A 55072-nucleotide genomic window follows, 5' to 3' on the forward strand; every position below is an offset into this window, starting at 1 on the left:
CGTGTCTGCGTGCGTGAGCGCGCTGGTCGGAGTGAGAGGGAGGGGCGATTAGAAGTTTATTAGAAAAAAGCTACCAAATGCACACAGTAGAAATAGAGAAATATGTTTAACCTAATCCATGCACAAGTAAAACAAATGTAAACAGCTGTTCCTTCATGAGAAACATAGGCCACCTCTCCTGTAAATACAAAAAAAAAAACACTCCCCTGACGAGCGTGAACTCAACTAATTCATTAAAGATGAATTTAAATAAGTATACATAATTAAGTACTAGGCTATTATCCAAGTTTCTCACGGGGCGCAGGGATGGATATTGGGTTTGGAATGTAGTCACATAGCTTTTTATCATGGTAAAGTTATATTAATGTGAAGTATTACGTTTTCATGTGGAAGTGTAGCCTGTAGAAATTATGAACCAATGTTTGAGTTTAGCATGTTGGGTCTGGGCAGCCTACATAATGAGGTTTGCTTGCGTCACACCCTGGAAGAAAGTAGAAAGCTAGCTGTGGGGGAGAGGAAAAAGTTCGCTAGGAGAGGCAGGACTACTTTTGGGAGCCCTGCAGTTTCACTTTTATGCCTCCAACATACTTTCCTTCCAGTTTCTTTGCATCTAGCAATATTGTTATTGAAAATAACCCGACTTTTTAATTCTGAAACAACCATGGAGCTGCTTTGCCTTGAAAGGGACACAGTCATAAGAGCTCGTCCTGATCCGAATCTTCTGTGCAATGACAGGGTATTGCAAAGCCTGCTGAACATTGAAGAAAGATTTATTCCTCAATGTTCTTATTTCAAGTGCGTTCAAAAAGATATTCAGCCGTTTATGAGGAGGATGGTTGCGACTTGGATGCTGGAGGTTTGTACCGAAACACCCCGTGTATTCCATGCTCACGATTAATGTTAAAATCTCTGAAGTGTCGGGTCTCTTCACTCTGTCACTTTGTCGGAATTAAATGGTTTGAGAAATATAAGGCTTGCATATCACATTGCGGAATAGACAAGCCTGATATAATCAGCATCTCTTACTTAAAGTATTGTATTATAGCCGTTTGAACCAAGACACCCATGATATGTCTGTGACACACAGACAGGTGGTTACAATGGTCTATCATCAGATAAAGCTTTTCTGTGTCTGATAGGAAAAGTGCCCTGGATTATTTTGTTATTTTTTTTAGATTGCCTAAATATTTCCATGCACACGTATGCAGTTCAATGCTTGCCCTATTCTAGCCTATTCTAACGCCATGTTGTTTTTCAGGAACTGATGCTGTAATACCGACGATTTTACAGTATTATAAACGCTTTAACAACCGTTGAAACGTGTCGGAAATGAAAGATCAGTATCTAAACTACATAGTCATCATTGAAATGAATTTGAAATATTTAGCAAGCATTTTCTATTTATTTACAAATATGAATCGCGAAAGGGGCGCGGGCCCATAGTCTCCACTGAAATCCGTCAACCAGGAATTAAGTTCGATTTTTTACAATTTGTTTGAAATACTCTGTTGGGAATGTTCTGAAATGAAACCCGACCGTCTAAGCTTTATTTTCATGTATGAGTTGCTTAATTATAATTCATGAACGATTTTATATTAATTTATGGAGAAACATTTTGACTTGGCGGTGACGCATTCAAGAGCAACCACATGCTACTTCGTTTTATATTTGACAATTATTTCGCATTTATAAGCAAATTATGTGTTTATCAATTGTCGGGTCTGATGTAAAAGACATTGGTGTTCATTGTCATGTAAAAAATATAGATGTAGACAATTTATTTATATTTTTAAATATTTTATGAAAATATGACGAAGGAAAAAAAGAGTTTCCGTAATGTGCAGCTTGGGTGTTTTTTGGCTGCGGTGATTGTGACTTGAATTCATTTCTTAGTGAATGAACTGAAGGAATGCGAGTCTATTGACAGTTTGTGCGGAAGAACATTTTCAAACATTAAAAATAGCCTTATCTATTTAGAATGTATTGATGATGTCGCAACAACTCGGGGTTCGGCTAAATATTTGGCCAGGTCCCAAAGGGTTTCAACGAATTGATATGCATATCTGACTATTACGCTGCATCATTTCCTTCATTTCGTTATAGTTTTTATGTTTTTACATGCATTTAATGCATTTAATGTCATCCAATTGAGATTACTGGAATTTAATGATGCCAAACACTGCACATGTCACAAGTTGCCTCTCTCTCTAGGTTTGTGAAGAACAGAAGTGTGAGGAAGAGGTTTTTCCCTTGGCTATGAACTACTTGGACAGATTTTTAGCCGTGTTTCCAACCAAAAAGTGTTATCTGCAACTTCTCGGGGCAGTTTGCATGTTCCTTGCATCCAAATTGAAAGAAACCCGTCCATTAACTGCAGAAAAACTCTGCATCTACACAGATAACTCCATCAGACCACAGGAGCTGCTGGTAAGCAACAGTTGGCTTTTGCCAACAATATGATACTTTTAAATTCAGATTTTTATGGCGTTGTCAACATCTATTTGAATGTCATGGATAATTGTCACTGTTATTCATGTTTATTGTGTGTAATAGGCTTGCATTCATATACATTATACAGCCTATTATAAGGATTTATTTATATTATTTTATCTGTGTCAGGCTTATTTGCATGCAGAATCAAATTCATGGAGATTATCAGAATACCAAGGTCCCACGTAAATTATATATTATATTATATTTGGCCCCATCGCTTTCTGAAGGACCCAAAGTGCTAGGTCCTACAACAATTCCACAGCAATACTGGACTGTACAGTAGGTCTTTGAACAGTGGTCTATATCGCCACCTAGCGGCACATATTTGCAAAAGCAATAAGTTAGCCATTGAACTGAAGCCAAAGTTTGGATCCGAGGAGTGAGAGGCTGTTATTCTACATGGAGGAAGTGTCATTTTGACGGTCCTAGCAAAACAAATGTATATATTTGACCTCAAATGTCTGCTTTGCTCAAGGTTCAACACTGATGTCCTCACAGCATGTACACTATAACTGTTTTGTGTAAGCGACAGGAATTTCTTTTAAACCTGCTAGATTAGGAGAAATAATGTGGTACAATATAGGTGCTTATTACATCCATACGGTTTTTATCACCTTACAAATAAGCACAGCTATTATCCACTGATCAGAGGAAGTAGCTGAAGGTGTTGGTTCATGTTCAACCCCTTGGCTAGGCCATTGTAGTCGTGGTGGACCCAGACATGCCTGCTAGATAGCTCGCGCCCCCAAGCGGCAGAGGTGACTACCAGATGGTTTTCTCACAGAAAAGTATTTCCTCTGCTATGCTACATAAACATGCTTCAGTAAACAACAGTGAATCCCACCCGTGTTGTGAAAGAGGCCACATACGATCCAGCCCAGGAGGCTGGGAGCCTTGGGCCAGACCGGGCCTAGCCCATGTACTCAGTTGATTGCTGCAGCATGCACTGTGCCACTGACCCCCAGGGTGTGTTTCTCAATGGGCATGGGCCGGAGAGGGGAGCTCCGTCCTCCGATCACAGCTCCTGGACCAGTAAACTGTTTAGGTGAGATGAAGTCACCTGCTAGCTATCAATGTGTTACGTACTGACTGAACCAGGATCAACAGCAGTTGAAGAACCACCTTTAGCTGGGATCTGGGTAGGTCTGGGCTGGGTTGGGCTGGGCTTCTCTGGGCTGTGCTTGGCTGGGTTGGGCAGGGTTGGGTTGTGCTTGGCTGGGCTGGGGGAGTATCCACCCATGCTCGTGTTTAGGCCTTTGTGGGAGGAGTACCTTGTCGTTGTGCTAGTTTTTCGTGAAGCCTTCCTTGGTGTGTTCAGTGGCATCTCTATAAGGCAGTGTTTTGGCTGATGAATAGATACAGGAAACAGGAGATCAGCTGCTCGGCCCATGTGATGAGTTTTTTTTGTCCCCATCTTTGGTAACAATTTCTTGTAAAAGAAACCACAGTGCCACCCAGAAGGTGTGACCGGAGGCAGTAGCGGAAGTGGGTGCCTGCATGGAGGGTGTGTTGCAAAGTATTGCCACTGTTCGCTCTCTCTCTCTTTCTCTCTCTCTTTTGTATGTTTGTCTGTTTTACCACAGCAGAAAACAGGTCTGTAATGATAGACAGGATAATCATTGAGTGCGGACAAGCCTTTGGTCATAGTCGGGGCAATCAATCTGTACAATTCTACATTGATTCTTTGAATTCCAACCGCAGGATATTTCTCAGCGGAATCTGTGGTGCTGTTATGAAGTGACTCACTCAGGCTTTGCCGTTTTCAACTGCTTTTTGTAAGTTGATAGGGAAACACCCTTTGATACTGAAGTGGGGATATCATAAGGATGTCTCATATGGACATAAAGTGCTTCTTATGTCTTAGGTGGCGTCCCTTTCAGAGCAGAGAGTGTTGGGTTTCCCTGAGTTGGATTTCCCTGGGAATAAGATTCAGGTCATCAGGCCAGAGTTACCAAGTCATGGAGCACAGAGTTCAGTTAATGGCTGCCATATTGGACCGGCATCATCTCATGACTAAGAACCATGTGGATCAACCATGTGGATCTGTGAAGGGGAAAATCACTAGCATTCCATGTCCCAGTCACAAGGACTGTCCCAAACCACACAACTCCTCCCAAATTAGTCACCAGCTCCTTACTTTACACGCCTGCTATTCTATAAGAAACAACCTCTCACCTCATTAGAATAATATATCTTAGGAAGTAATGAAGTTAAAGGGATAGTTTGGGACACTGGCAGTCAAGCCCAGAGTCAGTGGACTTAGAGACATGTTATATGGGCCTGCGGACCGCTAGATGTCATTTCCCATTAGTTTAAGCCATTGCTAACTAGCAGTGCAATGAATAGACATATGCTACATGTTCTTGTAGGCTGCCAGTTGTTGCATTGGTGTTACTTAGCACCTCACCTTACCTCAAATGTGTTTACTTCTGGACACATACACAACAATGGTAACAATGTGTGTCCATGGTTTAATCGACTTAGCGTTCACTGGTGATTACATCTTTTGTATTTATGCTAGGTGCTGAATTCTTTCATTTGAAGCCTCTCCTTTTATGCTGTTTTTGTCAAACATTTGCTATACAGCTGTTGTCTGTGTGCCAGGTGAACATTGTGATTCATGTCAGTTGTTTGTTCACCGTTTTTTTAAATACATATCCAGGATGTTAAGGGGTGCAATTAATTGCTAGTTGCAAAACAGGCCTTAACTGGAATAAAGATGGAATCAAACCGTGTCCTTTATTAAAAGTTTTGCTTTGTGTTTTGCTGTTTATTTGTCACCGTAAAAGTTGAAGCTATATAATTATTTTGCATAGATCATTGACCAATCGGAACTCATTAATTGCCTATGTTGGCTTGAACACGTTTGTAAAAGCTAGTCCCCCTCTCACCTCTTACCGTACCACCTCTAATCCTACCTTAGCCCTCTGACCCTACGACCTCTGACCCTGTGACCTTTTACCCTACCAGCTCTGACACCACCGTCCCTTACCCAACCACATCTAACCCTGCGACGCTTTGACCAGTCTCCCTCTCTCCATTTCAGGATTGGGAGCTGGTGGTTCTTGGGAAGTTGAAGTGGAACCTGGCAGCTGTCACCCCGAATGACTTCATTGAGCACATTGTGAGGAAGCTTCCGCTGCCCGAGGAGAAGCTGGTGCTGATACGCAAACACGTGCAGACCTTCATCGCACTCTGTGCCACAGGTACTACAGGAAGTCATGTCGCATTCCTGGATCGTTACTACGGTCCTACGGGGGGGGGGGGGGGGGGGGATTACAACCTTTGATTAGACAACATTTAGATCTTAAAGAGATGAGTCAATGGGGATGTGGGTTGCCATCAGAGACCACTTCTGGCTTGCATGAATTCTTTGGCTGCCACTCCACATTTTGTAAGTTAAAGCGATAACGGATGTCAATTAGGTGCCTGTGTCTTGCGTCAACGTTGTTGTGGCTGTTGCAAAATATCCCCCTCTCCCCTGCCCCTTACACAAAATAAAATCCCTCTTTTGAGCAATAATGACTGGAAGAGCCCCATTCAAGTGGCTTTGTGGGCTTGTGTCGTTGGATCACACCGTCTTGTAACATAGGTGTCATGTGTTGCCCCCATGTGAAAATATGTGGGGCTCAGAAAAGCATGTGTTTATGGAGGACTGGTCTTTGTGAGAGTCCCATGCCCAACGTCCATCGAGTCTGTCGAGTCTCTGTGCCGGCTGGGCCAGCCATGTTCTGGAGTCAGTGCTCCTCAGAGAACAGAGTGACACTTCAAAGGGCAGCGACTGTGTTTAAGGGGACTCTCCCAGGTTCCCGTGCGCTTCCTTGACCAAAGGAGGAGTCCGGGCGCTGTCTCTTCTGCTGTCCAGGTTGGAATGTTTAAGTTCAAACGCTGAGTCGTGGGAGTGAGGGGACATTGTAAATATGACCTGAAAAGCCTGGGAGGGGAGGAGAAGGGAAGAGAGGAGGAGGAGTGTATTGTCCCTGGTGTGCAGACTGGTAAGGCATGTCATGTTTTCATATCTCTCCCTCTCTCTCCGTCTCCCTCTCTTCTCACGCCTCCCTACTGCTTTAGGGCACGCTGACTTTCCCATGTTTAGGGAGTGTTTGTGGTGCAGGTTCTCCTGGTATAAGGCCCAGCAGTATGGGGGGTAATGGGATCCAGAGGCGCAGTAAGACACCTCTTTCTCTCCCAGGGCCCCGGAGCTCACCCCCAGGGTCCCACCTTTGGCCACTACAGGAATGCTCGCTGCACTCCCGTGTGGGTTCCATCCATGTCGGGTTAGAGGAGTGACTGGGTAAAGGGATAGATGCTTGGGAACTGGGGTGATCGGTCTAAAAACATGCTTTTTTTTTATGTGGAATCCCTTTGCAATGGATATTGTGTGTTGTGAAAGACAGACCACATTCATGGTCTCTATGGGAACTGGCCCTAATCCCACTGAAGACATGGCATTTTCCATATCTTTCTCTGTGCTCTCTCACTCACTTGCTCTTCTCTGTCGTCCTCCCTTTTCCTCTCCCTGCCTCTCTATTTCTAATTTTCTCATCTGTGCCAATAGAGATAAACGTGAGGAACGACTGCGAGTGATAGGACCTATTCCCAAACCAACGTTGTGCAAGGCTCCCAGTGCACTTTGTCCTTAATTGCTTCAATGAGGCAGTCGTTTTTGTGGAAGGCGTTTTGCAGAAGGGAGTCTTCCTGTAGATAAATGGGATGAGCAGCCATTTTGTCTATATAGTCTCCTCGGACCTTACATTCTTTTCCAGGCAAAGAGCACGTTGAACAATTTGATGCATCCGAAGATCTCTGAGAATTCAAAACTTGCAATTTTTCCCATAATTCTCTTCATCTATCTCATGAGAATCCTCCCGTGAGAATCACCCTCCAAACATGCTGAAAAGGTGAAGCTGGAGGGGGTTTCCAGGGCTTTACTATTTGCAAGACCGTTGACAATGAACCACGGGCCTCAGGATTACATGGACAGAGATTCGACTCCCACCTCTACTCCCTTTTCTTGGGAAACCTGCCTAAACCAAGCCTTCTGTTTTTCCAGGGAATGTGAGAAAAGGGGAAGAGACAAAAAAAAAAAAACTAATTTTAATAGTTCCTCTCTTCAGATGGAAAAGTTCCGTTCAGGGCACTCAGGTGGCGGCGGGCCGGGCGTCGCAGACTGGTCCTGTATTAATTAATAACGCAGGAGGGTCCATTCAGGGCTATGCAAATGGTACGGGCTCGGCTAGAGCCTGGAAGAAAGGAGACAAAGGGCCGGCCCTACATTTGATATGCAGAGGCATGTAAGGGTCAGCCCAGCAGGGCCACTTGATAGGAATCCACTGCGTCTCCCCCGGACAGCCTTCGTGATGATCCGGGAGAAACACACTCATTAAGGGAGATTAGGGCCTCCGTCTTCCACAGAGACACCAGGCACTCCTGGTCCCCTTGTTTCCCTCCTTCCCCGTGGTTTCTTGTCCCATTCTTTTTCAAAACAGGTAAGGGGGGGGGGGGGGTGTTTGGGGATGAAACCGATAGGCCTAAAGCCGCCCGATGTTAATAAGCTCTGTCCGTCTACTGGAGTTGTGTAGAGAATCTAGGCTCTCGTTTCCATCTTGAATGCCTGTTGGGTGAAGGGTGCCTCTTGTGAGGAATGACTCAGGCTCCACTAGAATGCATCACAGTCTTTTATCTTTCACAGTGTTTGTTGACTGAAAGAGCCTCTGATTTGATTGGCCAGAGCATCCGACAAATGACTCGGTATCATGTGCCTCCTCCATCTAATTATAATGTCTTCTGTCCGTCCGTCCGGTCAACGGATGTCTTAATATTCAGCAGCATCCGTCCATGACTCTGGGGGAGGTCTCCCCACACTATGAACACTATGAATGTTGGTGTTGGATTTTGAGACAAGGCATTGCCGTGCTTCATCACTTCGCCAGCTTGTGATCAGGTGTTAATCCAAAGTTCTCGCTGGAATCCACAGCAGATCAACGGCCGGAGAGAAGGATTCTAAATGGGCTCCAAATGGGAGCCGCCAATTCATGTTCTTCTAGTTCAGATGGTCTGTAACCCTCCCCTGTCTGCTGTTGCTTAAGTTTCTCGGTCGCCGTGGTGCAAGTTATTACAGGGACCAACCGTTGAGGAGGAGTCCCGTTCTGGCAAATCACTGTCCCTTTGAGGCTGCGCCGTGGTGACCCAAACCCATTTCTCCTTTCTGGGTTGTTTTCTTCTGTTTACATGCACGGTGTTATTATGGGATAGTCAGAGTTACGAAACCTGCTAAGATAAGAGGATTTCTCTTTCTATGCGGCAGTGGCAAGCAAACCGCCATAAAAGTAATGAAGTTCATATTTGCGGAGCTTTTAGTGACTCTCCCCTCTCCTCTCTGACCTATGCAGGTTTTACCGTCTGGTTAAACGTCTGTAAACGTTGTTTTGACTGCCTGGTCCGCCCCATTAGTGGTGAGAAGCAGCATAATGCCAGGGCCAAAGTCTTGTTTGTCTCTGACCTTAATCAATCAACAGGGCCCAGGTCCTCAAAATGGAACTAAGGGGGGGGGGGGACTGAAATTTGCTTTACATCTGTATAAAACACAGGCTCTTGATTTATTGCACTGGAGGGGGAAAAAAACGTTTCTTTTTGGCTCTTTCTCAATTTTCCAGCTTTAATTAATTTACAAGTTAAATGTGTGTACAGTGCATCTCACCCACCCAGGAGTTGGCCGTGACGAGCATGGCTGGTCGTCAGGCGGGGAGGCTGGAGCGGAGAGGAGGCCCGGGGGTGGAGGCTGTGGCGGGGGCACGAGGGTGGTGGAGAATGGCCCATTGAAGGGGGTGAGAGCCCTGCAGGCCGCTGCTCACAGGGAGCTTTCCATCACAGGCGTCCCCACTCAGCTATATACAATGTTTATCCTCCACATGAATATCAATGAGCCCCCCCCCCCCCTCCCCCCCGACCACCGCCACCACCCCAGCCCCGACACACAGCGCCCACTGGCCCACCAGCTCCAGAGTGCCAGCCCGCGCCGGCTGCACGCTTATGCCCCTTGTTCGGCAACAGGCCGGCTTGTCTTCCGGGTACAAAAATCAGCTTGCTGTCCAGAAATCCCCTTAGTCTCCCTGCTGTGTGTGTGTGTGTGTGTGTTTGGACTGTGTTACTGTGTGTACACAGTAAGACCATGTATTTATCTGTTTTCATCTGAACACAGAACCAGAGTGCTGTGCTGTTAAAGGGGTGATGTAATACTCAGGGTTCCCTGCCCCAGGTCCAGTTGGCTGGAGGTGGTCTTTAATACATGGCCTGTGGCAGGGGGGCCCGGGGGGGGGGGGGGGGCTGACACAGGGGTGTAGGAGTTCTTTATTTGTCAACACAGAGACTCAAGATGAGAAAGGGCCTGGCGGTGCGTGTTAAAAAGGCAGCGGTTTGCGGAGGACCTACCTCTGATTTGGAGAGAGAATAAAGAGAAAATAAAGATTACAGCCCTTCTGAGCCATCGCACAAACACACACACACACATACACAAAGTACGCACACACACACACAAAGTTTGCCTTTCCTATTGAATATGGCAATATGTTAATGTGCCGGCTGTTTTTCTATGAGCCTGTCCACTCTTCAAGCCCATAGGTGGCCTGGCTACAGAGGAGTAGCCGTGAGCTGGGAGGGTGGGCCGCTTTTTTCTCCTTCCAGAAAACTCACCAGGGTCTGGACACAGACTAGAGAGCGATGTGCAGCAGAGCGGTGTGTCCCTGTCACCCCACAACCCCCTTGTCCCCCTCTCACCCCACAGCCCCCCCGGCCCCCCCCCCCCCTCCCCACAATCCCCCTGCACTCGTTTCCGTGACAGCGTCAGATGGAACTGGTTGCCATCGGAAAAGGGGTCCGTTGTCGGGCCTCTGGTGGGTGAGATGAGGATTTAAGGAACTGAGACTCCACTCCTGCCTTTCCTCCACTGGCTCCCTCCATCAGTATTCACACAGAAACATGCAGCGCCGCCAGTGCAAGTCCCTGGCTGGGTTCGAGGCAGCGCTGAGCTGGGCATGTTATCACCCCGACCGGAGGGGTTTGTTTCCGGAAATCAAGACAAAAGGAACCGGAGCTAGAGAGAGAGGGGAAGTGAAACTGGTGAACGTGTGTGAGGTGTGGGGTGTGGGGTGTGGGTGGGGGGTGTATTCGGGTGGAAGTAGTCTGAACCTTGAGCCCCCGAGCCCCCGATCCCCCCCCCCCCTGCCGTGGCCTTCCTGGTCTCCTGGCTCGTTCACAAGCTGTCTTATTTCCATTATGAATGACAGTGAGGGGAGCTAACAAGGCTACGCACGCCTGCGACCACACGTGGAAAGAGGACCTACAGCAGAGAGCATTGGCAGAGGGACTGTGGCTCTTTATTCCACCCTTTCCAAGCACTATGGGGCTTTTTTCAGAGAGCACACGGTTCACCCAGGAGCTGGAAGAAAAGGGGCCGGACCGGGGAGGGCGACTGGGCCCTTGGGGGGTGGGAGCGACGCTGGGGTTTGCTTTTCAGCTCCTTTACAAGCCAAGTGAACCCTCATTACCCAGGGCCCTGGTCATTAGATAGAGCCAGCACTGAAGGGGATTATTTATGGCCGCCAGATTAGCCAATCAGATCGTCTCTAGGGGTACGTGTCTGTATGTGCCCCTTTTGTGTCACTTTTGAACTGAATAAAACTATTCACTAGTCTCACTCATTCAACCGCATTGCCTTTGGTAGCACACCTGTTGCGTTGCGGTGGTCATCCCCGCCTGTGTGGCTCAGTGGTCCTGGGGAACGGGGGACGTGAGCTTCTAACGTGTTTTTCTAGATTCAGTCCGGTGTCCCCTGAACTGATGTGTCTTCCGTCGCAGCCATGTGGCCCTGACTCATCATGTCTTTTGCCCCTCCCCGACAGATTTCAACTTTGCCATGTACCCTCCATCCATGATCGCCACGGGCAGTGTGGGAGCAGCTATCTGCGGCCTCCAGTTGGACTCGGGTGACCAGTCGCAGTGGGGGGACAGTCTCACGGACCTACTGGCCAAAATCACTAACACAGAAGTAGTGAGTGACCTCTTTTTCTGTCCAAATGTCACATGAACAAATGTCCTGTCCCCTAAGAAAAATCTGCTCATTTTCTTACCCTTAAGTGAGCCATAGGTAAGATTTATACTTTACTACTAGAGTAAATGGCCAGAAGAAATCTGCAGTCAGGAACCTAATGTTTAAAATATGTTTTCTACAAAAAGTGCCGATGAGATTCCCCCTTTCAACGTTCTTGCCGGTCTGTCTGTCAGTTTGCATTGACTTGTGGTCTCTTCATACTCGCTTTAGACACTCTCAGTACCACCACTCCAAACCACCCCGGGGGTGGATGGTGGAGGAGATAAATCGTTTCATTGTTTAAAATGCAGCCTATACACCTTTAATCAGTATCAGTAAAAGTCTTTTTTCAGAATCATTAAATTCACTCCGTATGAAAACAGGAGAAAAATATACAATGAGTTGGAGGGTTTTCACAAAAAATGTATTCAATAGAATGGAAAGATTTTTTTATATCATAATTGAGAAATAATTGATCAAAGTTGGCATATTATGACATTTTGGACTAATTTATCAGGCACCCTCCAGAGTGACAGTTAGTGCATTCAGGTGAAGATGGCCAGGTAAGACAACCAGATATATTAAACCCAGTCATATTAAATATATGTGTTCTTTTGATAAGAGTGTCTGCAAAATGACAAAATGTAAATATGAATGTGGTTATAACATGTTCTCCTATGTTATAGCGAATATTGAGCGAGGAGTGAGATAAAAGCAGAAGGGTTTGGTGTGCTCTGCACTGGGGGACTCATCTAGATGTAGGGGAGAGAAATTTGATTCAATATTTACATTCTGGAAGTGGATATTTCTTCAGTATATTTTAACTTAAAAAGTAATGATTCACCAACTCGCCCTCTACTGGTGAGCCCTGGGTTAGGCCAAAATGTCATCAATACATCTACTTTAATACAATTTAATAATTTCTCATTTCTGCGTTTAGACACAAATGTCTAACTATATAGGATATTTGTGGACATTTAGTATACGCCCCTATGTAGAGCTTCCTTCAAAGGAACATTCTGCGGCTTCAGATCTGTGATAAATCACCGCCAAATTTTTTTTTTTATTGCCTTGGTTTACTATTCAGCTGGGTATAGATAAGTTTGCGCACGTACAGGAAAGTGTGTCCAGTGGGAGTTATTTCCGTTGTGTGTGTGGTTTGTGTGTTTGTATGTGTGTGTGTGTGTGTGTGTGTGTGTGTGTGTGTGTGTTTGTATGTGTGTGTGATGCTCTTAGGGCAGCCACTGTAGACAGTTCATTTGAAATATATGAGTCACCACTAAAGAATCACAAGACTTTGATCTTTTCAGCCAATCAGCCAGAGTCTCCTTCTAAACCAGCCCATAATGAAATACCTCTACCACTGATTGCGATTGATAGCATTTGACTGGGTCTGTCAATCTAAACATAGCTCAGTGTCGGTTTCCCAGCCCTTCCATAGTTCCCTAGTGCCCTGTGGCAACATTCCACCTAATTCATCCCAAAAGTTCACATGCCACATCTGTGTAGAACTGCTATGCAAAGGTAATGAAATGTCATTTTGTGATTTCCCCTTCAGTCCAAGTTAGTTTCCCACACAGCCCAGGAAGCAGCCTAGGGCCTCGCAGATCCCTGAGTTAATCTAGGCACAATTTGGTACTGGTGGAGTAGAGCCAGGCCAGACGGCCCTCTGTGTGGCTTTGGGCATAGAGCAGCTTGGTGTGGCTCTGGGGATAGAGCAGCTCGGTGTGGCTCTGGGGGTAGAGCTGCTCTGTGTGGCTCCGGGGTAGAGCAGCTCTTTGTGGCTCCGGGGGTAGAGCAGCTCTTTGTGGCTCCGGGGTTAAGGCTGCTCTGTGTGGCTCCGGGGTAGAGCAGCTCTTTGTGGCTCCGGGGTTAAGGCTGCTCTGTGTGGCTCCGGGGTAGAGCAGCTCTTTGTGGCTCCGGGGTTAGAGCTGCTCTGTGTGGCTCCGGGGTAGAGCAGCTCTTTGTGGCTCCGGGGGTAGAGCAGCTCTGTGGTGGTGGAGGGGTGCTGAACTCAGTCCAAACACAGGCAGGCAGACTGGGCCTCAGCTGGATACTGGGCCTGGCTTTCGTCAGGAGGCGAGGAGTTGGATGTGCTGGCTGTAAGGTTGGGGGAAGGGTCTACATCAGGGAGTTAGTTGTGTGGTGGGGGGGGGCAGGTGGACAAGGGGGTGGTACCAGTGCTGTAATTTAAAACATTCCCTGGTGGCGTTAACCACCAATCTGTCGTTAGCATCCTAAGGTTACCGGGTCAGGTGTCGTTTGCATTCCTCCTCCAGTGAGACTAGATGTCCAGAAGCCTGCCTGTCCTGTGCTGGCTGGAGCCTGCAGGGCCAGTCCAGTCTGTTGTGTCCGGGGCATGGGCTACGTCCTGGCCCCGGCTCTCTCCTGCCAGACAGACCAAGAGACAGACTCCGAGCTTCACAAGTCCTGTCCTGCTGTGGAAGAGGAGGGGAGTGGAGGAAGCTGTTGAAGTGTGAGACACTGGGGCTGTGCAGCCACGGTTACCCCTTCTGTCTCTCAAGCCCCATAATGCATTTCTGCTGCAGACGCTCCCTCCCCAGCATGTGGTGTGTGAAGTCCTGCTCCGCAGCAGAGGAAAACAAATAGCTGGCTGAGCAGCACAGGCCTTGTGTGTGTCGGGGCCCAGGGGTGTGTGGTCTGAGGCATGGCTCCATAATCAGTTTGTCACATTCCTGGATGTAGACAGGGCTTGGCTTCATGAAGCAGCGGAGCGGGGCCGCTCGGGCACCTCTTGTGATGTAAGGAAAATGAAGAGTCTGGGGAACTTTAGCACAACGTTGCCACAGTAGACCGGCCTGCCAGAAAGTATATTTGGAATGAAGATGCTCGGCGATTACTTAGCGCTGCTCTGCCTATGGTCTCGCCGTAACAGCGCCAGAGTGTTACAGCAAAACCAAAAAAAGGCGATTGTGGGATGTGTCACTTTACACTCGCCCCACCTATTCCAACCGCGCACTGCGCCAGACACCGGCCGGACGGCTGCCGACGCCTCGGTCATTGATTAGAAAATAGTTATCAGTGTGGCACAAAGCTGGGTGTGAAACTGTCTGCACATTAGGTCTGGCACGCCGGCCGGGAGATGGAACAGGGATGGAGATGGCCAGGCAAAATATGAAGTGTATAAAGTGTACTCTTGCCAGCTTGGCTTCAACCGGTGCCAACGGCGACCCTGGCCTGGCACCAACCACCGGCACCCCGCTGACATCTGTGGTAACCAGGCCCTGTCGTCCCCCTCGATGGTCTCCCTCCCCCTCCCGCCACACCAGGAAGTGTGTGTGTAGCCTCAGATACAACTGGTGTGGCACAGAGAGCAGCCGGTCAGCCACAGTGCTCCACTGGGTTGGAAGTCACGCTGAGCAAGAGGCTGGGGCAAGAGGCTTACACTGAGGAAGAAGGAGAGCTGTGTTACTAGGAGGTTTTTCTTATTTTTATTTGATTCCTGTAAGGCCTGAGAGGTTTTCTGTCACTGGGTATTTGCTGACAGATCTACATAGCTACAGTTGGCCCTGTGGTGCTTCTGTTTTGATTCTTGCCGTCCACAGCACCGTTGCTACCGAAGCATTGCTACCGAAAAGTCGGATGGAAGAAAAGTGGTTTGAGAGAAGACGCACTGTATCTCAGTCAATCTGAAACTTTCATACAAGTTCAGTGTACAGACTGTCACACTGTTCTAGCACACATCAGGTTGAAACAGGAAGTGGGAGATTGAGGGGATAGAAGACTGTTTCCTGGTTTTGTCTGCTTTGCTTGGCAAGCATCCACTCTCACTCTCTCCCATTCATCTTTTCTCTCAGAGTGGCTCACCAGGACCCCGGAAACACCCCTGTCCCTCACACCCCCTTCATTCCTCCCCTGTCCCTCACACCCCCCTGTCCCTCCCCTGTCCCTCACACCCCCTTCATTCCTCCCCTGTCCCTCACACCCCCCTGTCCCTCCCCTGTCCCTCACACCCCCCTGTCCCTCCCCTGTCCCTCACACCCCCTTCATTCCTCCCCTGTCCCTCACACCCCCCTGTCCCTCCCCTGTCCCTCACACCCCCCTGTCCCTCCCCTGTCCCTCACACCCCCCTGTCCCTCCCCTGTCCCTCACACCCCCTTCATTCCTCCCCTGTCCCTCACACCCCCCTGTCCCTCCCCTGTCCCTCACACCCCCCTGTCCCTCCCCTGTCCCTCACACCCCCCTGTCCCTCCCCTGTCTCTCACACCCCCCTGTCCCTCCCCTGTCCCTCACACCCCCTTCATTCCTCCCCTGTCCCTCACACCCCCCTGTCCCTCACACCCCCCTGTCCCTCCCCTGTCCCTCACACCCCCTTCATTCCTCCCCTGTCCCTCACACCCCCCTGTCCCTCCCCTGTCCCTCACACCCCCCTGTCCCTCCCCTGTCCCTCACACCCCCTTCATTCCTCCCCTGTCCCTCACACCCCCCTGTCCCTCCCCTGTCCCTCCCCTGTCCCTCTCTCCCCCCTGTCCCTCCCCTGTCCCTCTCTCCCCCATGTCCCTCCCCATGTCCCTCACACCCCCCTGTCCCTCTCTCCCCCCTGTCCCTCCCCTGTCCCTCACACCCCCCTTCAGCCCTGCACCCCTCCACTCACCGACCGACTCGGTGAGATCTTCTCTCGGCCAAAGTTGTTTCCAGTTTAATCTCTCATTCGTGTCTGTTGAACAATGATGTGACTGTTTTAATGTTGCTGTTCTGTTGGTGCCACATTGCTCTAAGCCGATTAGACAGAAAGGACGGACAAGCCACATTGAGCCTGTTTACATGGGGTCATGGGTTGGTCTGGCCACCTTCAGTGTATGGCTTGACCCCACTCCTAAACATACACGCTCACAATTACACACTCACGCATGCTGTATATATACATGCACACGCACGCACGCACACCCACGCACACACACACACACAATGCCAAATCAAATGCTGTGTCAGCACAGAGTAGCATTGTCTTGTGTGGCTCGACAGCAAAAACAAATTCCATGGTTCCACACATTTCTTTGGTTTTGTCTGTTCGCTTGACTTCCTCCTTGAGGTTGACAGCAGACGCCCATGAATTAGAGCAGCGTTTTTCAAGTGGCTCATCACATACTGTTTATTGATTTGTCGGAATCATTGTAGTATATATGGATATCTTTTAAAAGGTGTGTGTGTGTGAACAAATGGGGGGCTTAAGACTGGGTAGAAAATTCCCAAATGTCATTCCCTGTGTATTCCCCCTGCTGCCTTTCCCATTACCTAGGAACCAAAATTCACTCCCTGAAAACAATATTGGTGTTTCCAGTAGTCACACATTGAAGCCATTAGAAGGTTCTCAAATGAAGCCTGGGGGTCTTGGCATGGGATCCAAACACTGCTGCTATAAAGAGCGGCGGAGCGGGGAATGTCTTTTAAGAGGTGAAGGCCTGTATTTTTGCGGTAAGACAAAGGCAGTTCCTTTACATGTTTTGTGTTTTAGTTAATTTTCTCTGAGAGGTGGATTCAAAAAAAATAAATGACTAAAGCACATGTTGATGTGGAAGGGGGGACCTCTGGAGAAGATTACAAAGGCAGCGTGTGATGCCCGACTTCCCTCCAGGGGGAGATTTGCTGTGTTTTATGTACAGTTCCAAGAGGATATGATGTCATGCCTTCTGTTGATTTGAGCAAAATGAGCCTATCTTTGTCTGTTGTGAAAAAACACACCTGAAGGCAGTAGGATTGTGTAAATTACAACAGTAATTGTGTTACAGTATGCAGGGTTGAAGGTCAAACGTGGCGTGGCTACTTGGAGATTTGTTGAATACACATCAAATCAATTGGATTCAGTAGTGTCAGGCGACCTTTTCTGTCCTCATCTTTTGTCTAGAAACATTTCCATAATCTCAGGTACCTGTGACTTTTATATTTTTACCGTGATAGGATCTTTAAATATAACCCGGTCAAAAAAGGCCAATTCCATAGAGTCAAAGACGTATTCTGGGATTTTTGGCGACTGGTTTTAGAAATGGTGATTTCAAGCCAAAGCATATATCACTGAGTTTCGGGAATAAAATGAACACTCTCCAAATATGGGTAAAGTTACCTATTAGCGTCTTGAACTGTCAGCCTTACCAGAACCTTTGGCAGAGAGCGTACTCATATTTTGACCGTCATCCTCTAATCTAATCTTCATACCAGGCTTGATTTTCTCATACAGAATCTGACAGAAGAGAACCGCTTGCTGAGCGAGGGTAGGCCACATAAAATTAATCTGGAGGAACCACGGGCATGAGCTGGCAGTTTAGGCTTTGCACGAGCTGGCAGTTTAGGCTTTGCACGAGCTGACAGTTTAGGCTTTGCACGAGCTGGCAGTTTAGGCTTTGCACGAGCTGGCAGTTTAGGCTTTGCACGGGATGGCAGTTTATGCTTTGCACAAGCTGGCAGTTTAGGCTTTACACGGGATGGCAGTTTAGGCTTTGCACGAGCTGGCAGTTTAGGCTTTGCACGAGCTGGCAGTTTAGGCTTTGCACGAGCTGGCAGTTTAGGCTTTGCACGGGATGGCAGGTTAGTCTTTGCTTCTGCTGCTTCTTATTGTCACAGAGGATGAATAACACAACTTTACAAAAAACTTTGTCTTTTGTCATTTGATAATAACTAAGGAGCTGATTGCACTGAAAACCTCATGTCCAGTAATGTAAGCCAAGGCTTTAGTCACAGGAACAACTTTGTCTCGTCTAATTTTAGTCCAAAAGAATTAACACATTTTGTTCATATATGAAAATATTTTGTTTGGTTGTTGTTGACTTATAGCCTTAGAAATAGGTGTTTATCGTATGTTTTCCTCATTATTTTTGTTGAGGAAATTAACACTGGTACCATGTAATGTATTACTGATTTGAACCACCAGAGGACAGTGAATATTATTTGTCACATCAGAACTCATCCTTTTTTATATTTCCAAATGCACTGGAGGGCTAAGTCAGGCTGATGTAGTGGATATGGGCATTCTCTCACACCCCATGAGGCAGCCCTCATGTCCTCTCCATCATCTCCCCAGCGTAGCGGAGGAGGGGTCTGAGCCCAGGGGCTCGGGGGGCTTTGAGAGGGTGCTTTCTGCATAGGATTCTCTCTTTGATGCTGAAACCCGATCTGCCCTGCTCCCAGGTGGATCCTCTGCAGGCAGAGACTGGTTCTCATTTAAAAAAAAACACCACCTTTGTGTTCCCACAGGACCTGGATGTAATTAACATAGCTTAGCTTCAGTGCTGGTGCCTATACCTATGTTTTCTCTGTTGTCAAGGCTATTGCTGTCTGTCCGTGTGTGTGTGTGTGTGTGTGTATCTGTGTGTGTGTGTGTGTATGTGTGGGGGAGGCATTCAGTTCTGGGCCCTTGTGAGCTGAGGTAAGGCTTGGCCTGGTCTTGATCTCTGCTCAGCCGTAGCTGTCTGTCTGTGGGGGTGGCAGGTAGGTCATCCAAAACCTGTCTGGGCCCTGTTCCCAGGGGCTCTGTGGAGCCCAGCACAGTTAGGAAACTGGAGGTCTGTGTCAGTGTCACTGCTGTTCCGTTCTTTCAGGGAGGAGGTTAAGGTTTATGGAAAGTATAAGTAAGCTAGTAATCTATAAGATGTTCCAAGGTTTGTTTTGGCTATAATTTGGAAGGTTTTTGTGTTTGTAAAATATATACAGCACCAGTCAATGTTTTGAACACGTCCATTCAAGTGACCTCCCTCCTTAAGCAACAGAGATCTTCTGTGGCCAAAATAATGTGCAACTGGGCATGCGCAGCATTTGAACATATGACCCTAAGCGTGATGGGATGTTAGTGCCACACCTGACCACGTAGCTCATTCACCCCGTTGTTTCTTTTACTTCCAGTGTTTTTTCACCTCCACTGTGCCCTGGTCTCGTGTTGACAGACGTGCCTGTATTGCTCGTGTGTTGCAGGACTGTTTGAAGGAGTGCCAGGAGCAGATCGAGAGGGTCTTGGTGAGCAGCCTGCGTGAGGGACGTCAGCAGCACCACCAGCAGCAGCAGGTCCAGCACGGTCCCAGCAGCAAGACTGTGGAGGAGCAGGATCAGTCCACCACCCCAACAGACGTCCGCGACATCAACATATACCCGGAATAAGAATCAAATCGACATAAGAGAAATGACAACTAAAAAAAAAAATACAACAAAAAAGCAAACTACCCCTCGAAAAAAAAAGTGCTTGCTAGTTTTTGTAGAGATTTTGTGATACAAAAACATGCGCCCATGTATTTTACGAAATCAAAGCTATTTATAGATAAAATAGATATTCTGAAAAGGCTATGAATTGATACCAGGAAGCTATATGGTGCTCAAGTATACAGAAGGGAAGCCAATCCTATTTGCATTCTGTTTGATTGTATAATCATAATAAAGTTATGTTGAATAAGAAAACAATAGCTTAATAAGGCTTTTTAAAAACAAAAAAAAAAGTAGTGGGGAAACCATTCAAGGCTTGCGCATGTGGGATCACAATTGGGGCAAGGTTTTTCTGTTTTGTTTTGTTAATTGTTTTAGTTCATGTTGGACTGCCTGAGATAGGAGCCCCATATGGGCTTCACTGGCCGTGGACGGCAGGTCTCAATGTGGCAAGTTATGGCTGTGTGTTGGTGACGAGAGGAGCACCACATTGTTGTGCGGAAAATGAGACGCATGGTCCCAAGACCAGGGAACAGCCGAGTATATGATAGTGGATTATTATTATTATTATTATTATTAAGTAACATATTCGTGAATACAGAGTAACAGGGGTCAATAAGCTCTCTTTGTCAGGCTGCTCGTGTGTGTGTGTTTGTGGTGGGTGAATGGATGTGATTGCTTAGTTGTGATTTTTTATCAGCTCAACAGTCCGTGTGTGTGTGTGTGTTTGTGTAAGTGGTTAAGCTTGGCACTTGAGTGGAAAGAGTAGACTAATGACTATGGAGCCGGTAGGAGACAGGGAATTAATGCAGGGCATCTATGGTGTATCACTGTCACCAGTCACTATGGCTTGTCGGCTGACAGGAAAGCTGGGGGTCTCAGCATGCTTAATGGATGGAGTCGTCGATGGGTTCCCCCGTTGTGTCCTGGTGGACTCCTGCAGTGGGACCATCTGTTTTAGAAGTTTAATTCAAGGCCTTTGTGTTTATATCACTGCCAATATACCAATCAAATATCGCCAGATAGAGCTTGTGTTTTTCTGTCATTGTTTTTGCTCTTCTGGAGTCATGAAAGGAGCTTCAGACAGCTGAGTGTCAGTTGGAGGGCTTGTGTGCCTATCTGTGGTGTTCTAGTATCTTAGAGGAGTGAGAGGAGGCCAGTTGTTTGGGGGGATTAAGGGGATGGATAGTTAGAAATGGAAAGAAATCGTTTTCTTTTCTGTGCAGAAGCGAGCTGCTGTGGGGAGGAGAAGACATAGCTAAAAGATACAGGAGATTCAGGAGAAGGCCTCAAATGATATCTTTATCGGATTTCTGCGTTTTGGGCAGATTGATGGCAAATTAGGATCAAATCCCGATTTACGCTGCCAGCTCAGAGTTTAAATATGTACTTTATCTTTTCAGTAGAGGAGAATGAAATGTATTGGAGCTGGGCAAGAACTGTGACCAGTGCATCAGTAATGCCTTATACAGTAGACTTGTTTCAATTCGCCTATGATTTCAACAGCAAAGCACTTTGAAAACACGCTCCCCAATGGACAAATGAAAAGGGTTACGGTGTGGGGATCTATGGATATTTTGTGTTTTCATATTAAATTTCCTTTTGATTTACTTTGTAGCATGCATACCCCCTTGGCAAGCAGATGTCAGAATAAATGTTTAACACCTTAGTGCAGGAGGACATTCCGATCAAAACACATTCCAAAACAAAAAGCGTACAAGGTGAAAGGGGACTGACCATTTTGTGTTTAAACAATGCCAATGCTGATTTAAAAAAGGCTATTGAGAAGGCTTGATTTTGTTTTGTTTTTATATTAGAAGTTATCACAATATGAAATATTTGTTCTACTTGAATTTTTCTATTCGATCTGCTTCAAAGCAACAATAAAAATACACATGGGCAATTAACTATACAAGAAGGTTAGCATAACATCAGAGTTTTGCACATGTTTATAGGGATGTTGAGTTAAGCATAAAAAATAATAATTAAGATGGTATATGGTGAAAGCTACCTTATTGATGGTTTTGCTAGTCAAAGCTGGCCTGTTATCTATGGAGATGCTGTGCTGATCCCCAAGCAGTACAGGCCTGGCTGATGCACGTGTCTCTATTTGGGAACCCCTGTATATTCATGAGATTCGGTGCCTCCATCATATCAATGGTATGGGGTTTGATCAGTTACACTCACAATTAAACAAATTCACTTCCAAGACACATTGCCAGGACAGGGTAGCTTTTACGAAAAAAAAAATGATCATTGCTAGATTTTAATGTTGATTGCGGCGTAATATGTGTCTGTTTGTGCGTGTGTGTGTCTGTGTGTCTTTTAGCAGGCTACGCAGAAAACCATTTTTGAGAAACCAATCTTACACACAGGCATTCTTTAACCAGTCGCCAAAACAAGCCCTTGTTTATCATTGTCAAGTATGTCAGCCCTTTTTTTCTTTTCTACAAGTTCTATTCTGAGTAGTATTTTTTTTTTTTTACAAAGTAGTTGACTGTGTTACATTTGAGCTTGTATTTAGACAGCCTTACAATTATTTTTGTTTTATTTCATGGGGTGTTCAGACCCAAAAGAGGTTGTAGAGCATTTGTACGGGGTTAGATACTGTATCCAAAGTGGAGAGAAGGAGGTGTGAAGACGTCATTAAGTTTTTGAGTTGTTGTCTTTTTGCGCTGCTAAAAGCTATGATTTTGTTTCATTCATATACAAAAAATAACATTACTTAGTTGTGATGTGTCACTTGAGTGTGCTGCTATTTTATAAACATTTGTATTATAATATAATTATTTTACTGCAGAAGAGATACTTTGAGAATACTGAAGTAGATGGTATTAGAAGAACATGAAATGAGTATTCGACTGGAAATGTTCTTTGTACAGTTTGCTTAGATAGCATGTTTCTTTTCCTTTTTTTTTAATCTATTTTGCTCTCCTTTCTCTGTCACATTCTGCAAATGCGGTATCTTCATGCCTCAGGTTTACTGGACAAAAAGTATGAAAATGTCAATACCTCACAACTCTACAGTTTTTAGGGAGCCTGGGAAAGGTGACAGTACAGTAGAATGAACAACAGTTTGTTGGTTGTGAAATGTCCTGACTGTATTTGGTGGCACACATAAATGGCTCCCGTCTGGACTTAAACCCTGGTGGAGGGGGCACCACATCACGTCACCACATACTTGGTCTATTTAACGTTATGCCACCTCAAATGCCAACAATGAATACCTGGTTTGTACCAATCACAGTGTTTATGGATTTTGGTTCCTTAGATTCATTTGATTTGAGTTTAGTTGCCCCGTTTTGTGCTGGATCAAAATTGGCAAACCAATGCAAAATGGGTAAACGGATCAGTCAAACAGCTCGCCACATGCTACTTGTGACATGAGGAAGTCTGTTTCAACAGGGTGGATATCCCCTGGTTGTCCCCTCCACTAGAAATTATATTGTGTACCTCAAAAATGTCTGTTGCACAACCTCTGTTCAATAAACCTCTGCTTTAAAGAGTGTGACACCATATCAGTCCAGTGTTATACTCACTTCTGTTTTTTTTTTTATGTAAGCTTTTATGTTTAAATGGAGCACGCTGTGTGACATAACTGTGTACCGAAGTGAACACTACAGGTTGGTGTGGTCATGAAGCTTACAATAGGCCTGGCAAGATGTTTGTGGAATGGAGCTGAGCTTGAGGGCCGCTTTTGATACTGCAGTATGATGATGGGCTAAAGTTACACTTCCTTTTTTCCAAACAAAAGCTAAGATGACAGACATCATTAAACCCTGCTTGAATACTAACCTTAGGAATTTAGAGAGGTACATCGATTGGGTGGCAGGGAAACAAGCTGAATGAATAGGGTTATTTCTGTTATTTCCAAAGCAAAGAGTTAAAACACTGCTATGGCTAGTGAGCTCTGTCGTAGTGAGTCAAACCACTCCGAGTTGTCATCCTCATAAGGGGCTGATTTAGATCAGGGAAACCCGGTGAGTGCGATTACCATGTGGAAATCAAAAGACAGTTTAAGAGTTGATTTCCCCTTGCAGATCAGTCAGCTTTCAGGCAAGTTGCGGGACTGGTGTCAGTCTGAGTTTGTCCTCTGATTCAGCTGGTTAGGCTGTTTTGGGGAGACTGGATTATGTAGGTCTAGTATGTGATTAAGTTGGTTTCAAAGTTAATGTTGAGTTCGATACTGACAGCTTATAATAAATTATAATCAATAATCAGCTCATTATTGGTCTGTCTCAAAAGATACCTTAAAGTGTTAAGGATCAAGGCATGCTATATGATCAATAAACCCACCATTAATGAATTCATTGTCCCTGCTCTTTTTGGCAATAAATTGCTTTACTCTCATAAAATTTCCATGCACGTTATTACCAACAGTTCATGCTACATAAAATAAGGTTTACATTATTAAGGAAATTAAAAATAATAATAAATAGGTGTACAATCACATTTATTTTACTTAAAGTTGAATTAAAAAAACAACAACATTGCAGCGCGCCTTCCTTCCTCTACGGTGCTGCGGGTGGGTGTGGACAAGATTGCGGAGCGTTGCTACGTCATCGAGTTGAGCGTTTTTTGTTGTTGCAGTGGAATCAGGACAACTGTCACTGAAACCGGATTACAAGTTTACTACATCACTTTTGCTACCTCAAAGCGTAACAATGCTCACCTTTGGAATTACGATAGTACGACAGTAAGTGTCGATTATAGAAGATACTTCAATCGCGTATTAGACCTTAGGCTAGCCTGCTAATATTGCTAGCTACCCACGTCTGTGACTTACAGGAGCATGCCATGTTGATAAAAGTACGGCTTAATCATGATGTTGTACTACTGTATCGTTAACATTTTGAATGTCTTGCGTGTTAAAATCGTTGCACCCCAGCGCAACAAACGCTCTGTATCGAGTTGGTGTCACGTTTCTCCCGTCTCCAGCTGCTGGAGTAAACGGCAGATAAAGGTCAGATCGAGTGCTAATATTCAGCCCTGCTTCTCATGAAATGTCAAGGAGTTACAGCAGTCCAGCCAATAAGTTGCATGAAGGTCAATAAGTTAGTACTGTCATTAGGTCATTAGTTCTGCAGTGTATAGATGAAGTGCCTGTAGCGGAAGGTCTACTGAACCAACAAATAATATGTTTGTATTTGTCTAAAAAACGAAAATAAACCTTTATTAAACGAGTGGTAAGTGTATTGAAAGTTGTGTGGAATTAGAGTCGTAATATCGTGCTAAGGGTTGCCTCGGTAACTAATGCTAATCACAGCATGTACTTCCAAAAAATGTCAAAAACTAATACACAATCACTGATCTTTCGAGAAACTATTGTTGCTGCATCAGCCGACATGTGCGTGACAGTAATTAAAGATTAAATTCTGTACATAACGGCGATCGTTAATAAGTTCTGAAACTCCATATGTTGGTGAGTAAATTATAAAACTGTTCCTGCGGATCAGTCTTTTCTCTCAATAGATATATAGAGATCGCAACATCAGTCCTAATTGGCTTTGCACGTTTTAGACTGGAGCACTATCTCTATGCATCTCATTGGTCAGTACACTCCTGCAATCAGTTTCTTTAAATACATGAGTTAATTAGATTAGATTAAACTTTATTGTTATTGAACAGTACACGTACAGTACAACGAAATGCAGTTAGCATCTAACCTGAAGTACAAATGGATGAGGGCAGAACATTTACAAATATTGAGTATATGTACTGTATATTATCTTTGGAATGTGTAAATGTTCAGTGAAGGCAAATGCTGTACAAATGGCAATACTAAATGTGCAAAGACGCAAATTGAATGTACAAGGTGTATGTGCAACTGAAATGCAGGGATAGCAGCGGTGAGGTTCCTGAGGTAGACACGTACCTTTTAACAAATGAAAACTGCCATTATCAGGCATAGCAAGGCAGTGTCAGAGTAGTACAAGGGAGTAGTGCAAGTCCCAGGGAGTTGGGGGAGGAATGGTAAGTGATGGGTCACAGAGTTCAGCAGGGTTACAGTAGATGGGAGCCTACTGGTGTGGGACTGAAGAGACCTGTACTGCCTGCTTGATGGGAGGAGGGCCAAAATTTGGTGGCATGGGTGTGAAGGGTCCCTGATGATCCCGCATGCCCTGTGTAGACACCACTTCCACTGGAGGTCTGTGATTGCAGAAAGCTGGGCACCAGTGATGTGCTGGGCGGTTTTCACCACCCGTTGCAGGTCCTTCCGGTCGGCTGTGGAGCAGCTGATATACCACAGTCTGGTGCAGTTTCGTCAGAATGCTTTCAATTGTGCAGCGGTGGGAAGGATCTGGGAGGACAGGCGGGGTTTCTTCAGCCTCCTCAATAAGTATAGGCACCTTTTCGACCAAAGCTGAGGTGTTGAGGGACCAGGAGAGGTCTTCTGAGATGTGGACACCCAGGAATTTGATGCTGGACACACGCTCCGCCTCAGTACCATCGATGAGGACTGGGGCGAGGCTGCCGCCTTTGGACTTAGTTCAGTGCAAAACAATCTGTGCAATTGTACCTTCATCATTCATCCTTTCATTTACACCACGGTTCTAGTACCGAACCACATTTGAAACAAACATTAAATAAAACCGAAAAAATAAATAGAACTGTCTAAATCTAGATCCTTCTGCCCAATTCTTTTTATGGGACCCCTGCAGATGTATCAGCCCTACCTTACCCAATGGATTCTTCAATAGACGTCTTGCCTTAACAAGTGGTTCTTCAAGCCAGATATGGAGTGATACAAGTGTTTTCAAGAGAGGGGACCTTGATTTCTTTCCACCCTTTACTGAGAATTTCAGGCGGACTGTGATACAGGACTCTGCACCATGGAATGGGCCTGGGGACCGGTGGCCATCACCTGTTTTCTGGTCCCCGAATACGGTTTGAGAACTGCTGCCATAGGAGACCACGCACAACTACAGCAGCTGTCCGTGACATTGCCTGCCTGGCTGTATCTAACCCTGTTCATCATCAGAAGCCACAGAAGCTCTAAAAAGAAAGCCTAAGGTTTCCCCCCGTGTCTCCTGAAAACGCCCTACAGAGTAGGCACACTGATGAGTTGGACGTAATTTTACTGTGGACTTAAATAACTTCTTTTCTTTTACGCACAAATTTCATTGTGGGGTAAAACAACGGTTGTGTTTCAACCGCCCGCAACATGTTTGGTTGTGTCATTACAGTTGTGTTTCAACTGCCCGCAACATGTTTGGTTGTGTCATTGCGGTCGTGATTCAACTGCCCGCAACATGTTTGGTTGTGTCATTACGGTTGTGTTTCAACTGCCCGCAACATGTTTGGTTGTGTCATTACGGTTGTGTTTCAACTGCCCGCAACATGTTTGGTTGTGTCATTACGGTTGTGTTTCAACTGCCCGCAACATGTTTGGTTGTGTCATTACTGTTGTGTTTCAACTGCCCGCAACATGTTTGGTTGTGTCATTACGGTCGTGTTTCAACTGCCCGCAACATGTTTGGTTGTGTCATTACGGTTGTGTTTCAACTGCCCGCAACATGTTTGGTTGTGTCATTACGGTTGTGTTTCAACTGCCCGCCACATGTTTGGTTGTGTCATTACGGTTGTGTTTCAACTGCCCGCAACATGTTTGGTTGTGTCATTAAGGTTGTGTTTCAACTGCCCGCAACATGTTTGGTTGTGTCATTACGGTTGTGTTTCAACTGCCCGCAACATGTTTGGTTGTGTCATTACGGTTGTGTTTCAACTGCCCGCAACATGTTTGGTTGTGTCATTACGGTTGTGTTTCAACTGCCCGCAACATGTTTGGTTGTGTCATTACGGTTGTGTTTCAACTGCCCGCAACATGTTTGGTTGTGTCATTACGGTTGTGTTTCAACTGCCCGCAACATGTTTGGTTGTGTCATTACGGTTGTGTTTCAACTGCCCGCAACATGTTTGGTTGTGTCATTACGGTTGTGTTTCAACTGCCCGCAACATGTTTGTTTGTGTCATTACGGTTGTGTTTCAACTGCCCGCAACATGTTTGGTTGTGTCATTACGGTTATGTTGCTGTTGGGACCCACCCATCAGCTTTTCTGAGGCTGATGCAGATTGATACAGATCGTTTTTCTGTTGGATCGGCCAATATTAACCTACTTTGTTTTTTATAATACTTTTTGAGGGGGGGTGGGAGTTGCAGTTTTTTTGTCTTTAATAAATATATGCATCCATAATAAACTGAAACTGTTGTGCATTAATTTAAGTTGCTTGTGAGACATGTCATCTGGCTGCTTGACCTGTCACCCTGATTTGATTCGATAGATATTTAAGAAATGCGAATGGAGGGAGTTTGACCATTACCTAGCTATGTAAAGAACGTGTGGACAAATAACATAACATAACGTCCACGTCTATAGCAACACAACTGCAGTTATTGTTTTATGTCAATATTCTCCATGTACACATGCTAGGCCACCTGTCAGTTCAAATTGACTTGTGATCTCCTTACACTCCCTTTAGACAATCACGGTACTGTACTTCCCACCCTAAACCACCCTGGACTAGCCAGTAGTATTCTGGTCTCGTTCGGTAAAGGAAGACGAGGAGGTTGTGTTATTGTTTAGAGGCAGGATTCTACAGTGCCCCTTTATGACTGAACGGTCTGAGAAAAGCCTGATCCGCAGTCACTACAAATATGTACTTTTTGTGTTTTTTTTAATTTTTTCCAGTGGTGAAACAGAATGGAATAAAAAAGGCCTTCTCCAAGGTATGATATGAAACATGTTGCTGGCATCAAATTCATAGTGGGCATATATATTTTAAGAAAAAAACAAAAATGTTGGTTTCAACATTTGATATGTTGTCTTGGTGCTATTTTCTATTGAATATAGGGTTTAAATGATTTGCACATCTTTGTATTCTGTTTTTATACCCATTTTACAAAGGGTCCTAATTTTTGGGGAAACCGGTTTATAGTATAAGAGTAATGTATTTGGTGCTAATGTTAAGTTACTGATAAAGTGCTTCGAGAGAATGTTAGACGCCAAGTTCACATTGGTCCAGTTTCGAACACAACTAAGTCGTTGGAACCAGATTGGATTAATTTGAGGTCACATTATGTCAATTGCCTGTTTCAGTGGCGTATACTGCATTGTCAAATAACCATTTAAATCCTGGGAATTTCCCCCTCCGCCAGGCCAGGCGATGAATTCATCTCTGTCAGATATAGGGATGCAACAGGCAGAAGCTGCCGGAAAGTACCTCAGAGATGTCAAGTTCACCAACGTCTTTGTGAGTGACATGGCCCGCGCTCGCCAGGTGAGTGGTGATTTCACAGATAGGTTGTGAAATGTCTTTTCATGTCGCTATTGTGTTGAGATGTTCCACAGATTTCATTGTGTCATTTAAGACAATAAAAATCTGCTTTGGAAGATTCATGTGAATCATTTCATCAACTTTGTTACAGACTTGTGAAGCTATTGTAAAACATAATAGTAGTTGCTCTGGCCTGGAAATTGTCACTGACCCATCACTTAAAGAGAGGGTGAGTAGACTACTAGCCTTTCTCTAGGTTATGAGTTGATAATCAATTAAATCAACATATTAACATTAACTACATACAGTGCCCTCCAGAATTATTTACGCCCTAGGTAAATAAGAATAAAATAGGCTGTGAAAATATGTCATTGTTGAGTATCAGCTTGATCTCAAACTAAAATATATCAATCTAATCTTCAGCTGTGTGAAAATGTATCAAAGAATACAAAAGTAATCATCAAAAAAATATATTTTATTCGATACATGATGCCACATTTCTGGAGGGAGCTGTATATTAGTTGAGGAATAATATTATTGTCCATTGTTGAGATTTGTTCTTCGTGTTGGTGTTATTTTTCAGTGTTTTGGAAGCGCTGAGGGGGGTTTGGTGGTGGACATGAAGAACATGGCTGCAGCAGCTGGTCAGTCTTGGCTGGACTTTACGCCTCCTGGTGGAGAGACTATAGAACAGGTGAGTCACTCAAGGGGATTCTTATTTTCGGCAGGTTCCATTGCGTGCTGTTTTTGAATGGGCTTGTTTAATATAAAGTGTATGAAAACTTTAGGATGCACAGTCACCTCTGAACTGATAAAAATGAGCAAAAATGGCTATATGAATTCAGCATCACAGTTTCAAATTTACTTCATTAATGAATCAACCCTTTTTTTCACTGGACATTCTTGGAGGGAATGATAGACAAAAGTCAGATAAGCTGTCAAAAGAAAGACAAACACATGGTGGGAGTTGTAGTTTTTGTGTGCTTCTCATTGCTAAGACATTTGTGCAGTCCTCTGCGGTTAACCTCTGGCTGCAGTGATGCATTTGCAGTGCAAGTCTGAGAGAACCTCAAATCGAAATTGTGGTCACATTTTAGATGTTATTTTTTCTTGGCTTCCAAGTATACTGAAAACCAAAGTATTGTAATTGAATTATGAAGATCACACATCTTCAAATAGCTTGTAAGGGCCTGTTTTCATGAATTTGACCTTGTGGATTTGAAGCCAATTCATAGCCAACAAAACAAGGCACCAGGGAGATCAGAAGAGCAACATCCATAGGGCGACAGGGGTCATATGCAGTACATTTTCCCTACACTAGATGGCACCGTGGGTCTGCATTATTACAGGGTAATCCATTATTGACTTGAACGTTTTTTCATAAGGAGTCACTTCAACAGATTAGTGAGATTTGTCTGCTTAGTAGTTTTGAATTGGGGATCCAGTAACCTGTACGTAGTTCTGTGGTGCCACACAACGTCGCTTATTGTCGTGATTAAAGCCACTACTTCAGCTGGAGAAAACAGGCACACAGTAGGGGAGTGTGTAGGAGGACTTTCTGTAGAGACCAATAATGGACATGAACTTAAAACTTGCCACTCAGGACTCTTATTGAGTGTTGGAATCATCTGACAGTTACTTTTAAATGACACCTCTTCCAGTTGATGAGGACGATGCAGTTCTGCCGTGTGACTGACTGTAAGGGCGTGCCCTCCATTAGAATGGAACCACCGTCAGCCAGTCTGCTGTGTGGGTCTTGAATCAGACTGCTTTGTTCTGTTTTAGATGAAGACGCGAGTAGAAACCTTTCTGGGGCACCTGTTCCAGCGCATGGTGGCTGACCACTGCAGACCAGGCCAGAAGGTGACCAAGATGCCGGAGACCGAAGGGGCTCTTGCAGGCAAGCCAGACGACGGGACGAGGGACATCCCAGCCCATGCCCTGGTGGTCAGCCATGGAGCCCTCATACGTGTGGCCATGCGCTATTTTGTGGACGAGCTAAAGTGTCCTTTACCCCAAGGGTTGGACATGTCACATGTGATTGCTCTTTGTCCCAACACAGGCATATGTCGTTTCATCATGTCCGTGGAGGAAGTTGATGCCAGCGTCACCCTCTCTGCTATTCGCTGTGTCTTCATCAACAGGTGTGAGCACATCTAACACCGTGTGTAGAGTGAAGGTGGCGCTATGCTATAGGGCTGACTGAAATCATACTGTCGAGGATCTTTCCTGTCACCTTTGACCTTTCCAGCTGGGTTAAAGCAACTATGGTGGAACCAGTACAGCTTGGCTTGGCCCTATATCATAAATCAGACTAATACTTGATGTCTAAGACACAGCTCCGGAAGAAATTAAGAGACCACTGCACTTTTTGCTTTCCTTTCCAAAAAAGGTTGAAAGGTTTTGAGTGAGGAACAGAAGTGTTCGATTTGCAGTGGTCTCTTAATTTTAACCCTTCTGTTCCTCACTCAAAGCCTTCCTTTTCGACAAGATTAACAGTTCACTTTAATGGTGTGCTCCGGTCACATGATCGTCCCATTGAAATTGCTAAGCTCCTCCCAAAACCAGAGTTTTGTCAATGTGACCTCAGCCTTTGTCATACATATCAACACCCATTGTAATCCCAATCCAAATTAGGTTCAGGTGTGCAGCAGGGCGTTGTGGGAGCGGGATTTGTCATTCTTAATGTCTTCTAGACAAATTCAGACTTTTCAGCTGGAAAGAGATTCCAGATAGATTGAAATGTAACCAGAGTGGCTCTTTAAAAGCTGTTTGAAAAAAGAGAATGGAACTTTACCTGTTCAGTTGAGATGGAACTTTTGGACTGCCTGATATCACCATTTGGTGGTTAATTGGTTAATGGAGCAAGAAGAGGTAGTACCAGTTTATCCCACTCACACTACGACCAGACAGTCCTAGCAACATTCTTGCTTGTGGAATTTCTATACACCAAGAACGTCCATAACATAAGCCCTTTACGGAACTGTATTGTAACTTAAATTGTTAGGAATGATCTTAAAACACCTTTTTAATCCCTAGCCCCGGATTGTCCTGGTTTCATTCTATAACACAATGTGTATTTTATGTGCGAGAGCTGTTGAATTAATGTTAATTTGGGTGAGCAGGTATGCTCTAGACTAGTCGTTTTGCATCTGGAACTAAAACTGAACCAGGTTTTCTGTCGGCACCCACAGTTTTAATTGGAATTCCTTATTTTTTCCCCCTAAATGTGGAATTTATTTCCCCCTAAATGCTATGTAATGATTTATACATTTTGCAATTCTTTTATACACAAGGTCAGAACATTTCTGCCTTTGTCACATTCAAAACCTTTAAGACCCACCATTTGACAACTACTGGCCTTGAGCATCCTGCTACTCATTCAGGGCTGTGTGTGCATCAAACGCCCATATCAACCGACTGAGGCACCGGTAATGAATCATTTTGAGTTCATTTAAGTAAATCAACACAGGGGTTAATTAGACATGTGGTGATAATTTTTTAAAATATATATTCATTTATCACTTGTCAAGTTTGCTTTATAAATAGGGATTGTGGTCTTGCATTGGTTCCTGTTTCAATGGGGTATAAAAATTTGTACAACTTTGTTGGTGTCACTTTGGAGAAAGGCACTAAACTGAGTAAAAGAATATGATAAAAGTAGTAAGAATTTCTATTGTCCAAAAGGTAATTGATATCTTGCGACACTACTAGAAGAAAACAATTCAAGAAGCTGTCTGCATCTGATAGATAATACTTAAAGATAAATTCAATTAGGGACAGACAGACATTGAGTAAAGTGATTTCTCACCATCTGGCAGAGTCATCTGGCACCAAAGAACACACTTGGAATGTGAGAAGAAGTCTTACAAGAAAAGTCCATCCTTTTACTGATTGGTAAAAACCTTATCTTTTGCCATGATAAAGACCCCAAACACTGATTAAGATCAACTTGGAGCAGACGTCTGCAGATGAAACTCTCTCAGTATTAGATTACATAACTCATAGCCTCAACCTCACTTATCAGTTATTTTCTGTTTTGTATTTCTGATTAATTCAAAACCATTTGTATATTTAATTTTTCACTTTTTTGTTGTACAGCGGCAAGAAGTACTTATTTAATAGATTTTAATTTCATTTTTTAACATAACACAATGGGGAAAGGTCCAAGTGGGGGCTAATACTTTTGAGAGCTGTTTATTGGAACGTTTGAACAACTTCATGAATGATTAAGCCTTAAAAGGTAATGTATTGAGGAATTATGCATGGCATCTTCCAGTGAAAATCTCAGCTGTTGTTTAGTTTACTATGAAAGTTAATCCAACAGGTCTGAATCAGTTACAACGTACAGAGACAACCACTTGTCACAGTCAAATCATTTCACCCATTTCACCATTACATTCCTGGTCCAATCACTGTTACCACAGTTGTCCACACAGAGGGCCAGACAATCACTGGTAGACCAGACAGTCACTCATGCAACACTGACTGCTGTGGTATCTGTCTGAAGCTTTTGTTCTGCCAAATAACCGGAGGTCAGTAGACATTCATCACCCACTATCAGTGAAGGCCAGCAGCACTTACTCAACTGTATATTCGTTTCAGATGATTATTGGCCATTTTTGGTGGACAGATTGAGTCTTGTCCTGGACTAAATCAAGATGATTCTCCATTGAGGGTTTGACCACAAGACCGGATCTATTAATCTAATGATCAGTCCAAAATATACGCTATGTCATGTTTTTTTAAAGGATTCCTGAGCATAACCATACCATTTTGGTATTACAAAATAGTTACCAGTTAAATAAATAGTTAACTAGTAATTACACTAATAATTAACTAATTAACTGGTAATTACTCTAAGTATTCTCGTGGTGTACGGTCTGATTGAATACAGCTCAGTTCAGTATCCAGGCGCACCAAAAAACAGCTTTTAACCGTGGTATATTGTTCATGGCACCCTCCTCTTGCCTTACTGCTTTACAGTATACTAAATCCTTATAGGATGACCACCAGCCCTTTCCTATTAGGTGCATGACCTCAAATGTCCACAAAACGCCAAAAAAAGTGCCTTGGTGCATTAAAACTATTTTTGGTACTTTTTCTTACTAAAAATAATTGGTTTTCTACACATATTAAAAATGTTAAAATAAAAATATATATAATTTTGTTTATTGTTACCCTTCGAATCTACCCTGGTGAGCAATGCTGTACTTGAAGTCACTTGGCCTACTGTACATGGAAGGTCAGGAAATAAGTAGAAGACAGGCAACACCTGGGTGAAGTCCAAAACCACTGGAACAATGTGCTCTGGACAAATGAGTCTGAGGAGGAGTTTGGCTGCAATGCCAGGCTCCATATTTGGTGAAAAGCAAAACACTGCCTTTGAACAGATAGCAAACCACAGAGCAAAATCTCCTGCAAATGCAATATTACATAATCATCAGGCTCAAGGCCAAACCAGTCCAAAATGTAACTTTGTAAAGGGGGGGAAGGACACCAGAATACCTATTAAAACCTGGAAATGTATGTATATTTGGGCCCATTGTAAATTGCTACTATAATGGGTGACTTGCTTTCATTGTTTAAATGCCATCATGAACAGAAGTGCCTTGTTGACAATGAGCCTACTACACATTTTCAGGATGTTCAGTAATATCATTGGACCTTCATCCTTGAGACAGAGTAATGCAAATATTTAAAAGGGTACTGCAACCTTGCACAACCAAACGGCTGACTCCTCTACAGCACATAGCCTACAGTCGTATCCTCCTGTTATCTACTCAATATATATCATAGTAACCTAGTTGCTGTGCATATTATTTAAAACTGCTGATTGTCAGTGGTTCTCTTCCATGCAAGTCAGAAAGCTCCTCAAGTCTCCTGAACATTCCATCCAGACTTTTTGGACATATTTTTAATTCATGAGCACGGAGACACCTGTGCATGGAAGCGACGGTCCCACCTGAGGTCGCACAGAAAACCAAGCCTATATCATTTTCATTTTATGCACATTAATGTTCACTTTGCACTATACACATGGCAATACACAAATATGAATTATAATGTGACCACATGTTTTATTTCTTATATCCCATACTTAACTTGATTTCTTAGATTCTCAAAGACAGATGGCATTTGTTATTTCTCTGTTGAGAGAACGTTTCATGGTTTAGGACAGTAGTCACAGTTATTATGTAACTTAAATGTAATTAACATTAATGCGTAACCATGAACAAAGTCTATGTGATCTTTTTGATTTACCATGGTGCAGTGGCCAGCACCATGTATGCGCAAGGGAGCCAGCTGTGTTCTGGTAGAGGAGGTCCGGGTAGAAAACATGCCCTTAAAGAAAAGGTTCCAGAGGGTAGTGGTTAATACCAAACTGCTTTTCACTCTCGTGGGAACAGTTTTTTCTTGTCAAATGCCTAAGTATATTCAGTTATGAATGTGTCTAATGAGAATGCATGTAATAGGTTAATCAGTAAAGGTTATATTATAAGTTGTGAAAATGTACTTGAAAAGGTATGTTTGTTAAAATGCCCCCTGATGCCAGAGAGCTGGCCACTTCATACACAGTATATACCCTGTAGCACCACATGGGGACGGGTGGTTCATGTATACTATGTATCGGTTCTACCTTTATTTTTAGACCACAGTTATTTGAGGCTTCATTTGTACAACAGCCCAACTACTTTTTTATTTATTTTTTAAACACTGGTTTATTTACTCTTTTGTCATTTTATATTTGTTGTAAACTCAAGTAATAAAACCCATAAATACTTGCACCCTAGTCAGTGTCTCTCAATGCCTGCTTGGTCTTTCTCTTACAATGGAAATATTGCTTAATGTCATCTAGCAAACTCTTTTTCTCTAGATTAACAAACGTCTATCATTCCTCTGACGTTAACAGTCAGTCAGCATGTCACTCTGCGTCTGTCTTTTCCACAGCCTTCTTGATAGGACTGCCTGGGCTGTTGGAATGCAACACCCGCAGAGGGTCGTCACAAGAAGTGATGGTCTCCTTGGAAATGACCCCAGCTCGTTCCTGGATGTGTTGAATATCCAGGTATTGATCCTCCGCGATGGGCTCAGCTTCTGGGATAACTGAGTGGACCTGTTGGCTCCTCTTACTTCTGTAAACTATTTGTCTCGTTGACCGGTCGTGTCCTTTGACATGGACTTCAGCCCCGTCCAACAGTCTGTTCTTAAATGAGTAGAACACATCCACATAGTTCTCCCTCCGCGTAGGCTTGAAAAGGCACTCAATACTGCTGACCATCTAGGGAGTGGAAACAGAAACAGAACTTTAATGTTATATTTGGTTTAATCAATCTACAAAATAATATGGGAGGATGAATATAAATAGTGATTTGATAGAGCAGACATGACTGTTGTGCATTTCTCTCTGAATTTACCCCTCGTTAAAAAAGTCTGACACAACTTCATAATTCTGATCAGTTTTGTGGAATAACTCGAAACAATAGAAATTAGATTCTTTTGAACTAGGATTTACTCTACTGCGAATCCATAGCTATGACGGGACATCTTGACTTTGCCAACATCTCTTTTGGTTGTATAACTATAGTAGGTGAAGAAGGCTATGTATCTACTGAGCTTCTGTACTTTAATACAGTGCACATCAGAATCATTTCCTTTCCAGTTAATACCCCGTACCATGGCCATATCCATTTCAAACTTGACAGGCTATATTGCATATCAAAAAAAATTATCAAGTATTGTAATTTGGTAAAGTAAATCTTTCGTGTGGGATGGTTCAAATTGCACTGATTCTGGGCCAAAATAAAGAAGCTGACTATAATCTTTTGGTCAAACCATGAAACGCTTGAAGCCAGTCATAGATATGCAGATATCCGTAGCTTAATGCCATGTCTGTTGCACTGGAATAGAAACCTCAATGTTTTGTATAGATTAATATAGTTAAGCAATGGGGCACGAGAGGGTGTGTTTTATGGCCAATATACCACAAAAACAAATCATGTAATCCCAAGGAGAATCGATTGTCCAACAAAACCATCCTTTAAAGTGGTGAAATCGATATATAGGCTAAACAGTACTGCTGCAGTGTAGCTACGTTTTTCATTGAAAACAATTCCATATTATTATTTTTGTCAGTTTTATCACACATCCTAATCCTATAGTGAAATAAATTCTAAACCGATACTTGTTTTCGAAATCTCGACTTTCATTTACCAAAAATATAAACTTCGCTCTCATTTAAGATCCAAATTGACATTCTATGAACTTCACATGTTCCCCATGGGATATGTTTTGGTAAAGCGCCGTTGCCATTCAATACTTACAGAACTGAACAACTTTCCCTGGACGTCTACACATAAGAACCGTTTTCTTTTAAAGTCCAATATTGACACACCGTCACTTGTTTGCGTTCTTATTCGGAGGAAAACTATGAATAAAATAACGGTATTACGTTTGACAAGTTATTAAACAGTTACATTACTTCATTTGAAAAGCACTTATATTACTTTTATTATCAACTTAATTTTGCACAAACATAACAACAACATAACGAATGGTGTGAACGTGAATGAAATTAATTAAAGTAAAATACAATTACCCAGAGAGTTTGTGGAAGTGGCTTTCAGATATAAATTGAATGAATTATCTCGTGTTTCGACAGACGTCGTGAGCTTTCCTTTGATGGCGCTATAAGGCGATAAGGTCGGTGTGTCTGGTAGGTACACAGGAAAACACCTACTAACAGGCATGAATTGGTGTACAGCGGCCAGCCAGACCAGGAGGAAAGGCGTTTGCATGGTCGAAATGTACCGGTTCACACCGGTCCGTGGGGTGCGCTTAATTTATACTTCCTGTTGAAAGTGGGTGCATGGATTGTTTATTTTGTAGTTTTTTTTTTTTTTTTGGGGGGGGGGGGGGTCGCACACAAGAATAATGTATTTGCTTTCTTTCCTTCCGCTTACGGGTCAGGTCGATTGGAGTGGAGGGCCTGGTCAGAAATGCTTACCCTCTAAAGGCTGATTTATACTTCAACGTCAAACGCGTCTGCGTAGGATTCGCTGACAGCGCAGAGAGACGCACAGGCCCGCACCGCTGGCCACTGAGAACGCTTTGAAATATAATAGAAGTTCACTCTCAAATAATATTCTGTTTATTAATATATACTAAAAAATGAAACAGTGTATATTTCCAAAAAGTTGGAGCCTTTGAAAAAACACATATTGTAATTACTCAATAATTAGAGACAAAGAATTATGAAATACATATGTGAATGTCAACACAAACTAGTGAAGGCAAGTGATGACGAAAATTCCTATGATAGCAGGACTGTATTACCTCTTAGCTAACCAGCTGTTCATTTAGAAAGGTAGCCACGTTGTTATTGAACTATTACAATACATACTTTTAGACTTGTTTAGGCTGTTATTTTTGCACATACAGTGAGTATGTGGTCAACCTGTGTGGCTTGTTTGGACAAAATGTTTAGACAAAGTTTTTTTTCTCTTTTTACTTTAGGTTATAAATGAACAGGTTTCCATGTATTTATTTATTTTAGATTTTGCATATATTGTCTAGTTGGAAAGGCATTGGTTTAGTTTGGCAAGTGTCTAACATTTTGGACCTTTAAATTAATTAACACCAACGTCAACATCAATAGTGAAGAGGTGACTCTGGGATGCTGGCCTTCTAGGTAGAGTTGCAAAGAAAAAGCAATATCTAAGACTGGCCAATAATAAGAAAAGGTTAAGATGGGCAACAGAACACAGACACTGGACAGAAGAGGAACTCTACCTAGAAGGCCAGCATCTCAGACTCACCTCTTCACTGTTTATACTGATACTGGTAATTTCCAGTTACTATTTAATTAAGATGCCAGTTGAGGACCTGTGAGGTGTCTGTTTCTCAAACTAGACACCGTAATGTATTTATCCTCTTGCTCAGTTGTGCACTGGGACACCCCACTCCTCTTTCCATTCTGGTTTGAGCCAGTTTGCGCTGTTCTGTGAAGGGAGTAACACACATCGTTGTACGAGATCTTCAGTTTCTTGGCAATTTTTCAGAATAGCCTTTATTTCTCAGAACAATAAACTGAGTAATTTTTTTCTGGACACTATGAGTCTGTAATTGAATCCACAGCTAAAGAAGGCCAGTTTTGCTTCTTTAATTAGCACAACAGATTTCAGCAGTGTCAAAATAATTGCTAAAGTAAACACAGTGTGCCACAGGAACACAGGAGTGGTGGTTGCTGATAATGGGCCTCTGTATGCCTACAGTGGGGAGAACAAGTATTTGATACACTGCCGATTTTTTCAGGTTTTCCCACTTACAAAGCATGTAGAAGTCTGTAATTTTAATCATAGATACTCTTCAACTGTGAGTAATGGAATCTAAAACAAAAAACCAGAAAAACACATAGAAGGGAGGTTGTTGGCCAAGATCTCGCGATACATGGCTCCATCCATCCTCCCCTCAATACGGTGCAGTCGTCCTGTCCCCTTTGCAGAAAAGCATCCCCAAAGAATGATGTTTCCACCTCCATGCTTCACGGTTAGGATGGTGTTCTTGGGGTTGTACTCTAACAGGTCTGTAAGAGCCAGAATTCCTACTGGTTGGTAGGTGATCAAATACTTATGTCATGCAATAAAATGCAGATTAATTATTTTAAAAAAATCATACAATGTGATTTTCTGGATTTTTGTTTTAGATTCCGTCTCTCACAGTTTAAGCGTACCTATGATAAAAATTACAGACCTCTGAATGCTTTGTAAGTAGGAAAACCTGCAAAATTGGCCGTGTATCAAATACTTGTTCTCCCCACTGTAGCTTAGTGGCATAGTAGTTAACGACACAGCCTGTCACATAGGAGACCGTGGTTCCAATCCGGTGATGGCAACGACATTCATCCCTTCTAATCATGGGACGGCTGAACTAGGCTGGCCTGGTTCCTTTCCTTGTTTTAAGTTGGGGAGGTTGGTGTTTTTTTTCCTGATACTTTGAGTTTAACCAGCCTCCCTCCCCCAATAAATAACGAGCTGTCCTTTAAGTTGGCATACTGTGGTTAGCCTGGAGTTCATGCGCCTCCCGTTGTTGTTTCAGGGGATAATATTACCACCCTCCCCCATCTTTTTTTTTTTTTTTTAAAAGACAAAGATTAAAAGTATGCAAACACGCTACGTTCAACTTCACTGGACAAATGGTTCAGTGTGCCTTGCGACCCGGGTTTTCCTGGGTCTTTAACCTGTATGGGTGGAAACTGTACTGGTGGAAAAGGGGACAGAAGTTATATTTGAAGAGTGACAGCTGTGTTTGTTCAAAACCTGTCGAGGATTTTGGTCTGACCAGAAGTGAGTGAGTTTATTAAATTATTACATAAAATGTACCATGTAATTATCAACCGTTTGATCAGTTAATAAAGAACAAATATTTATTTAACCACCAGAATGTTTACTAGGATGACACATACCAGAGGGCTGTTCCTGTATCCTTTCAATGATTCTCTTAACTGAGACAGTTAGGTCAGAGTCAATGGATCCCGGGAATGTCACTATTTTTTCCGAGGAGGTCATTTTGACCTGTCCGTAATAATACTACCGCCATGTGGCACTAACGTCCCTTGTCATGAAAGACTTTGAGCGGTTGGTAGAACCCACAAAACATCTTCTTACCCTCAACTTTAGATCCACCGCAGTTTGCTGACAGGCCAAACAGGTCTACAGATGACCCCATTGGCTTAACCCTCCCCTCTGTCGTCTCATCATCTGGACCAAAGGAATACATATGTAAGAATGCCGTTCAGTGATTGCAGTTCAGCATTCACCACAACTGTGTCCCACAACCTTGCGGTGAATTTCAGGGATCTGGGCCTCAACTCGGTCCTGCAGGTGTGTCCTCTACTTCCTGTCGGGCAGGCCCCAGGTGGTTGGGATGGGCAGCTCCACCTCCTCCACACTGACTCTCGTGGGTCTGCGGTGGGGAGAGGTTGCAGCATCAGAGTTCCTCTGGGTTAACATCAGCGCCGACAAGCCCAGGTTTCTCCACTCCAAAGTCATGGTCACGGAGGCGAGGAAACGGCAGCTTTACCTACGCCGACTAACGAGGTCCGACATGGACTCCAGGATGCCCACCAACTTGGACATCATTATGGTCTTTTGGAAAAAAGATTCTAACATCTATTGGAGAGTGTCCTGACTGGTGTTCTGACTGGTGTCCTGACTGGTGTTCTGACTGGTGTCCTGACTGGTGTTCTGACTGGTGTCCTGACTGGTGTTCTGACTGGTGTCCTGCAACCCTTTGGGTCCCGAGGACCAGGATTAAGAAACACTGCGCTAGAGAAAATAACATTACCAGCTGAACGCTGAAACCCGCTTAATGCTGCTTGCAGCTAGTGTAAGACTGACACAAATATCACTTATCTTTTTTATTACTTACCTGTTTACATTTCTTTTATATATTACTTTTATTCTGTTGTATTACTTATTGTAAGAGCCGTAATTAGGTTAATGGTTGCTCAGGATCGCCACCCGGTGGTTGCCCGAAGAGGCGGAACAATCATGGCACCCAGGCTAGCAATTTGATTTGAATATGTGTTGCTGGTGATGCTGGTGGAGGACGCTCCAGAGAAACTTCTCTTATTGTTTCCTTTTGTTGTTTACGTAACTTTACCCTTTTTTAAATGACTTATCATGTGACATCTCTTGAGTTATAGGGAGTGAAGTTTGGGCATAGTTAGTTTTGAGCATTCGCACACAATCACATGCTCATCTAACAATCAACAGAGATATTAAACTCAGCCTACAATCGAGACAACCGTGAGTACAGTTTATTGATCTGTCTGGATCTGTCTGGATCAGTAGCGTCCACGTGGCTTACTTTTAAAAATAGGAAAGAAGCCATAACACTTATGCTTGCACTGTAGAAGACATTTTTTGGAAACCAAGCATTTCATTGCCAATAATGCTGTTGTTAATGTGTAATTAACAAATGAACTTCAACTTGAACACCCCCAACTCTGGCGATGCTTGGCCAATAGGCATCTCCCCATGAGTTCACCACACAGAACTGTCTTCCAACTCAATCAACATGTATGAGCAGGGAAATGGGATTAGAAGAAACAGCTCACAGCATCATGGATACGTTCAGAGGGAGGATGACACACACTCTTATTTATATATATTTTTTTTGTGTCATTAGTCGCTCTTATTTTACTTTTTACATCTAATAATTAAACACACGCACAGTTTACAATTTTATTTTGCCTGTAATGTTTTTTTTCTTTACTGACGGGCCGCCGGATGCCTTGTTGTCACCATGACACCAGCTAATGGGGATGAGAGAAAAAATAAACACATGCATCACATCATCAGTGGGAGGGACTAGGGAACCTATGTTTCACAAAATGTGGCTATGTTTATTTCTGACAGAAGAGGGAGCTCCAATCTCACTGTCACCTCCAAAATTATTGGCACCCATAATATAGAGCAGGTACCCATTGAATCATGGTTACAGTCATTCTGTCACTCGGTGTTGATCTGCTTCACCTATTGGACTGTTTAATAACCGAAGTAGATTTTTTACGAAAGGTGTCATATCATAATGGAAACTTAAAGGGGTTTTGAAAATCATGATCACATTAAAAACAGGGAGATTTGACTGTCATTCTGTTACAAAACTTTAGGTTTTCAGAGTCCCAATTTCCATCTATAGATGTTCTGTAGATGGTTTGTTGAAAGTTTGTTGATAGTATTACTATCTGTTAATAAGAAATGGCTTGCAAAGGTTAAGGTTATGTTTATGATAAGGTTTAGTTTAGGGGTTCAGGTATGGGTTAGTAGATATCAATTAAAATGTTACTGATAGTCGGTAGATAATCTGTAAAGCATTGACAGAAACACTTTTGGGACTCGCAAAATAAAGTGTTACCGAACATAACATCTGCTTTTTGTGTGAACAAATTTGGTCAAATTGTTGAAAGTGACTCTTGCATAGAGTTGTAATGGTTTGTTTAACAATGGCTTTTGTTTGGAATATACAGCTCTGGTAAAAATTCAAAGACCACTGCGCCATTTTTCTTTCCTTTCCAAAAAAGTTGAAAAGGAAGGTTCTGTGGGAAGAACAGAAGGGTTCAAATTAAGAGACCACTGCAAATTGAACGCTTTTGTTCTTCACTTAAAAAAAGCTGCAGTGGTCTCTTAATTTCTTCCAGAGATGTATTTAGAGGTGATTCATAGCATAGAATTGCCCATTACCTACTTCTCTAACCAAAATGCTCAGGGTGAAGGAGGATGTGTTTTATTGACAAGACAGATGGGCAGCAATTTACCACACCCCTTTTTCCTCTATAAATACTAACTGTTCATGTATTAAGTTAGAGGCTCCTCTGATGATTATGTTCGTAAGCGTTTGACGCGTCTCTCTATTTGCAAATACACAATTAAATTGTGCCAAGAGAATTTTGTCTCTGTACTTCCTCCTTTAAGAGTTCTGATCGATGAAATTGCCATCACAGCCTTGACAAACCCAATACATAGAAGGTTCAATCATAATAAACACAGTTCACAAAAAACATAAAATAACAACAACCCGTATAAAACATTTTTTATTAACATTTCAGGAATACAGTTAACTTCTGTGCACAGCACATACGTACAAAAATAAAAGGAAAACCATTTTTTATATATTAGTATTCTTACTCCTCATCATTTTTCAGAAACAAGTGATTGGAGAAGTCTGTTGTTTCAAACTAATTTACAATCATTTCAATAAATTGGAACTAAGGCAGAAGGTGAGGTATATGTTAAAAAGTAGGAGGGGGATTCAGAAGGAAGACCACTCCCCTCAGTGCAGGAATATAAAACTTAGAGAGAACAAAAACTAAGGCTGCCAACACACAGGGACACACACAGACACATTACCACTGCTCCCTCATCCTCTACAACCCCTTCACTCACCCACTGCCACCCCTCCCTCATCCTCTACAACCCCTCACTCATTCACTGCCACCCCTCCCTCATCCTCTACAACCCTTCACTCATCCACTGCCACCCCTCCTTAATCCACTACAACCCTGGCGGCCTCATCCATTACTGCCCCTGCTTCATCCATTACCTCCGCTCCCTCATCAAACCACAACCTTTGCCTCATCCACTACCACCCCTCCATCGTCTGCTACAATCCCTCTCTGATCCCCTACCATCCCTCTGTCATCCGCTGCCATCTCTTTTTGTCCGCTACCAACCCCTACCTAATCTGATACCACCCCTGACTCCTCAACTACTGTTTCTCCCTCATCCACTGTCGCCCTTCCCTAATCTGCTACCAGCCGTGGGCGGCGACGTTGCACGAGTTTGAACGCCTGCAATGAGTTGTACTGTAAGTTACTTTGGGCTTCAATGCCATCTCAGAGTCTAAAACTCTGAACAACTTTTAATACATTTGGTACAAGACTTACATGTGTAGGCTTAATGAATTAAGAAGCAATTGTGACAGAGGAACAAAATATATATATATATATATATATATTAATGACAAGCATTGCAGGATGCTGTTCTAAAAACAGGTATTATTCACTTCCATAAAGATTCACATTGCGTGTTATGATCACGTCTGTGGAGTAGAAGGGGCAGAGAAGAGAGTGCTATGTAGTCCAGGTTAATTGAAACTAAGAATCCTGCTACATTATTAACCCTGACCAGCACACACCATTATTAACCCTGAAAAGCACAATTGTGCTTTTATTCATTCCTACATTACAGATCATCATCCAGAATTGGAGGCGATCAAGACATTGCTCTTCTAAGCTTGATCTGGTGCTAGCTGCAGGGAGAAAACTACTCGGCAGATGAAGCAACAAATTTATCTTGTGGTTTTCAGTCCATAACTAGCACAGTAAACGTCCTAGGAGGACCACCTGTTCTCAAGGCTGCATTGAACACTTCAGTGGCTTGGGTAAAGGTGCGTTCCGATCACATGATCACCCCGGAAATCATGCTATTCCAAAAACACACTGCTTTTAAAAAGAGATCAGCTCGTCTTAAAGTGACAACACCCTGTCTCAGACCAAAATCCTCAATCAAAATTAGGTTTAGGCAGGTTTTTGCCGGAACAGGATGCACTTCTCTCTCTGTGGGACACTCATCTATTGACCAGAGTTCCTCTTCATAGCACATCTGCACTATCCAGATAATGTCAGGTTTTGTCTCATGACGGTCCACAGCCAACACCATCTTTCTGTTAGGCCTTTCCAATTGTCTGTCATTGTCCAGAAAGGACTGGATGCCAGCACATCGACACCATTCCAGCTTATTCCTGACTCAAGGTGAATTAATCTGACGGGCACCTCCTCTGTCTCTTTGGTGGTGTCAGACTTTGGAGTATGACGGCTGCGGACACAGATGCTTCCTGTGTCCCATCCCAACCAGACACGGCATCCAGCTAATGACCTGTCTCACCACACAACTTTGGGAGCTTGGCTGAGGGTAAGAACCAGCTCATATGCATTTCAGAGCCGGCTACAAATTGCTATGTTGGAATAATAATTGAACAGGTGTAAATGACAAAAATGCTAAAAGAGGTTAAAAGATGACAAAATGTCTCATTATCACCGACAGGTCAACCATACTTGTAGCACAGCAATAATCACACACCTTTGCGCCACTCCATTTCCAACAAGCCCATGCTCAGCCAGAGAGGTCCAGAATCCGCTAACCACTGGACCTAAAAATCCCCTCAGGTCATTCATGCAAGGTACACTTTTCCATCAATGTAACAAGCCACACGCCATCCATGAATGAAGGAATCACAGAGGGAACACAGGTCAAGTGACCCCTCTTTTGCCTGGACGTCACGTGCCACACAGTGAAAGAGGTCCGGGACTCCGTCCTTGGACTGAAATAATTCAGGATCGCAAAGGAAGGATACTTCTGGAATCTCAAGGCCGCAGTTGAACAAAGGGCTTTATAGTGTCAACAAGCCGGGGGGGGGGGGGGGGGGGGGGTGGGGGGGGTGGGGGGGGGGGTCTGCTCAGGTATTTGGAGAGTAATTTGTCCAACATGATCTGCGTCCTCAGTAGGTTGAAACAACCATGGGTGCCCCATGCACGGCCCCATACGTCCTCTACTGTATGTCAGTACAGCCCTGTATATGTTGTCCTATATTACAGAAACAGTATTCAGTAAGAGCAAGCGACAACGACTTCAAGTATGCTGCAATACTGTACAAAGCACAAACTTTACTACTGTAAGCCTTTGGTGAATTGCCTGGAGACATTGCTTTTTATGTTTCTTCCACATGTGACCGTACAACTTAATGATCGGTTTGAGCTATGAAAGAGAGAAACAGGTCCCTATGACTACAATCGTCATTATCTAAATATCAGATAATTGATTTTATAGCCAGATTGCGTTACCTGAAATATTATTCGCAAATCTCAGTTGCATAAAATAGGCAACGCTTCTCAAAAATGTGTACAGGAATATTTACATTACTTCAAATTAATTTAGCAGACCTTTATTTCCAGAGTGCACATGAAAACAAGCCCTACTTATGCAGCGCAACATTTACCGCAGAAATGGAGATACTGTAATTGCTTACATTTCTCAATCCAGCGCACAAAACTTTTCAACCCATATCAAATGAAACTGTTTGATCGATACAGCAGTCTCCCAATCGGGCCAAGACCAGACACATTTCAACCCAAATCTAACTGTTTGATCAATACAGCAGGCTCCCAGTCAGTCCAAGACCAGACACGTTTCAAACCGCATCAAATCTAACTGTTTGATCGATACAGCAGGCTCCCAGTCGCTCCAAGACCAGACTTGTTTCAACCCGCATCAAATCAAACTGTTTGATCGATACAGCAGGCTCCCAGTCGGTCCAAGACCAGACTTGTATCAACCCGCATCAAATCAAACTGTTTGATCGATACAGCAGGCTCCCAGTCGGTCCAAGACCAGACACATTTCAATCCATACTGACCATCTTAAGCCTCATAAAAGCTGGGATTGTCAAAGCCCCCCCTAGGGTGGGGGGGACATACAGTTCAATCTTCCCACACCGATGGCGATAAGACTCCTCCGGGCCCCCCGGGGGCGGTCCGACAGAGTCTCAATTACTTAATTGATCTAATTCTGGAAAGAAAATCAACTGAAGATACTTGTGGCCCTCTAGGAATTGGGCTAAGGCCCCCCGGGGGGTCCGAGGGAGGGATGACTTGCGCGTCATCCCTATTTCTGACTGAGGGGCGCGTATCTCGCATGCAATGGAAGGGGCGGCATGGAGGAATCCAAGGCACCCACCACCTCATCACAAAGCGGAACATTTGGTGAGTGCTCTGCTTGCCCCTTGCTAGGCCACGATACAGCGTTGACACGCAGCCGACACGCAACGTTGACACATCTAGTCCGTGACGGATAGTGACAAAAGTTCAAAGTAAACAGGCATTCTTCTCTGAAATTTCATGCACACGTTTTTTTTTTTTTTTCTCATTCAGGGACGTGGTGCTTTGAGGTAATAAAAAGTATCCATTTCACTTCTAGAGGCCAGGCTGGGCGGAGCTTAACTGTCATCCACTGACAGGGCAATGTCTCCGCCAGTTTTGGCAAGCACCCATATAAAGTGAAGCGGACAGATGAAGCTTCTCGACCCCGTATATAGTACTGATTTAAATAATAAGCAGCAATGAAGGGCATATCCATATGTTCTAATACAAAGAAAGCTCCCGAAATATACATATAAAGACTGAATAACTACTATCATATACAGTGGTATTTCTTTTGCAGTTCATTTGTATTGGTGTACGCATGTATACATATAATGTTACCTGGAAAACAATCCGTATGTGCAAATAAGTGACTTATTGCGATTTCTTTTCTCATGTTCGGGGGAGGAAGTGTGTGACAGTCATGGCGGTCGTGGCCTTGTTGCCTCTCTTCCGGCGGCCATATTTGCTGAGGGCGATGTAGGAGCCTCTGTAAACAGAAGACTCATAGGCATTGTAGTTGTTTGGCAGCAAGCTCTCTCTGAACTTGCACTCATCGTGGAAGACTGTCTGAAAATAACAAAGGGGAATTGGTCTAAGAAAAAACAATGCTCAAGACAAGTTGCACAGTTGGCAATTTAATATAGTTGTACAAGATACATTGTTGGCTATACCAGTGAGGATCGTTGTACACTTTGGGTCGGCTTTGTGGACACAGATTAAGCCTAGAGCTGTACTAAAAAAAGTCCAGGACTAGGCTTTATCTGTGTTCTTGAAACCAACCTTCTATGTTTAAACTCACAGTAATTTGTTGCGAAAGTGCTTAAAGTAGGTCTTTTACTCAATAAATCACTGGGAGATTAAATGTGCAACTCTCCTTTTTTATAGCCTACAGTTCAGCTCCTCTAGTAACTTATTTTACTGTACACGATTCAATAAAACAGGAAAATACTTGTCATGCAATAATAAAAGGTTGACATGTGAATTAGGGGGAGCCATGCATCAAGATATTGTAGCAAGTTTTTTTTTGTTAATAGAAGGTCACGATTGTGTGGACTAGCACATCTCTCACTCAACTAACATTCATAAATAACAACATTGTTTCTTACACCATAAATTACCACCCCTGAAAATCTATCCAAAATATTAGTAATGTTTAAAACTGCAATTTGAAATGAACTAAGACTGCTGGAATGTCATACTCATATTTCTAAAGTTATTTCATGGTAAATGTTGCTGTTTGGGACTGATTTCAAGCAGGCTGTTGAAGGCATGCTAACAGGGGCCCTACCACTCCAGGGGCCCTACCACTCCATGGGCCCTACCACAGGGGCCCTACCACTCCAGCTGTTTGTGCTAGACAATGCTAAACTGAGGTGAATAGGATTAAATCTAATCCAATCACTCCTGGTCTTTATTTTGACAGTTTGTCGCATTTTGGCATCTTAGTACATCTTTCTCTTTTTTTACCCTAATGGTTCAACTCTGCCTTTGAACCTTATAGTATAAAAGCACTTTGCAAAGGTGCTTTATTATCCACTCCAGAGAAGGTGTACTCCCTTTCAGATGTGCTGTGTGGTACCACTTCAAGGCTCGGTGTGCAAGCAGGTGACCGTGCACAAATCTGGTTGTGGGAGCTGGAGATACATATTGGCAAGAAAGCAAGTCACCAAATGAGTAGTCATTTTTTTCTTTGGCGAGAAATACATTCAAATTCGATCAATACACAGAGCTGACGCACACAGACACAGAGCAGATGTGCATGGCCCCTGCATCTAACTGCAAGCCAATCCATTGCTCTAAGTTAGTGAACGATATTCAAATTTAGTTTTCCAAATTCATGTGTGCTCTAAAACAATGATATTGGCAAGTTCTACTGCTTCTTTGTAGCAGCTGGGAAAGGCAGGCTATGGGAGAGAGAGGAGGGGGAGGGAGCGCACACACAAAGCAGCAGCCGGTGGATATGGAGCAGAGCTGCACTGCTGAGCTCAGCCGAATGGCCAACCTGGTCTCAGGGGAATATGTTACTTAGTATACGTAAACCTGTGACAGACAAATTTGTATGATATTTTAGGTTACGGTACATTCCAAGGTGCTACTACAACTAAGAATATGTTGTGCATTTGTTCAAATGTGTCATGTTACGAATGCTACTAAAACATAACTGATGAATACACAAAAACGTATGATATATTATGAATTACATTTAAGGTTTAAATTATGTTTGGGCTAGGTTTAAGGCTAGGCCTCACAGTGCTGGGGTTAAGGTTAGAACACAACAAGAAAGAAATCACCAGTGCCTCATCAGTAAAAAGAATGCACTTTTAAACAGCCACTCTATTTAATTGTAAATGTGCTCATCACTTCTACCAGTGGCCTGTCTGTATATATAAAAATAAGTCTGTCAAAGATTTACGTGTACAATCTTGTCTGAGACCAGCCTGGAATGCCACCCACAAACAAGGAATTCAATAAGTCAAACCAAAGTTGCAAGTGCAGCCTTAAAAAAGTAACAGAATTTGTCGCTATACCCATGATAAAGTTTCTACCGTTGGTAAAGCTGTCTATGTTAGGGGAGTCATAATGTTTATAGCTGAGAAACTCTCAATGAAAGTGAATATTGTTTTTTTTTACTGAGCGATGAGTCAAGAAACAAGCCACAGAAATGGGTCTTATCGCTGTGGAAGGTTTTTACCTGGACCTAAATTAGTATTTCAAATCAAAGGATGGTGCAAAGCCTGACATTGGGTGGAATACTAAATGCCAGTTATTTCTCACTCGTGTTGTGTGAATGCGTTTGTAACCTATTAACTAAGGTCATAATTACTTGCATACACAATGTAACTGTACCCTGTTCACTCACGCGCAGAGAGCTGTGGGAATTGGGCGCATCTCGCGCTTTGTTAATAGCTATTTTAATAAACAAATAACACTCATATTTTTCAGAGTTGTTAACATATTTTTCTTTCATTGTTAACCTTTCTGACCATATTCTACAATAATGGGCTTCATTGTGAAAAGGCATAACATGAGCTGAACATATGACTAGACGAAGAGTTGATGACATCCATCCGAGTATTCCATCAAAATGGATTAATTTATGAAATTATCCGTACTGACATAGGCCTATCAATTTGTTAATCGCCTAAGTCAGAGGACGCATTTCAATCAGTGAGACATAGACCGATGAATTGAACCTAACTTAGAAATAATATTCTCATTGAATTTCAATTTCAAGTCGCGGTGACAGGATCTGAAGTGAGTGTGTGTGTGTGGGGAGGGGGGTTCCTCCGCACGCAGGGCCGTATACAGCGCGTGACACAAGTATGCGTCTGTTAACCTCATCATTATTGCCCAAGGCAAATCGACCGTAAGCAGGCCCCTAACTGAATGTACCATTAAGGGGGAAACATATTGAACCCTCGTCATCCACCAAATAGGCAGTCATTCCATAATCATATGCCTATTTCTTCTCGCATGGCCTCATTAATTCACAACACACTTGAATATCGTCACACCCAATAGCGTATATGACATGCAAATAAACCGAACAGTCATGATGGCCCAGGCCACAATTCTCGAAACCATAAACAAATATTGCAGGACATTAAATTGATTACTGTGCATACCTACCGTTCCGTATAACCTTCCTCGGCTATTCATTGCGACAAACAGCTCACTTCTCACCCCATACAAGCTAACCACTCCTCGCTCTACCGTTGAGATCTCTATTAGACCTAATTGAACAAAATACCAGATATTAGATATAGAAAAAAATACATAATATTGGCATTAAATATGGTTTGGTTATGGGCTAGGTGTGTAGCATGTGCTCCGCGTCTGTGGGTGTTAACCTTGCAGGTTGCGGCGCGGGATGCTGAGTCTTTGTTCTACATATTTTCCCACGATCATTTTTTAAATATTTGCTCAGCGAAGTATAGGCTTAGGCTATCATGCAATAACTGTCATTTTGGACGTGCACGGTTTCTGGTGAGCTGTAGTCAGTGTAAAAATAAGTTGTCTAAATACGTCCATACATTCATGTCATGTTTGAGCTTAGGGAGGTATTTAGCACCGATAGATACTGTTTTTAATAATAGATGTGTCTTTGCTCGTGAAGACATTCAGTGCTCCCTTTGCAGCTGATGACACATGCAAATAAATGGGCTATTAGACGCTGTTCTATCAATACTTATTGACGACCCCTTTATGTGACGTCTATTGCATTACATCGTTGGTAGGAACTCACTGTACTGGTTCTCATTATGTACACCATTTATCCTGCCGTCTGGGAGGACCTGAAGGTGAAACCCGATGCCCACGTTGCAGTAGAGCCTCCGCACTCTTTTGATACCCAGCAAATAGTCACTCTCCCAGTTCAGGTCCGATTTCTCCCCCGAGATGCCCAGAATGGAGCGGGAGAAGAGGGTCTCCCATCTTTTCTCCAATAAAGTTGCATTTGTCCTGCTTGGAATAGGATATGATGACAAAATCCCCACTAGGCACCCCAAGAGAACAATCGTAGTCAACGTCCAGTGCGTGCTGGCCTCGTAGGACATACTGATGAGGAGCCTTTGCGCAATGGCCATCCGGTTTACCTTCGGGGCACGTGGTCAATGGCCCTAAAAATACCACTCTTCTTGTTTTTCTTCCTTCGGCATGCTGGCAGGGGATTATTTTTGGAACGCAGATCAGGGCTGTAGGCATGAGACGAGAGCCCCAGTGCAGAGGAGTAGAAATGGGAGAGCGCGCGGCAGAGCTTGAGGTGGTGGCGGTGATGATTACCATGTTTTGCAGGTCCGCGCCTCTCTCTCTCTATCCCTCTCGGTCTCTCTCACTCTCTCTCTCACTCTCTGTGGGCACCGCAAGCCATTGAGAATACCACATACCACTTACCAAAATCCTGCTTCACCTTGCCAGGCTATCGCATCTCTAAATGACATCATGCTGACTCCACCGCTGCCCCGTCGAAAAACAGGATGAGGAGAGTGAACTTGCAAGCGAAAAGAAGCGCTGAATTGCAGTGCCAAGTCTGTGGAGAGTTCAACGCAATTCTGCCACACCACGCGTAAAACCGGGAATCGGAAAGACCTCATTGGGTAGCGTTAAGGAACTGCGGTACGTGATGGGCACTTCGGCAGCTCCCAAATTGGGTCGGTGGTCATATGTCTGACAGGCCGCTTCCTTATTTAGAAGGAAGGTGTAAAAACAGTCCACTTGTCATCGGACAGCAATGGCACCCTTGCCGGACACTTCTTATCCTGCTTGTTCAAGACCTCTATCAACTAAGTGATAGCTTGAAACACAGCGAATAGACCACAATAAGACTTAAATTCATGAGCACTGTGATGCGTAATTAAGTTAAATTCCCCTAAGTCTTAGACAACAGATGTATTCCCTTTAAAAAAAAAGAGAATAAACATTTTCTTTGTATTGCCACTACGGAGCAAGACTAGTCAGTTGATTATATGCATTTATCAACGCTTCCTACGTTTAACTAAATGTAGCCCATTTAGTTTGAAATTCCTGTGGATGGCGCTATTTTCAAGGTTTTAACTGCTTCACGCACCGTTACTAACAGTGAGTTTGCACAAATGTTCTCAGTGACATTAGACAAGCATTTTACAGTTAATACAATACATTTATTTTGTATTAAAATCGATTTGGTGAATGCACAAATTATAGCCTTAGAAAATTACAATCAATATACAACGATTTGACTTATATGAAAGCTGAAAACACCAAGGATAACTATTTTGAGCTTCACTTCAAACTGAGGACTTAACAGCAGAGTCAAGTTCATACAAAGCCAAGCAAATAGGCCCTGAAAACATCCCTGACTAGCCTATACGTTTTATACGCCATAACACATCTACATAAGAGTGTTGTCAATCAACCAAAGCCATATTTGAAATGTGACCCCTGACACTTGCTACTATAAAACCCAAAAGGAGTTTGGACCCTGAATTAAAGGTAGACCCGATTAAATGAAAATGCCAAATGCAGTACCTACGCAGACAGCAGTTGCTTGCATTCCTTCTGATCCACTTTAACAGCCACTGACATTAGCTAAATGCATCCATGTCTTCACTGTCAGTCGAAAACAGTGCACGTGGACAGATTCAGTTGATGACGGACAACGTGCGCCCATCTCGTCAAGGCAGTGCCGGCTTTAGGCTTTTGCGGGCCCTAAGCTTAGGCTACAGGGAAGGCTCCCCCAGCAACCCTACTTCCCTCAGCTATGCTTTGTCTACCTTTAAAGGACTAACTCAATGTAGCTCACTTAGGCAGCACACAATAATGCAAAAAGGCACACCCCCTGGAAGGTTTCTTTGTTTTACGTATTTTGATATATGCATAGGTAATCTTCACTTTAACACTATTGACAGATAAAGGTAACCATACAACAAATTACACTTAAAGATTATACTTTGCAAAATAATTATTTATTCAACAATAATGCAATTTCATAGTGTAGAAAAAAATATACACCCCTTGCTTCAATGCTGGTGTTGTCACCTTTGGCAGAAATAATTTAGTTGTTTCTGGGAGGATTTTTTTCCCTCATCTTCTTTAAAGTTCTGCTCCAACTGTGTCATGTTCGAGGGCTTTCTTGCATACACTGCACGCTTCAAGTCTCACCTCAGCAATTCAATAGGATGCAGATCTGGGCTTTGACTCATCCATTCCATAAACCTCCGCTTAGCTTTGCTTATGTGTTTGGGAACATTGTTCTGTTGCAAGACGTTCGATTCAGCTTTTCGACAGACATACTAACTTTGCAGAAGCCAATTTCATGTTTATTTCAATTACATAAATGGTGTACTTACTTTTTTATATGACTGTATGTCTAAGTGATATTAACAAGACTAAATATGGGGGGAAACTCAAGACAGATTAACATACAGTGGTTACAAATTATACAGATGCAGAAGTATTGCCTTCCTGTTTACAAATAAATAATAATACAGGAGGATATTTACCATTCTACTACGCGCGGGCATTAGTCATCATCTGTGGGCTACATTCAGCTAAGTTGCTCCTTTAAAACCAGAACCCATACAGGAAGTGATCAGGATGAAATAAACATCGAACCAAATAAAAGGGAAACAAAACCACATTTTTAAAGGTTCGATCAATAAAATTATATTGCTACGATCAGCACAACAGATATTGTCTGTATTCAAGATTATCGAAAATACATTGCATCATGGGTATATTGGGACTTACTAACTGATCTACACATTATTTATTTATGATGCAGTGTATTTGTAGATTATTCAGTTGGCAGTCACCTGCAGTCATTTTGATAATTTCCATTGCGATGATGATTGAGATGCAAGAGATCAGTCTTACACAGTCATACTGTATATCATTTGGGCACTGGTTCGCTTCTAGCTGCCTGGTACCAGAGATATTTAAAACTCAGAGGAACAACCTCACAAGACTTCCATAATGCTAGCAAAACACCCTCAACAGACCAGACTGGGGTTTTGGGTTTCACAAGTTAATAGGAAAATTGGTTATACATATTGTCATATTCAAGTCTGTTTTAAACAACTTAAACTGTCATTGCTACCACCATGTGAAAT

At 43.4% G+C, this 55072-nt stretch overlaps 3 protein-coding genes and 1 long non-coding RNA gene across 7 annotated transcripts; 2 read left to right on the forward strand and 2 right to left on the reverse strand.

Moving 5' to 3' along the window:
• Positions 1-507: 507 nt before the first annotated feature.
• On the forward strand, positions 508-19718 carry ccnd2a (cyclin D2, a). The gene is given in 5 exon segments (NM_001310945.1): positions 508-856; positions 2212-2427; positions 5540-5699; positions 11394-11542; positions 19505-19718. Coding segments are annotated over 5 exon segments (903 nt in total). The 5' UTR covers positions 508-661; the 3' UTR covers positions 19688-19718.
• A 4401-nt stretch (positions 19719-24119) lies between these two features.
• On the forward strand, positions 24120-32040 carry tigara (TP53 induced glycolysis regulatory phosphatase a). Of its 4 annotated transcripts, none has more exons than XM_034288305.1 (6): positions 24120-24689; positions 28417-28454; positions 28884-29005; positions 29154-29231; positions 29586-29696; positions 30788-32040. In XM_034288305.1, exons 3-6 carry the CDS (start codon positions 28892-28894, stop codon positions 31160-31162), a joined length of 678 nt encoding a protein of 225 aa, XP_034144196.1. In that variant the 5' UTR covers positions 24120-24689; positions 28417-28454; positions 28884-28891; the 3' UTR covers positions 31163-32040. The 4 variants fall into 4 exon arrangements, with proteins under 4 accessions (XP_034144196.1, XP_010881799.1, XP_034144197.1 ...); XM_010883497.3 differs by having other exon boundaries at positions 24120-24422; XM_034288306.1 differs by lacking the exon at positions 24120-24689 and having other exon boundaries at positions 25608-28454; positions 30788-30902; positions 31065-32040.
• A 3530-nt stretch (positions 32041-35570) lies between these two features.
• LOC105018227 lies at positions 35571-37852 on the reverse strand. Its single transcript, XR_828572.4, has 3 exons — positions 37602-37852; positions 37327-37430; positions 35571-36284 (listed from the first exon to the last, which is right to left on the reverse strand). It is a non-coding gene; the product is annotated as an uncharacterized LOC105018227 (long non-coding RNA).
• Positions 37853-46009: 8157 nt separating this feature from the next.
• fgf6a (fibroblast growth factor 6a) lies at positions 46010-52410 on the reverse strand. The gene is made up of 3 exons (XM_010883498.4): positions 51730-52410; positions 51114-51217; positions 46010-48050 (listed from the first exon to the last, which is right to left on the reverse strand). The coding sequence occupies exons 1-3, from the start codon at positions 52067-52069 to the stop codon at positions 47874-47876; spliced, it is 621 nt and encodes a 206-aa protein (XP_010881800.2). The 5' UTR covers positions 52070-52410; the 3' UTR covers positions 46010-47873.
• Between the last annotated feature and the right edge of the window lie 2662 nt (positions 52411-55072).

This window comes from Esox lucius, chromosome 19, assembly GCF_011004845.1.
Source record: "Esox lucius isolate fEsoLuc1 chromosome 19, fEsoLuc1.pri, whole genome shotgun sequence".
NCBI classification, from domain to species: Eukaryota; Metazoa; Chordata; class Actinopteri; order Esociformes; family Esocidae; genus Esox; species Esox lucius.

Bases quoted from the DNA above. Each gene is read 5' to 3' on its own strand.
- tigara (XM_034288304.1), top strand. From the start codon at position 28,337: ATGACTGAACGGTCTGAGAAAAGCCTGATCCGCAGTCACTACAAATAT. The intron at 28,455-28,883 runs GTATGATATGAA...CCCCTCCGCCAG, and splicing joins TAAAAAAGGCCTTCTCCAAG to GCCAGGCGATGAATTCATCT. The intron at 29,006-29,153 runs GTGAGTGGTGAT...ACTTTGTTACAG, and splicing joins ACATGGCCCGCGCTCGCCAG to ACTTGTGAAGCTATTGTAAA.
- fgf6a (XM_010883498.4), bottom strand. From the start codon at position 52,069: ATGGCCATTGCGCAAAGGCTCCTCATCAGTATGTCCTACGAGGCCAGC. The intron at 51,218-51,729 runs GTGAGTTCCTAC...TTGTTCAATTAG, and splicing joins ACATAATGAGAACCAGTACA to GTCTAATAGAGATCTCAACG. The intron at 48,051-51,113 runs GTAGGTATGCAC...TGTTATTTTCAG, and splicing joins GAGGAAGGTTATACGGAACG to ACAGTCTTCCACGATGAGTG.